The sequence below is a fragment of the Lepidochelys kempii genome, chromosome 3, assembly GCF_965140265.1.
Source record: "Lepidochelys kempii isolate rLepKem1 chromosome 3, rLepKem1.hap2, whole genome shotgun sequence".
NCBI classification, from domain to species: Eukaryota; Metazoa; Chordata; order Testudines; family Cheloniidae; genus Lepidochelys; species Lepidochelys kempii.
In genome coordinates, this window is record NC_133258.1 from 148651871 (window position 1) to 148721109 (window position 69239).

Below are 69239 nucleotides of genomic sequence, written 5' to 3' on the forward strand. Positions count from 1 at the left end.
CCTCCGGCTTCTGTGCTTTGTTTACCCCTCAGCAGCCCCTAAATACTTTATCATGCTAACGAAGGGCCTAACTCTCCATCACCCTCCTCATTTACACTCCGGCACTCTCAGAATGAGTGTAAAATGCTCCCATTCTAGCCTGGTGGTGGTTTTATACCTGCTTTTCCCTTGGCCCACATGATTTTGAATTTAACTAGTAATCTTGTTTTAGGAGGACCAGAACTGGAACATCATGGCAGCTGAGAGTCAGGAGTGAGGGGTATCGGCAGAATTGGGAATAGGGAGGCCCAGGCTGGGATAGCAGGGAGCGGGGGGGCTGCAGGTCAGGGGTGAGGGGCACTGGCAGAGCTGGGGGGAGCCCAGGGCCGGAATAGCAGAGGCTATTCTACAAACTGTTGAATTAAGCAGAGAGCATCAGAAAATCATTGTTCACCAACGAGAACAAGTTAATCCTGTCAAGTCCAAACACTGGCTCCAGAACCAAAAGTATGTTTAAAATAAAATTAACACACAAACTAACTGCAGATGCTTGTGGGATTTCTGAGGCTTTGACAGGTGCTCCTGTTTTACAAACTAACCCTCAACTGCTGGTCTTTCTGTAATCCGCTCCTACTGAGTGAAGCTAGGGGCTTGCCTATGTTAGCAAACTTGTCCCAGGGCTCCACTGAAACTCCGTTTCTATACCAATTTAACTAGGGGTACGTCTACACTTTGAACTGGGGGTGTAATTTCCAGCTCAGGGGGCCGTACGTGCGCTAGCTTTGATGAAGCTAGCAGGCTAAAAACAGAACTGCTGTCATGGCATGGGCAGTGGGGTGGGTTAGCCCCCTGAGTTAAGTACCAAGAGTCCTGGACAGGATTCTACTTGGGGCAGCTACCCTGTCCCACCCTCTGTGCCACCGAGGCTGTGTTTCTATTGTTAGAGCATTAGACGGGTCAAAGCTACCACATGAACGTCTATCTGAGCTGACACCTCCAGAAGAAAATCCAGTGTAGTTAAATTGCTGTCAGGTTTCAGAGTGGTCGCCGCGTTAGTCTGTGTCAGTAAAAACAACGAGGAGTCCTTGTGGCACCAAAGAGACTAACACATTTATTTGGGCATGCTCGGGGGTCACGTAACTAGTTTAATAATCATTGCTGTAACCCTCTAGTATTAAACCATTATAAAAATGAATACTGTTGTGAAGATTACTATTTATTCCAATATAAACGATTTACTGATATAAAGATCTTTCTGCTGATTTAGTTAAATTGGTGTGAAAATAGAGAGTAGATCAGCTCACAGGTCAACTAAAAATGATTTAGTCACTACAATAGAAACCCCTAATGTAGATGCATTTAAACCAGTTTTGTTTGACATGGTAAATTACCAGATTATAGTGAACCAGGGCTCAGCTATCCTTGAAACGCTACAGCGGGGTTCTCCCATCGGTATGGAAAACCCACATCCCCAAGAGGCGGTAGGTAGGGTGATGGAAGAATTCTGGCCCTGTCTACACTGGGGGTTAGGTCGGCTTAACTAAGTCGGTCAGGGAGATGGATTTTTCACCCTCCTAAGCAACATACTTGGGGCAACCTAACGTTTTAGTGTAGACCAGGCCCCAGTTTGAGCATGAATTACAGTGGTTTAAATGCATCTACATGAGAGATTTGCCCTGGTGTAGCTACATTGATGTAGTTACTTATATCGGTGCAAAAGCCCATGCGTAGACGGTCCCCAAGGCAGCGTCTAGGAACTGAGGTGCTGAGAGCAATAGGCATTTCCCAGGGCTTCCCCCATTTGAAATCTGCCCCCCACCTCGCGCCAGCTCCTGCTGGATAATTGAACTGCTTCTCACCAGGGGAGCAAGAAGATAATACCCACCTGCTTTCCACACATAACTGTGAGCTTGCACACCTGACCATAAGGCCCTTCAGTGAAGCAGCCAAGGGCATTTGCACCCCAAGAAGGCTTGTTATGCTGCTTCTACTGTTATAACTGTGTCCACACTAGCAGGGTTGCACTGATTTAACTCTGTTGGTTTCTAAGCCAATACGATTACCGCAAGGCAAAAACTGTGCAGAGGCCTATGTACTACCCCTCAACACAAGCAGGGAGTGTGCCAGCTCCCACCCCAAAACATGATGGGGCAATTTGATCCGTGGTGTAACTCTGTGCCTTTCTCTACCCCATGGAACTCATCACGTAGTGAAACTCGTCCTGAGAGCTGCAAAGGGCAGGGGAGGGAGAGAACATGGGACATTCTTCTAGTGGGGTCCATCCAAGCTCTTTTGGGACAAGTGCTCCAGGATTTCACAGGTGCCAGGTGGGAGCCCATGGAGCAAGCTCAGTAGGCGCCTCCAAAGCTTCATAGATTTTAAGGCCAGAAAGGACCACTGTGGTCATCTCCTCTGACCTCCTTTGTAACACAGGCATTAGAACCTCACCTACTGATTCCTCCAGCAAGTCCCTCACTTCTGGTTGAGCTGGAATATACCTTCTAGACAGACAGACAGACAGACAGTCTGCCTGTAAAAACTGCAGGTGATGGAGAATCCTCCACATTCCTAGGTAAGTTTTTTCCTCCCAATGGTTAATTACCCTCACTGTTCAAAATTTGCACCTCATTGCTAGTCTGAATTTGACTTTATTGAGCTTCAGCTCCAACCACTGGATCTTGTTATGACTTTTCCTGCGAGATTCAAGAGGCAGCTACTATCAGGAATCTCTTCCCCATGTAGGTACTTGAATGTAGACCATGAGCAAGTTCTCTCACTTTCAGGCATGCTTTCAAGACCTTGAATCATTCTTGTTGCTTTCTGCTGAACGCTTTCCAATTTGTAAACATCCTTCTCCATTTACAATTACTCTTTGCAATCCGTTAGTTAATCATTTTTTAATCCATTTAATATGGGTCACTTTGGTTTTTGACAAGTACTGGGGTGACAGTGCTACATTTTTTAATCAAAATGTCATGTGGGACTGAGGCCTTGTCTACACGCCCGTCATTCAGTTTAACCTTCTTAAATGTTGGCAGTCAACTTTTTTCTAGTCTTCTTGAAAATTACAGATCAGGGAGGGACCATGGGCGGAAGCAGAAGAGGGGACGCAGCGGTATGAGAAGAGATGGTGGAAGCCAGGGAAACACAGGGGATGGTACTTGGAGTGGAGTTGCTGATGTGTTAAGGGGTTCCTAGGGTTTTGAGTTACAAGGGAATTGGCCCCCAAGAACAGAGGGGAGGCGGGGTGCCAGGAAGAATCCCTTGAGAGATTTGAGGCATCAGGGGGATAGGGCACAGGAATTCCTGGATAATGGGGTGAGTGGGGAATTGGGGTGTCAGGCGTTGGACTACCAGGCAGACTTACAAGTACTGGGGTGACAGAGTAGGGGATATAAGGAGCTTCCCGGGTATTGGGGTGAGAGGGGGGAACCGGGGCATATGTGTCTGGCTGGAAAAGGGCTGCTGCACGGAGACAAAATACCAGAATCCGTAATAATCCCCAGTCTTGCCGAGCCAGCCCGGCCCTTTTAAGGCGGAGGGAGACGGGGGCCGGGCCGGGCTCAGCCCCTATATAGGGCGGGCGGAGGCGGCCCCGGTTTCTCTCTCTCCCGGCCGCGCCGCAGTCCCCGCACCAGGGTCCGAGCCCGCTTCTGCCCGATCTCCCGCCACCCATCGCGGTAAGGGCGGCCGGGGCCGGCCCGGCGCGGGCGGGCGAGCGAGCGGGCCGGCGGGGCTCGGCCCCGGGCCGGGCCGGGCCGGGCGGGGGGCGCCGCGCTCCGGGCGGGGGGCGCCGGGGCGGGAGCGGGGGGCGCACGTGGCTCCGCTGGGCGCTGCCATGTTGAGCGGGGCCCCTCGGGGCGGCGGCCCGGCGGGTTCGACTGCGGGAGCGCCCGGCCCCCGCCTCCAGGGCTGGAGGCCCCGCTGGGCCTTGGACGCGGCCCGGCCCCGCCGGCCTGGGGTGGGGAGCGGGGCCCTGGTCGCCCAGCAGGCGGCGGCCCCGCCTCTCCCGTGCCGCCCCGGCGGGGAGCAGGCCCGCGGGAGGGAGGCGGAGGCGGGGGCGCCAGGCAGGTGCTCTGAGCCCGGGGCTTGTTTTGCAGATGCCTGAAGGAGTGCAGCATGGGGAGGAGGAAGTGGAGACCTTCGCCTTCCAGGCAGAGATCGCCCAGCTCATGTCCCTGATCATCAACACCTTCTACTCCAACAAGGAGATCTTCCTGCGGGAGATCATCTCCAACGCCTCCGATGTGAGCTGGCGGGGCGGGGAGGGGGGGCCGCCCGCCCCCAGCGGGAGTGCGGGGCTCTGCAGTGCTGCCGCTGGGTACAGCGGGCACTGCCCGCCCCTGTTACTAGGGCAACCATTGATTTTCCCTTATCTGCTGAGGCCCTTAAAGGAGTCTGGCTACTGATGGCAGGGCCTTGTAAGGTGCCTCGGCCCTGCCCAAGAGGACCCATCCCTGAGAGGGGGGGGGGGGTCTGTTTCCCTGCCTTTGTCCTAAGATGGCCAACGAGGGGGCTGGTTAATGCCAGATGGGCTGGTGGTCACCTGCCCTTAGGAAAGGGTTGGAGAGCCCTAAATAATCTCCCTCTTCTCCCCTCCCACCCCCACCCCCACGGTCTCGCTGGAGTAGTAATTCAGTATGCCCGTAGGTCCTGGCACGAGCGGAACTCGGTGGTGCAGCCCTGCCGGCAGTGGCCCCTATCTCCTAGTTTCATTTCTGCTGCTCTTCAAGGAGCTGGCATGGAGTTGGCATTTGGTGTCTCCTGTTTGTTTCCAGGCATTCTCTCTTCCTGTGCATGTGGTGGATGAATGAGCCTGTCTCTTTGTCCTGCATGCTGCTCTGATGGGGTAGCCATGGTGCCTCTCTTAAGAAGGGCCTCTTGTTTTGCCCTCTGGAGGGGTTTGAGTGAAGCCAGAGCTTTTGTGGCAGATCTGTGTCTTGGTGATGCTATCTCGAGAGTCCATGGGCCTTCCTGCCCGGAGCAGGGAGAGTACAGGATCCATGGAGCCGGTGAATGGTGGGTGGGCCTTGCTAACGGTCTCTGTCCTCCCCTAGGCCCTGGACAAGATCCGTTATGAGAGCCTGACAGATCCCTCAAAGCTGGACAGTGGCAAGGAGCTAAAAATTGACATCATCCCTAACCCCCGGGACCGCACCCTTACCTTGGTGGACACAGGTATTGGCATGACAAAGGCGGACCTCATCAACAACTTGGGCACTATTGCCAAATCTGGTACCAAAGCCTTCATGGAAGCCCTGCAGGTGAGTGGCCTTCAGCCTGGGATCTAGAGCGCTTGGACCCCTTGTGGGCCTGGCCAGCTACTGGGCTCATGTCCTCTGCAGAGCCTTGCAACTTCAACACTCAGTACTTGGCTAAGAAATTACCCCTTTCTGGGCCTGTGTCCTCCCAGGGAGCAGCCAGCAGTGCTTTTGGCTTGTTCATGTGTTCCCCGGTCCCTCCTGCACAGAGAGGAGGTGACTGTGCCCTGCCCTATCCCTGTCTGTATTTGTGGCTTTATCTCTGTGTTGGCCCAGCTCCCTGTTATTGGGACACACCTGGTTGCGTCTCAGACATTACCTGTCTCTGGTGTCTTGCTTTTCTCACCCATTCTCCTTCCCCTTGCAGGCGGGTGCTGATATCTCCATGATTGGGCAGTTTGGCGTGGGCTTCTACTCTGCCTACCTGGTGGCTGAGAAGGTCGTGGTCATTTCCAAGCACAATGATGACGAGCAGTATGCCTGGGAGTCATCAGCTGGGGGCTCCTTCACTGTCAAAGCTGATCATGGTGCGGACTGTGGTAATGGGGTCTGCAGGGAATTAGCCACTCCCCTCCCCTCTGTATGCCAAGGGGTCCCAGAGAGAGGGATCTGTGTGAAGTTAGTCACCCCCTCCCACCCTGTCTGCCATGGGGCCCCTAAAGGGGTTTGAGGTGGCTGGTGACAAGATGGTATGGCTGGATAAGGTGTTGTAGTCTGTAGCTGACACCTGGTGGGGAAGCTTAAATCAGTGAGGGAGAGGGTCCAGGCTCATGGGGTCATGTGTGAAGCCTGAGTGATCAGTCAGCTTGGGTTAGGTCCCAGGTCTAATCTGTGGAGAAAGCTGAGGGAGAAAGCACCCCTCAGTGCTAACCAAATCCATGGTCTAAGCCTGGTGCAGGGCCAGTGATAGCTGTGGATCTTCCCTCCCTGCTTATGGATGGGGTGACTGACCTTGGTTCCTATTAGAAACACTGTGATGATCCTCCCTTTAGTTTAGCTGTGGGCTGTACCTGACATTGACATGAGATCTGCAGAGTACCTGTAAGCAGTAACCTGTAGGCAGTACCTGTAGGCAGTAATGCCACTGTCTGTCCAGTACCTGTAGACAGTAATGCCACTGCCTCTCTCCTGATGTCATAGGTGAGCCCATTGGGCGTGGCACCAAGGTGATCCTGTACTTGAAGGAGGATCAGACAGAGTACCTTGAGGAGCGGCGGGTCAAGGAGGTGGTGAAGAAGCACTCCCAGTTCATCGGCTACCCCATCACCCTTTATGTACGTATGTGAGAGATGGTGGGACCCATGGGAAGGCCAGATGGAGCATGGGGGGAAGCCCAAGCTGAGAATGGGGAGAGGATGGTACATTTCACCTTGAGTCTTCCAAGCCGCACACAGGTGTGCGTGTAAGAGACCGTGATGGGCTTTACCAGGGTCTGGAGGCAAGGGCTGTGCATTCATCCTGCTGCTGCAGGAATTGGCCAGCAGAATGGTACGAGGGTAGGAATTAGTTCACTGTTGCTAGGGAGTGGGGTCACCGAAAGGGTGTACTGCGTAGTCAGACTCGCATCCCTAAATCTGTGCCAGCACCTTGGGCCATTGCCTAAACTGCCAGGCGAGGGACTGAGGCTGGACCCCAGCACTCTGTCTTCACCTACATTGTTCTCTATTGCAGGAGCAATGGGGGTCTCACCAGCTGGTGGTAGCCATAGATTCTTTATCCTCTTTGTTGGCCCAGCCACTGGAAAGCACATGTGAGAAATTTGAACCAGTGCTATACCTGCAGTGCATCACTGCAATGTTTAGCCTTTGCATGGAACCCACCAGACTGAAACTCCCATCTCTCTTGGGGCAACTGTGTCTCTGTCGCTGCCTTTTATCTCTTGTGCATAGGAGGCCCTGAGTAAGGTAGGTGCCTTGGCCATGACCCTCTTTTGCTCCTCTCCCTACAGCTGGAGAAGGAGCGGGAAAAGGAAATCAGTGACGATGAGGCAGAGGAAGAGAAGGGGGAGAAGGAGGATGAGGACACAGCCCCCAAGGATGAGGAGAAGCCCAAGATCGAGGACGTGGGCTCAGATGAGGAGGAAGAAGAGGGTGGTAAGGGCAAGAAGAAGAAGACCAAGAAGATCAAGGAGAAATACATCGACCAGGAGGAGCTGAACAAGACCAAGCCTATCTGGACCCGCAATCCTGATGACATCACCCAGGAGGAGTATGGAGAGTTTTACAAGAGCCTCACCAATGACTGGGAGGACCACCTGGCTGTCAAGGTGAGTGTAGAGGCCGGGCTGGGCACACTGGTAGAGGCCAAGGTTCCCTTTACCTCAAAGCAAGATGGATTAGTGTACAGGTCTACATTTCTTCATCACAGGGGTGGGCTTTAGTATAGGAAGTTGGGGGGCCCCAAAATACTCCTTTAGACCCAGTGAGAAGTGACTGAACTGCAGCTGGTTCCCCTATCAGGGGAAGCAAATAGCTGGGCTGAGCCCATTTGACTTGTCATTGCTGGTCCTGGGCATGGAGCCTCCCACCTGGGTGTGGTGCAGGTTTGCTGGCCCTTTGGTCAGGGTGACCCTCACTCCCAATCCCCTGCTTCATCCATGTGTGCAGGGTTCTCCTGAGGCCCTGGCTGCCACTCTCTGGCATGAGCGAATGGGGACAGGAGCTGCTGCTTTGGGGGCCTTAGATCCTGCCCAGCATTTGCTGGAGGCGGAGATGTTGGTACAGTGGGGAAGAAGGGGAGTGCAGAGTCAGGGTGCTGGGAGACTTGCTGTCCCGCTTGTCTGTCTGATGCATTGTGCAGTTTGCTCTAAGGTAGCCATTCAGTCCCCCTACCCAAGGTCCTTTGGGTGCTCCTGCAGCCGGGCCAAAGGGAAGGGCTCTCCCCCGGGGAGGGTTAGAGGAATGAAGTCCTGGGAGCTCTGTTCATCTGACCCCCCGTGTCTCCCAACCTGCAGCATTTCTCTGTGGAGGGGCAGCTGGAGTTCCGAGCTCTGCTCTTCATCCCGCGTCGTGCCCCCTTTGACCTCTTTGAGAACAAGAAGAAAAAGAACAACATCAAGCTGTATGTGAGGCGTGTCTTCATTATGGACAGCTGTGATGAGCTCATCCCAGAGTACCTGAGTAAGAGCCCTCTGTGTAGCACCCCACCTTTGTGCAGAGCTCCCTCTCTAAACAGCTTAAGCTCTCTGGCTTCTAGTATCCTCCCAGCTATGTTAGTTGCTTCCTCCCCATTGCACCACCCCAGTACATCATACAGTCTTGCGGCACTGCTGGGAGGGATGCAGAGGTTCAGGTCTCCTGACGCAGCCTGGAGCTTGGGCTTCCTGCTTGGCACTTCTGTTCTCGTGCATGGGGGATGGGTGTATGGAGTTCTTAGCCTGGCTGTACTGATCGCCCTCCCTGGTCCTTGGCTTCTTTCCTCCCCTCAGATTTCATCCGGGGTGTGGTGGACTCTGAGGACCTGCCTTTGAACATCTCCCGGGAGATGCTGCAGCAGAGCAAGATCCTCAAGGTTATCCGCAAGAACATTGTCAAGAAGTGCCTGGAGCTCTTCTCGGAGCTGACAGAGGACAAGGAAAGCTACAAGAAATTCTATGAAGCCTTCTCCAAGAACCTCAAGGTGAGAGACAGCCAGCTAGCCCAGCACTTGGGGGCAAAGGGGACGCTGCTCTGCCTCAACATGCTCCACAGGCAGGCACTTGAGGATCCAGAACTAGTCTATGATCGGTTCCAAGATGGTGACTTCTCTGGGTTGGGCTCAAGGCTCAAACCTGCTCTTCCTGGCAGGGCTCTGGAGCGGAGGGGCCAAACAATCTGTTGTCTTAGCAACCAAGAAGGGTGGGTGTGCCCCAGGGTGCTTGATTGGAAATGCCTCACTAACTGCATCTGCTCCCAACCTCAGCCCTTGGGTGTGGGTGGGGTGTTTGCAGGGAGGAGCTAGATTTCCCAGCTCTTGAGGGCAGGAGAGTGTTAGTGAGCCACTTACTGGAGCCTGCATATAAATCACCTCCTCTGCCCCCAGCTTGGGATCCACGAGGACTCAACCAACCGGAAGCGCCTGTCGGAGCTGCTACGCTACCACACGTCGCAGTCTGGCGACGAGGTGGCCTCCCTCTCTGAGTACGTGTCCCGCATGAAGGAGACTCAGAAAAGCATCTACTACATCACAGGTGAGGGCTGCCGGCGGGGGGGGGCGAAACCTCCCTCCTCCCCCATCACCCAGGCAGAGACTGTCCCTCAGAATGGGGATCTCCTCAGCCTGCTAGATTTGGTGTAGCTAATGCAACACCAAGAGGGTTAGATTCCTGTGCGGGCCCCTCCTGTCACCCCAGAATGGACTCTTCTGCCGAGTTACTGCCTGGCTCCTCTGGTCGCTGGTGTGACACGGGGAGTTCCCCTGGCAGGTGGGCTTGTATGGAAAGGGGAGTCTCCTCCCCAAAACTCTACTTCCTAGAAAGAGGCTCTTGTTAATCAGGTGCTTTGGGATCCTTGGCTGGGAGCTGGGTATGCAAGTTTTGTGGTCTCATTTCTCTAAGGGAATGGCCAGGCCCTATCCCTGGCACCGTGGGGCCTGTAGACCCTTGTTAAGAGGTCTTCAACATCAGCCTCGCAGGGGCCATGTCTCAGCTGAAGTCTAGCCAGTCCCTACCAGGGGACTGCTGGAGACCCCAGAGTGTAGCCAGCTCCGAGCCCTGGTGACCTCTTGTTTCCCCAGCACAGGTGAGAGCAAGGAGCAGGTGGCTAACTCCGCCTTTGTGGAGCGTGTGCGGAAGCGTGGCTTCGAGGTGGTGTACATGACGGAGCCCATCGACGAATACTGCGTGCAACAGCTCAAGGAGTTTGATGGCAAGAGCCTGGTGTCAGTCACCAAGGAGGGGCTAGAGCTGCCCGAGGATGAGGACGAGAAGAAGAAGATGGAGGAAAGCAAAGCGAAGTTTGAGAACCTCTGCAAGCTCATGAAGGAGATCCTGGATAAGAAGGTTGAGAAGGTAACTAGGGGTGGGGTGAGGATCCCAGCCCAGGGCCAAGTCCTGGCTCAATGGGGAAGGAGAGTGGGGCCTCACTGAATGCAGACAAGGATTGGACCCTGGCTCAGTGCATGGCCTCTGGCCTCCCTTGTCTCCAGCAGAGGATCAGCTGAAGGAGACTACAAGTCCCAGCATGCACTGCAGCATCTTGCTCTAAGCTTTTGGGCTGCAGGTGAGGGGCACTGACCCAAAACTTTGATTGTAGGGGTAGTGCTTTGGGAATGTGTACTGGGTACCAAGGGGTTGGCTGAGCTGCTGGAGCTGTTCCAGGCAGTGTTCCTGAAGCTGGCTGAGAGATCCCTATTTGCTTCGGGGCTGTCTGTCCTCTGGATATGGTGGTGACGATGTGGCCAAGCCAGAGGGAAGGTGCTGTGCTGTGGAGAGCATCTGTGCCCTTCCCTGCAGCCAGGTCTCCACTGCCTGTGGCTCCTCAGCCATTTGTGGGTGTCTCCTGCTGAGCATGACATAAGGGCTGGAGTCCCTGCATCTGCTGTGACCAGACCCAGTCAGAAGCACTAGACCCTGCTATTTTTTGTCTGGCCTGTTAACCTTGGGGTCCCTCTGCAGGTGACCATCTCGAATCGGCTGGTCTCATCGCCATGCTGCATCGTCACCAGCACCTATGGCTGGACGGCCAATATGGAGCGTATCATGAAGGCCCAAGCGCTGCGGGACAACTCTACAATGGGCTACATGATGGCCAAGAAGCACCTGGAGATCAACCCTGACCACCCCATCGTGGAGACCCTGCGCCAGAAGGCTGAGGCTGATAAGAACGACAAAGCTGTCAAGGACCTGGTGGTGCTGCTCTTTGAGACAGCCCTGCTCTCCTCTGGCTTCTCCCTGGAAGATCCCCAGACCCACTCCAACCGCATCTACAGGATGATCAAGCTCGGCTTGGGTAAGTGCCCCAGGTGACTGGGAACCACAAAGAGTTGGCATTTGATGGTAGACACTGGGGAAGGAGCTTTTTTCAGCTCTTCAATGTCTGGGATCCAGAGACCTGTTCATGGTGGCTTATCCTGAAAGCTAGAAGTCAGGGGCATGTTAGCCAGTTGAGCTTGTCTTTGGCTTCAGCACAGAGCAGGCCTCCTTGGGAACGAGTGGTAATAACACTTATCCTGCTCCAAGGACACTCATGCTGGCCACTAGAAGGAGCTCTGACTCCTCAGTCCTGGCTTATCCTTTCCTCAGTTTATGGAAGGAGTGGTCCCAAGGCGAGCTTTCCTGACCTGGCTCACACAGGAAGTGCAGTGGAGGGAACAGTCAGCAGGAGGCACTGTTTTCTGGCATGAAGCATATCCTAGTCTTAAATCATGACAGGAGGGTGTAAAATGTGCAAGCTAGAGTGGCATGCAACCTAATCAGCATGGTAGGGCCTGTGCATTAGCCAGTGTGTGGAAGGCCAGTGGCAGGTGTTGGCAGCACGTGAGTGGAAAACTGGTTTGAAAATGGGCTTTTTTTTTTAAAGTGGGAAAACTGACACTTCAGCAAGAAATTGAAAACCCAAAACGTTCCATGGTAACTTCTGATTCAGCAATGCTGCCACCAGGGCCTCTTGGAGTTTGTATGTCATGCCTCTGTTTGTCTCTGTGGGACTCACTACATCTCCCACAATGCACCACTCTCCCATTAGCTGCTGTGGTGCATCATGGGGAATGTAATCCTGTGGCGAGTTTGGCCCATGGAGGAGAATGGGAGCAGGAGGCACCACGGCAGCATCTCTGAACTGAAAGGTGGTTTTCAGGCCATGGCTTATTGACAGCAGTGTGCGTTTTTCCAGGGAAAGCAGACATGCTTTTGGCATGCACGAAAGAGCACTGATAGAAAGCTGGTTTTCTGCTGCAACTTGATGGGCTGGAAACGTTTTGCCCAGTCCTCCAGGAGAGGGCCCTGGCCTAGCTGCACTCTTGGCTTACTGCCCTTTTGCTGAGAAGTAGGGGCCTGTTCCTCCATTCAGACCATGTTGCTCTTGTGGCTGCCCCATCCTCTCTGGAGGTCCCCTTGCTGTGCTGTGTGTGTGATCCTGGGGGTGGCCCTCAAAGTAACCAGCCTGCACATCTCCCTCCCTCCCCAGGTATCGATGAGGATGAGGTGATTGCAGAGGAGCCCAGCGTTGCTGTCCCTGATGAGATACCCCCACTAGAGGGAGAGGAAGATGCATCCCGCATGGAGGAGGTGGACTAAAGGGGGCCATTCCCTCTCCAATCTTAGCTCCCTGCATCATCTCTGCTTGGAAGGGGCAGGGCCTGGCCTCTACAACTGCTACTGACTCCTCGGCTCCCCTAGTGTCGTGTTTCCCCACTTGTTTCCCCCTGTCAGTAGGGGGTAGGGTTGCAGGGTCCCAGCCCTGTCTGGTCCATCTGTCTTTCTGCTTGTGTTGAACCAGCTGCTTGGGGCGGCAGGTTGTGCTGATGGGTTCTGATTTTTCCCCCATGGGGGGGGACTTGTGCTGCTCCTGGGCACCAAGCACCCACCCTGCCCCAGCTGGGGTGAGCACTGAGCTTGAGGGTCCCTGCCCTCTCCCCCCCAAGCACAGCAGGGAGCCCAATACCCAACCCCCTGGCAGCTGCCTGCATCCTAGGGTAGGATGTTGTATTTTGTCGGCCATCTGGTTTTTTGTTCTACTGAAATTAAAGTATCAAATAGAGAATGCGGTTTACACAGAGCGGCTGCCTTGTCTGTGCCAGCTGTACACTGTGGGGAGAGTGGGCCCCAGTATTTCCCACTGGGGTGGTGCCCAGGGTCCCTGCAGCACCCAAAGGGAGTGATGGCAGGTGTGGGGGGGAGTCATGGAGAGCAGTGCTCTGTGGAGGCTGAGTGCTGCATTCAAAACGCTGCTGTGCTCGGCCCTGCTCTCTCTCGGAGAACTGCTCAGACCAGTTGCAGCCCCAAGCGCTTGTAGCCCCTGCCCTTGGGGTCAGTTTAATGAAAGGCCCTGGAGTAGGAGCTGAGGCTGGGGCTTGTGATGCTGTTGCCCCTGCTTGGCACATGTGTATCTGGCTGCTAGGGTAGCACTTGCTAAACTTCAGGCTGTGTACCAAGTGCAGGGAACTGAGTGTGTCCCTTCAAAGGGAAGGCAGGGTTTGAGGCTGCAGCTCCTAGCCACTTCCCTAGTCCTGCTCTGTTGCTTACCCTCCCGCTCCCATGTGGAGGGCACCTACCTCACTTTGACAGTGTCTTCCTGAGGAGCTGGGTTAGCTCACCTCTGCCTTTTTCAGCAGTGGGCAGCTGCACATGTGCAAATGCTGTGGAAGGCTAAGGCAGAGGCCAGCAGGAGTCCTGCCTCTGTTGCAATTTGTGTAAGTCTTGTCCCAACAACAGAACTAATCTACACTGCCCCAAAGTCTCTGGGCAGCAACCTGTGTCCTCAGCCTGCTCTCCCCAGGAGCTTTCTTAAGATCCCATTCCAGTTTGCACAACCAGCAATGCCCTTAATGGACCTAGAATTCAGGGGCTTTCTTCCTGGGCTGACCTGGATCCTCTGAGGTGGTGGTTGAGTATCTACTGGTTAAGCTAGCAGTTGCTTTCCTTGCCTGGGCAATCTAAAATCTACACAGTGGAAGAGTTGCTTCTGTGTTCTCCTGGGCTACCTTCTTGGCTCTGATGATCTTGGTCCTGGAACACACATGTGGAGGAAGTGCCAGCTCTGACTTGACTTGCTGCCTTCAGCAGGAGGCCTAATGGAGCCAGTGTGGGATGAGTTCACCCTTCCCCCTGGGCCATGTGGCAGGCTGGAGAGCTGCTCTTGGGTTGGGAGTGTCCCTGTGCTTCTCTCCAAAGGGGTGGAAGAGGTGCAGGACTCCAACTTTGCCACTAAGTGGCACCCTCTTCCTGTCACAGCCAAGGCCCAGTGGTGGAGCCAGCACACTCCTGGGTGAGGTAGTTCCTGTAGGTTGTCTTCTGGGGGTTAATTCTCTCCCCGTAAACCCTGTTGTAGCTTGCTCAGCTGCCCCTTCCTCCTTGTGGGGCAGCCTGAGAGCCAGGACCCAAATCAGATGGATGGACCTTCAGGACTAAGCCAGCTTGGGGGAGGGGGCTAGTAGCTGCTGGACCTTTCTTAAGCTCTGGCCCTCAGGGCTGCTGGTGGTCAGAGGGCAGCTGTGAGGGGCTAACTGATCTAAGGTTTGCCTGGTGTGCTAAGTGGGGCGGAGTCTGGGGAAGAGTCCAGCCCTATCCTCAACAGGAGGGGTAGGAGTTTTAGCAGTAGGGGACTGGGAGTAAAAGCCTGGCTAGGGGCTGGTGGTTACCTACCTTCCACTTTCTGTGGTTGTTTGCTCTCTATATCCTACCACCTGCAACTCCAGCACCTGCCTCTGCTCAGCAGGAGCCTCCCACCATTTGCTTCTGGGCTGTAGGTATAGGAGGGCTGTAGGCACCTGTCTCCTGCTTGGTCCCTCTAGTGTGGAAGTAGGGGAGCAGTGACCAGCTCACAGGGGGGAGAACTCTGTCAGGTCTGGAAGCTATAGGGAGTCTGGGTGCATGGGGGGGGTGAGGGGTTGGCTACAGCTGCCTGCAGGTTTCTGAGGACTTAGCAGGAGCTTTGCAAGGTTTTGTCAGAGGAAGAAGTAGCACCACCAGCCACCTCTATGGTCCTCAGTGCCCAGTACACTTATACCTACCCCAGCTGCAGCCCCCAGCAATTCTGTCCACCTGAGCCAAATGCTTAGTTCGTTACTTGCCAGAAGCCACAGCCTGTGCCACAGCTCCATTTTGTGTGAGTATCTCCATCTTCAACATAAAGGAGCAGAGCCTACAGCTCCCAGCATGCAACAGGGCCAGTGCCCCAGAGTATAGCCCTGGGGTTGTGGGCTGCATTGCATGCTGGGAGTTGTAGTCCTCCACTTTTATAGTGGAGCATGCTCAGATGTTCAGGGGGCTTTTGCTGAACAGCCCTGGCCCATTTTCTTCAAACACAAAACATTTTCACATGCAAAAAAAGGATCCATTCCAAAAACAAATGTCACTTCCCCCTCTTAACAAAACATCAACATGTAACCCCCCCTTTTTCCAGGGGCAAAGTGGAGGGGGTGAAAAGGGTGAGTCAAGGTGGGCAAACTTGGGCAAAACCACCCCGTGCCAAATTCCTCCCTTCTTCTACAGCACCTCTTGTGCGTGACTCACCAACCCAGCCTGCCACTGCCCTGCAGCTTCCCCATGCCTAGGAAGGGGCACTGAGCTTCTGACAGGGATTGGTAGCCTGAAGCCACACTAAAGTGGCTGCTCTTGCCTAGGCAGGCTATTACCATCAGCTGCAGGGGACATGCTCTAGTTTGCACGACTGCACTATGGGAGAGATGGCTGAGCAGGTGAAGGCAGTTGTGCCTTAAGGAACAGGGGCATTCTCACACTGGATTTCTGTCTCTGACAATGGGCAGTACCAGATGGTTCAGTGGAAAAGGTAAAGAAACCAGAAAGGACAACATGCCCACAGGCAGTGGCTGGCATATGCTCTGAAGCAGGGGGCATTATAACCTTTCTATTTTTAACCGCCAGTCTGAATGGGGTAGTTCTCATTATCCATACAAATGCCTGCTGCTCTTCTGAATTCTGCTATGCTCCTCGCCACTGTAGAACATTGTGGCAGTGAGTTCCACAAACAGTCACTACCTGAGTGTCTCCTTTTATCCAGTTTGAATTTGGCACCTTTCAGTGTCATATTGGTATTTTAACAAAGGCTGAAGAGCAATGCCCAACCTACCTTCTATAGACCACTCACGTCCTCGCTTTTCATCTTTCCAATAAAACAGCCCTGTGTTTTTCAGTCTCTCCTGCCATGGAAATCTCGCCCAGTCTCTTGAGTATTCTTGTCACCCAGCTCTGACCACCTGCCTCTCTGGCTGCTTAATCCTTTCTGAGAGCAGGCAACCACAAGTGAACAGAGTCATCTGAGCACTTTATGGAACAGTGTTAGCCTAGCAGAGAGGCTCTTCAAACAGCTTCCCATTCTGCTGGCTCCCATTCCCAGCAGGAGGGACTACACTCCACACACCTTCCTCGTGGAGGGTCTGAAGCTGGGGTTTGGCACAGAACACAGCTCCATAAAGGCTTTACTCCCTTACAGACTGTTACAACAATGGAGACTCTGGGTGGCAGGTGCTCAGCAGGGCTTCGAGTGGCCCCTACCCAGTTGTGGAAGGCAGAGCTAGAAGAGGCCAGGGCTGAGCAGAGCATACTGCCCAAGAACAAGACATTCATGCAGCCAGACTCAGCACAGAGAGCTAATAGCTGCCCTCCCATCCTACAGAATCCCTGCACCAGCCACACAAACAGGAACAGTGAGCAGCCAGCGTGAGCAGAGGGCTCAGGTTGGAACACAGCCCCAAACCCGGCTCTGCCTACAACGGAGGGAGGATGGCCTTTGGGTAAGGCCCTAGACTAGTCTAGGTTCAGTACCAAGGTCCACCCCACCATTCCTGGGTGACCTCAGGCAATGCCCTGGGGCTAATAATGCTACCCGGCCTCCCCAGGGGGAGGTGGTGAGACAGTCAGTGTGCCCGCCGCTCAGCCACAACAGCATCCAAGTCCCCAGCCAGAGAGCGCCCAGGAGCAGTGCCTTCCCCCCCAGTGCGTTCAGACCCCAACATTCCACCCCGGGACACCGTTTGCAGCAGCTTTTTAATTTAATAAAATAAAAAGAGACCAAGTTGCATTTTAAAAGTACCCAAACCATTCCCCTAGCAGATGGGGGGGCCCGGTCTGTTTGGAGACAAAACAGTTACTGCGTCAAACCCAGGTTCCCGAGGTGTAGCCAGGGCAAGTGGCTCCCTGCACCCAGGATTGAGAGCAGCCCCGTGCAGGGAAAAGGAACCTGGCTGGGCTTTGTCCTGTCTCTGGGATCGCTGCATATCACATAGCCCTCGCCAGGCTGCTGAGTGGGCTGATGCTGGCACCTCCTGCTTGCAGGAAAAAGAGAAACAAGGAGGGATATTTCAGGAAGGGGATCTTTGTGCTTTTTTAAACGGTAGGAGCCAATTCCAAATTCCCAAAGCCAGAGAGCAGAAAGCGCTCTCAGGGGATCCTGGGCGTTCTAGTTCAAACCCATGACAAGAGTAAACGTAAACGAGAAAGGAAAAGCAGCACAAAATGCAAACAGAATGGAGCCTGCGTGCATCACAGCGTAAGAGCCGGGCCAGGAGACAGAAATGGAGAAGGCTCCCAGCAGGGACAGCGTAGTGCATTGACCTGCCACAAATCCAGACTGTTATACAGCAGCTCTTTTACCAGCCCTGGAATGGGATGTTGCTAGGGAGGCCCCACGCTCCTGCCCCATTCCCTACAGTGCCTCCTGTTGGAAAGGCTGGGACTGACGTAGCTGGGAGCCCCCCCCGCGTCCAGCCAGCACTCCTGCCTCACTCCCTACACCACCTGCTGCTGGGGCAGGCCGAGACTGGAGCTTCCATCCCAATCATACATATTTGTAAAGAAAAATGATAGTGTTTTCTTGCCGTTCCCTGCTATCGGCTCTGTAGTGAGGAAAGAAATGGGGAGTGAAGCTGGAGACAAGAAAGTGCCAGGGAATAAAGCTCCGTTGTTCATAAATAATCTTAAAGAGAAGCCCCAAGTACCAGATGGAGCTAGGGCAGGAGTTAACCCCCCTGCACTCCTGGGAACTAGACCTGCCCCCTGCTCCCTTCCTGGGGCCATCTCAGGGAATTGAAATACTCAGACCTATTAAGGCAACAGGAGAAAGGTGCGGTGGAGGCCCGGAAAGCACCTCGCTTCCTCCAAGCCCACTCCAGCTCCTTGTCCAGGAAAAGCAGTTGGCAAAGGGAGTCATTGTTTCTCCCCCACTCCTCAGTAGGTTCATGAAGAGAAGAGAAATAAAGCAAGTGCCCTGCAGTGGGAGAGGGGAGGAGGGCACAGTCTGTGCCACGGCCCCTAAACCTTCTGTACTGGGACCTCACTGGCGGGCAGCTTCTTGCTACGCTTCTTCATGCGGCTGCGGGCATAGACACGCAGGAAGAGAGCCATAAAGACCACGGCCACGCCCAGCCCACCCACCACGGTGATGGCGTGCCCGTAGATGAGGCAGGAGAGCAGAATGGCAAAAGCTTGGCGCAGCGTCATGATGATGGTGAAGACGGCCGCCCCGAACTGATTGATGGTGTAGAAGATGAAGAGCTGGCCAAAGGCGGAGCAGATGGACAGCAGCACGGCGTGGACCGCGAACTCGGAGTGGCGGGCCATGAAGCGGGCTGATTCCAGAAGGGCGCCCTGCTCCAGCAGCGAGCCCATCGTGAAGAGGCAGGAGAAGACGTTCACCCCAAACATCATCTGCACCGGGGACATCTTGTAGGTGAAGAGGGCGTCCTGCCAGTTGGAGGTGAAGCTGTCGAAGACAATGTAGCCAGCCAGGAGGACCACGCCTGAGAAGGTGGTGACGGTGGAGAGGTGCTTGTCGGGGGCGCTGGAGAGCAGAAACATGCTGACCCCCACCGAGATAAGCACCGCCGTTAGGTACTCCCAGTACTCATAGCTCTTGCGCGACACCAGCTTGCCCATCAGCATGACTGGGATCACCTTGGAGGCCTTGGCCAGCACCTGGGTAGGGAAGCTGATGTACTTGAGTGCCTCGTATTGGCACCAGCTGCTGAGGATGTTGGAGAGTGAGGCAAAAGAATACTTGTACATGGGGGCGCCGTGGCGCGGCTGCTTGGTCAGGGCACAATACAGGCCTGCTACGGTGAAGGCCAGGATCCGGTTCATGAAGACCAGGAACTGGGAGTCTTTGAACTTCTCGCCAGGATTGGTCTCAGTGGCCCCATATGTCCGGGTCATGACACGCTCCTGGAGGACACCCCACGTCAGGTAGGAAGCCTGCAAGGCACAAAGAGCAGAGGGTGAGTGAGGAGTAGGGATGGCAGCCAGCAGCCACCACATGCAGGGAGGAACAGGCCTGTCTGAGCATCTCTCCATTTGCAGCCAGCAGGGACCTGGCCCCCCCACTGCATACCCAATGCACCCAGCAAGGAGATGGTGCCTGCCGCCGCCATCACGTCAGCAGTGAACCAGCCTGCCCAGCTACTTCATCCTCACTCCCACTGCCCCCACCAGAGAGCCAGCGGAGAAGTCAGCCTGGCTCCTGCCCAGCTGTGTGCAGAGGGATCAATGGGCAGCATTTCATTATGCACAGATCTGGAGAGCACTCTCCACCCAAGGGCAGCTCCCCCTACAGTTAAGGCTATAAATAAATACCCAGTGAAAAACGTGTTCTGGCTCTCGAGTGCACAGCCACAAACTCAAACAACACAGGAAGTGACAAAGCAAGCATCCCAGCTGTCGCATTAACTCTGCCCTTGTACACTTTATGGGATACACTTCACAAGATAAACAGTTCTGTATTAAGCTGGCCGTTTAACCAGAAAAACAGGAATAGACAACATGGCAAAGACGTGCCCAAGATCCTGATGTCAGCGGAACCTTCACGCTGCAGTTCCTGTTCTTTAACTCTGTAGCCTCGGTGGTGTATTAACACAGGTTTTTGCAGGTTTTGTATTAACACAGGTTTTCCTAGGTCATTTCTTAAATAAAAACCAATTCTAATTGCAAACCTAGCAGAGGAAACTGCCCTCCATGACGGCTAACATATGTCCATCGATGTACTTACATTGCCCTGCTGCCACAGTATCGGAGCTCCTCACAGACATAATGGAGTTATTCTCCTACCTCCCACTGTACCGCTAGGAAACTGACATACAGAGAGATAAAGTGACTTGCCCTAAATCACACAGCGAGTCTGTGACAGAACCAGGAACTGAACGTTGATCTCCTGAGTCCCCATCCAGTGCCTTCACCACGAGGCAGTTCCTCCTCTCATTGTTCAGGCGGCATTTCGGGCATTTTTCCCGTAGCTGTGACTCAGAGAAGCAGGATCACAGTTTCCTATTCATCTCAGCAGAACTCAAACACCAGAGAGATTTTTTTCAGTTTCCTAATAAAATCTACCTGTGGGCAGAACCTGAGCTTAGGACATTCCAGTCCCAGAGGTGAGAACACGGGTTAAACTGTGTAGTGCTCTGATGCATGAAGCACAGTGCGGGGGGCCAAACAGCATTCAAAAACCACTTCTAAATGGCAGCAGCTCACCCATCCAGGTGTGTGGAGAGCAGAAAGACAATAACTTCCAACCCACCCGACGCTGGCTGAATGGTTCTCCAAGACACCCAAAGGGCCACGCTGGCAACCAGCCTGGAGCACACAAAAAAGGAGTGCCCCACAGAGACTCCGTGTCCCAGCATGCAATGCTGCCAGGCAAAACTCCATGAGAACACTGGATGCTGGGACTCAGTCTCTTGAGGCCACTAACTGGCAACCTGTGCCAGGTCATAGCTCCATCTCCGCCCCATGGCAGGATGGCCATGAACACGTCAGGGCTCTACCTGGAGGCCAGCAGCACAGAAGAGCAGCTTGAGGACCTGCTGGGCCGTTGAGGACTCCATGGTCTCATTCCGGGCTGCCAGGGAGACATCATCTGGGTGTGCGGACTTGGCCTCGCTGCCAAAGACGCATGACTTGATGATGGGGAAGCAAATGCCACGGCCTGGAAGGTTGAGAGAACCAGGGAGGTCACGTTAACTCAGGAGGAAGGCTTTCTTCCCACCCACCCACCAACCTGTCTGGGCTGTGGCAAGGTAGAGCCTGGGGCCTTCTGTGGGCTGCATCTATAAAGCACCTTCAATTGGCTTGCTCACCACCCCCCCCAATCCTCCTTTGCCAACAGGGCCCTTCCCAGCTGAGAACAGACACTAGGCAGGTGCCCAGAGCCGAGAGCTCACCCATTTGCAGATCTGAGGGGCTCTGCACATTACCCACAGTGCTCTATGTTGGTTGCCTTTAACAGATTCCAGAATATCTAACAGGAAACAGCCACAGTTGAGATAAAGCCATGCAGATGAGCTAGATGAGTTTAGCCGTCTCCGGGTAGCCCCTAGCTGGCACTGAAGCAGTGAGAGAGCTCTGCAAGGGGCTCAGGGCTGGAACAACAGAGAGGTAGAGGAGCTGGGGTTTGGAACTGAGGTGCATTGGCGGAGGTCTGAGGCGAGCCCAGGGGGACAGAGGTTGGAATTGAGGTGCATTGGACCCCTCTTACCTGTCTCCAGGTAATTCTTTCTCTTGAAGTACTGGATGAGCAGAAACCCTGGTACCATGATGCTCGCATAGCCCGCAGCATTGAGGAAGAACCGGAAGAGCCAGAAGTCCCCCCACGAGTCCTGTAGGGCGGCTGATACGACGTCACTGGCAGCCATGGTGGGGACAGCAGTCAGCACGACAGCCAGGCACAACCTGCCAAGAGATGGCAATCTGGGCGGGGAGCTGCAGGGGGGGCCAATGGCCCAGCCAAAAACACTCGGGATGTGCCACAGCACATGCGGCCTGTGGCAGATTTCCCCACCCCCCACGGCTCAGGAGCCATTCAGCACACCAACGAACACAGAGATCAGCACTTTCCTATGGCTTTGCGAGGATTCCTACCACCTTCCCAGTCACCACGTCAGCAGCAAGCTGGGAGTGTAAGATCCCCTTCCCCTGCTTTGAGAGTTACCCAGGTGCACCTTCAACACGGGACACTGTGATCAAAGTTCACCCCAAATGGAACATTGGTGTAAGTCACCAGGGAACACGGGAAACTTCTCAGTTTAAATGTGTCCTGGCTAAATTCCATTCAGCCTCCCCAGTTTCAGCTGGGCACAAGAGTCTTCCTCCCTTCTCATTCGGTGTTGCTGTGAGCCTGCCAAACAGTTGTTGCATCCACCACCAGGGCGACGTTTTGGGGTGGGTGAAGCAATTTCAGTGTGCAGGGCACTTGGAGGTCAAGGGCACAAGAGAAAGGAATGTTGTTTGCTCAGGATTTCGGAGCCAGGATGTTTGCACCTCTGAACATTCAGGCTCTCGGAGTGTCTGGGATGGTGCTAGTGACATGGCTTTAGACACACACTAGCTCCAAATACTTTTCCTCTTTGGGGCTCTCACTGGCAGGTGTTTCATCTTCAGCCAATCTTTTATTGGGAGGAAAGGGGGAAGCCAGGAAATGGAAGCAGCAGCTCCTGTTTCAGCACCTTCCTGTAAAGCAAACAACAGCTGTGGCTCAGGGGAGGGCCCAGCTGGGAGTTCCCCCTCACACATCCTGCTGCAGCAGGTGGAGGTGGGACTGGGAGGGGGAAGAACTTCTGGGGCTCTCAGGGGAAAAGGGGAGAGCGGTGACCGGACACACACAGCTTAGAACGTGCAAGGCCATTCACTAGAGCTGAAATCACCAAGGCTCATCCTCAACGCCAGAGAGCGCGTCTGGGCATCTGGGCTCAGGAACTTTCCCATAGGCATCTGGGGTGGGAATTTTAACACCACCCTCCTTGGGAGTATCCAGCATTCACACAACACTGACTTAGCCACTAATCTGCCACCATTAACACAGTAGGGGTCCACAGGGACCGACTGGGGTTCTCCCCTCAACAGGATAGGCCCAGTATTGCCCTCACCTCTAACTCATATCCTGGGACAGCGTTACATTACAAGAACAGGAACAAGGCCTGCATGGAAGGTGGGGATCTGGATCAGTGGATGCTGGGGTCGCTGCATCCCCAAAACGATGACTTTCTATATACACATCTGCCCATGGCAATTAGACTAGGTCAGAGCCACCTACTAACTGAGATCAGGGCAGTGGAGGGTCAGGACTCCTGGGTTCTATTCCTGGCAATTGCTGACTCAATCTATGGCCTTGGGCAAGTCCCTTCCCCGGTTCATGCCTCAGTTTCCCTGGTTGTAAAACAGAGATGATGATAGTCTCTTCCCTCAGGGGCTGCAAGCCTGAATTAATGTCTCAACTGCTGCAAGGTCCTCTCATGGAAGGGGCCAGAGAAGGGTAAAGTGTTCATTATAACAGAAGTGCATTGACGGGTCCCCTAGGGAGCCTCCTTAGAGGACACTGCAGTATCAGGGCTATGGGGATCATGGATATAAATTTAACCCTTAGCAGCCTAGAGGAAAGACAGGAAAGAAAGTTGCCTTTGACATCCCACCACCTACAACCCCTCCCTTCCCTCTCAGGGAAAGACCTGTGTGGCATTTCCGTTCCCCAAACAGCCTTGGGAAAAACAATGAGGAGTCCTTGTGACCTTAGAGACTTCAATTTATTTGGGCTAGAATCCACTTCCCAAACTGTAAGGACCTTGTCAAGATAGACACCACAATTTGCACAGAAAATTCCCTTCCTCATGTGACTAACAATACAGAAACTCTCAACCCAGAGAGAAGTTCAAACCACTGCTCCTCTCTGGTTCACATGCATTAGCACAAGCTGCAACAGCTGGGTGCTGACAACAGGGGGACAGTTCGATAACCCTGGTTTCCCTACGGAAGAGGGCCCTGAGAACATTTCTGTGCAGGCTGGGTTCTCGCTAGTGACATTGAGGGCATCACTGACTTAGCACCATCCCACAGAAATCCCACCTCTGCTCCCCTCATTAGCATCTCCTGCAGCAAGGGACACAGACACACGGGGTTCTTGTAATTTAACCCCTGGGCCCAACCGTAGACATGGGGTGAAAGTACATACACACCCCCACCTGATTTGTCTGAATTGTCCTCATTCAAAATTAAATCCTCATTGATCACAGTGGCCCTGGTACCGTGGGCACTGGAGAGGGGCCAGCAGGAGAAGTGCCCCCTGCTTCATTGAGGTCAGATTTAAACTAGATTGAACTGCAGGATTGGGGTCAGGGCTAGCAGACATGGTGTGCCCCTCTCACCTGATACTTGGCCCAGCAGCTGTGCTGAGGACAGCAGGAGGGGTCAGCTGGGGCGAGAGCTAAGGTCAGCCTCCACCACTGGTAATCCCTAGGACTGGGGAGATTTCAGAGAGGGCGAGTGATAAATGGTTTGGTTGTTGGGTGGTGTCTGCTGATGCCTCCCTGCCCCATCCAGGCCCCCGTGGGAGGAGTAACAGCTCTGGTATCCCAGGCCCACAGCCAAGGGGAGGGTGCAGCCGGACAATGGCTCGTTCTATCCCTGCAGCTAGCAGGCCCCACCAGACAATTCCACACACCAGGTCCCTCCCCTCTCCAACAGGGTGGCTCGTGTTACAGGTAGCACCACACAGCCGCAGCTCGGCAGCACTCACCAGGCATGAAAGGAGCTTTCATAGGCTCAGGCCCACAGAGCAGCCAGGAAATTGGGCGGACAAACTCAGCTACTGTTCCCCTTCCCAGAGACGGGGCAGCTTTCTGACGCACAATCCCAGAGCCAGGGCGGGACAGAGCCCCTGACCCTCCCCTCCCGCTGGAGTTTCTAACTTAGCCTTTCAGGCACCTCAGTACTTGGGCCCTGGACTAGGAGTGCAGAGTAAAACGCACCTAACCTAGCTCAGCTCTAAGACCACAGGGAAGGGGAGAGAGGAACCCTTAGAACATAACAAATCCCCTTGCCCCATGGGCTCCCTCAGTCACAACCTGCAGCCCCCACCCTGCTGTTCCAGCCCTGGGTTCCCCCCACCCCCAGCTCAGCCAGTGCCCCATAATCCTGACCCACAGCCTCCTACTATCCCCATGCTGGGCTCCTCACATGCAGCTCCACCCATGCTCCTCACTCCTGACCACCCCATGCCTGACACAGCTGCTGATGCCTATTTAGAGAGGCCAAACCAGATGTGAGTGCCATTTGCAGTGACTTTTCTTCAATTCCTTGTGGAGTGGGAGATCTCATGACCGGTTATGTTCATCCGCCCAGTGGGAGTTCCCATCCCACCCAACGGACGAGCCATAGCCCCTGGATTCCTTCAGCTGACTGGCCTTGGCAGTGCCTGATCTGCCAGCAGCATGGAGTCTGGAGTGAGGGGGCGCATGGGCTGCAACAAGTCTCTCCCTCAGCAGCCTTCAGGACCATGGTGAGCTTGGCAGACCTTATCTAGCTCCCTGTGCAGAGTATTACCAGCAGGACACTCTTGCGGTGGTGGAACAGAGGGTGTCAACACCACTCAGTCAACAAGGGAAGGGCCTGGCTCCAGGAGACCTTGGGCTTCTCTGGCCTGTGAGGGGGCACTCTGATCTGGGGGGACCATTTCTTGCTTCAAAGGTTTTAAGGGGGTTTTAAGCTTCCCCCCCCCCAGAACTAACAGGTGGTGCCAAGTTACCAGCATTCTCCCTTTTTTGATTTGTCTAGTAGGGCCAGATTTTCCAAGAGAGCTCAGTGCTCTATAGAAAATCAGGCCATGAGCATCACAGTGGGAACGGAGTGCTACAGAAAATATGCTCCTGACTCTGGTGCCTCAGTGGGAGCTGAGCACTTGACAATCTGGCCCCGAATGAGCATGCTGAGCTCTTTTGAAAAGAGCTGCCCCTCTGCAGTGATCAGGCCTGGGACAGTCCTAGCCAGGCCATGGGGACTCTGGAGAACACCTTAGGAGAAGGGAAAAGCTTGGAAACTAAGGGCTGTGACTGGCGGCTGAGCCCAGGGAAATCTAGTTCCAGCCAGTCCTGATCTAAGTGTCACATACCACCAGAGGAGCCATTCTCAGGGGGATCCCCTGAATTACTCCTTCCTCCAGCAGAAGGGTTCTCAACCTTTTCCTTTCTGAGGCCCCCCCAACATGCTATACAAACTCCATGTCCCACCTGTGCCACAACAACTGGTTTTCTGCATATAAATGCCAAGACCAGCATAAGGGAGTGGCAAGCAGGGTGACTGCCCAGGGCCCCGTGCCACCGGGGACACCGTGAAGCTAAGCTGCTCAGGCTTTGGCTTTAGCCCTGGGTGGTAGGGCTTGGGGCCCTGGGCCGCAGTCCTGTGCAGCGGGGCTTTGGCTTTCTGTCGTGGGTCCTAGTGAGTCTAAGACCGGCCCTGCTTGGCAGACTCCCTGAAACCAGCTGGTGGCCTCCCAAGGGGGCCCAGACCCCTCATTGAGAATCACTGCACCAGCATACTGGAGCCATTGGTCAATTTGCCCAGTGAGACCCAGACCCCGCAGACACCGAGCACCCCTAGAAAGCATGGAACCTACCCCGCACGCGCACACACAGGCAACTTCCAGGGAAAAACCTCTTCACTGGCTCAATCCCACCAGCCTCTGGGGGCTCTACCCCAAAACCAGAGCCCTCCTTAGGGACTGCTGCTAATAAAGGCCTCGTCCTGGACACACATGGCCACAAGGACCCTGCAGGCCAGAGGCAGATGCCCTGCGCTGTTCCCACCACGCCACAAACGGAGATGTCACCACAAGCAAGGCATGGCTGCCCACTTCCCCAATTCAGGCTTGGGCCAAGACGTGGCTCAGGGAAAGGGCCCGCAGGGGCTAATCTAGTCGCCGGCTCCTCTAGGCAAGTGCCAGCCCTGCCTCGGGCAGCTGCCCAACCACCCACCTGTGGCCGGGGCAGGCAGCAGCGCTCGGGGCCCGCTCCCGCCCCAGGGCTGCTGTACGGGGACGCGCTGGGAGGGTGACAGCCAGGCTGAGCGCCCCGCTCCAGCACGGACTCGGGTCTGCCCAGCCCCCTGGAGCCGCCCAGCCCTGCAGCAGGGGCCAGCCCGGGCCCGGATCGGGACCTCCCCGGGGAGCCTGCCCCTGCCCCCGCCCCCGCCCCCGGGCTGAGCCCCGCTGCAGGAGGCGGCTGCCCCACAGCCCTCCCCAAACCGGCTCCGCTCCGTGGCCAGCGGGGCTCCAGCCGGGGCCGGCCGCTCCCCACACAGAGGCCCCCAGAGCCGCTGCCCCCCGCCCCGGCGGGGCCCGGGCGCGGAGCCAGCGCTGCGGCCGGCGGGATCCAAGCTCCCCCCGGAGCCCCCGCCCCCACCTGCGGCCCAAGCTGCCGGCCGGGCCGGTGCGCGCGGCTCCGCGGCCGCCCCGCGCGCCCATGAGCTCCCCGCGGCGGCTGCGTCCAGTCCGGCGGGCGGCGGCGGCGGCGGCGGCAGAGACAGGGACAGGGACCGCGCCGCTCGGCCCAGAGCGCAGCCGCGCCGCTCCCCACAGCGCCGCCCGGCGGCCGGGAGGGGCCCCGAGGGCAGGAGCCTCGGGGGAGTGACCCAGCCCGTGCCTCGGCCAGCGAAGGGGAAACGGCTTGGGGGGCAGAGCGGGGCAGCAGGGGGCTGCGGGTGGGGGTCGAGGGGCATCAGCGGGGAAGGGATAGTGGGGGGCAGCAGGGGGCTGTGGGTGAGGGGCACAGTGGGGGGGGCAGTAGGGGGCTGTGGGTGAGGGTTGAGGGGCACAGTGGGGGGGCAGCAGGGGGCTGTGGGTGAGGGTCAAGGGGCATCAGTGGGGGTGGGCAGAGTGGGGCAGCAGGTGCGGTCGAGGGGCATCAGTGGGGGGGGGGGAAAGAGTGGGGCAGCAGGGGGCTGTGGGAGGGGGGTTCAAGGGCCTGATCAGTGCTGGGGGGGACAAAGTGAGGTAGCAGGGTACTGAGTAGAAGCAGGTTTAATTTTATTGGGGCCCAGGACACAGAACATTTGGGTCCCGCATACCCAGGGCCCCCGAGCACAGGCCACATGGGCCCCTGTGTTAATCCATCACTGCAAAACTGCAACTCGCACAGCTGCTGGTGTCTCCCTCTGGGTGCAGGCTTCAGGAGCAGAAACAGCCTCCTGCTGCCTCCCAGCACCGGGAGTGGCTCCTTTATACTACTAGCACAAGCTGCTTGGGGCTTGGCAGCGCCGACAAACTCATGAGTCAGAAGCAGCCACAGTTAGGCCAGAAGATTGCCGGTCACCCCCATTAAGTAGCTTTAGTGGCCTTGCAGCCAGAGCGAGCCCCTCAGGGGCAGAGACTGCCTCCAGCCCCCCCAGGCCCTCGAGGGAGCACTGAGGCATGCAGGGAACATGGAGATAAAGTTCAGTCCAGAGCCTCCTGCACCAGCCCTGCACTGGGATTCAAGCTCCAGTGCTCACCACATCTCCAGGAGGCAGCAAGCATGGGGTCTCTTACAATGGGGGCTCATGCCTGGGGCAGGGAGCGGCTTTCAGTTCAGTCATACACCTTTCAGCAGAGAGCTGGGCTGCAGGCAGTGGCTGCCCCAGAAGGCACATGGAACCCCGCCCTGGGAACAGCATAGCCTGCGCCCAACCTTGGCCCAGCAGCCTGGGGCAGCGGCCCAGGGCCAACAGAGCTCAACTGGGGTAAGGTCACACGCTGAAGTGGATTTGCCTTAGAGAGGCACTCGGATCCCTCCCCCCATGTGCCTGTGCCTCCCTCCACAGCCCCCTGGGGCTGCTCCCTGAAGGACAGTCCCAGTCTGTTGGAGACAAAGCAGGGCTTCCAGGAGGTTGTAACCCATCACTTGCTCCCTCCTCCTCCCGGGACAGTGAGTCCAATCTCCACACACTGCTGTAGCCAGTGCAGCTTGGTGTCAGCTATCCACCAATCCCTGCCCCATGGGAAAGCGGGGAGATCAATCTCTATGTGCCACTCAGTTCCTGGCCTCACTGCTGACAAATTGGGAGCCAATCAGTGCCCCTGGGGATGGGAACCTCAGGGAATAGGACCCTCCCTGCCCTTCCCAAACAAATTTCAATTAGGCCACCAAAGCAGCACCAGATCCCACTCTGGTTTCAAACCCTTGGCCTAGAGATGAAATGCACCACAGAAGAAAAAGCCTTTGCCCTTTCCTAGCCCAATCACAGGATTCCAGGGTGTTTTACCCACTCCACTTCAGGACGGGGAGGGCGTCCATCAGTCTCCCCATTGTATAGAATAGGATGCTGAGGCAGCGAGGAGGAATTTACTCACCTAGGAACATCATAAAGTAGTTGCAGAGATAACTGAGGGATAGAAGCCTGAAGCCCTGGCTGCCAATCTCCTCCCCTAGCCATCAGAATGGCCATTCTGGGTCAGACCAATGGTCCATCTAGCCCAGTATCCTGTCTTCCAATGGTGGCTGGTGCCAGATACTTCAAAGGGAAGGAACAGAAGGCAACTATCAAGCGATTCATCCAGTCAACCAGTCCCAGCTTCTGGCAGTCAGAGGCCTGGGGACACCCAGAGCATGGGGTTGTGTCCATGACCACCTTAGCTAACAGCTAGTGATGGACCTAGCCTCCCATGAATTTATCAATTTCTTTTTTAAACCCTATTACAGTGTTGGCTTTCGCAACATGCCCTCAACAAATTCCACAGTGTGACTGCGTTGTGAGAAGTACGGTCCTTTTGTTTTAAACATGGTGCCTGTTCATTTCATTGGGTAAATAACACTTTCTTATTTGTTTTCTCCACACCATTCATGATGTTATAGACCTTTATCATAACCCCTTAGGCGGCTCTTTTCCAAGCTGAAAAGTCCTAGTCTTTTTAATCTCTCCTCCGTGGGAAGCTGTTCCATACCCTTAACTATTTTGTTGTCCTTCTCTGTACCTTTTCCGAGATGGGGCGACCAGAACCATACACCGTCTTCAAGATGTGGGCATACCATGGAGTTATAGAGGCATTGTGGTATTTTCTAATTTATCTATCCCTTTCCTAATGGTTCCTAACATTGTTAACTTTTTTTGATGGCCGCTGCACATTGAGCAGACATTGTCTGACAGCTATCCATAGTGACTCTACCATCTCTTACTTGATTAGTAACAGCTAATTTAGACCCCATCATTTTATATGTATAGTTGAGATTATGTTTTCCAATGTGCATTTCTTCACATTAGCAACACTGAATTTCATCTGCCATTTTGTTGCCCAGTCACCCAGTTTTGTGAGACACCAGTCCACACTCCCCTCCTGCAGTTGAGAATAGAGCCCAAAAGCGTTGACTGCCAGGCCTCTGCTCTCACCACTTCGGTCCTCCGAGCCACACAAGGTCCTGCAGAAAGCTGTTTGGAATGATCCAAGTGCAACTCGGCCAACGAAGGCCCCAGTTTGTTTGTTTGCCTTTGGGACAAGGACCGAATGGGCACCGCTCCAGCCTGGCACCCAGAATTCTCCAGGCCCTGTCCTAGCACACTGGTGGTCAGCCTCCACCAACAGGCTCAGGGCACATGTACTTCCAGAACCACAGCTCCAGCACTTGCACCATCCTGCTGCCATGACTTCACCCCAGCTCCCAGAGCGCCTCCTTTGGGGGCTGAGTAGTGGCAGCCCCCCTGGGCTGGCTGCTTCCTCTGCACAGAGCCATGAGAGAGGGGAAGAAGAGTGGTATCAATACCGAGATAATTTTCTACAGGATTGATCCCTTTATTCTTTAAATAACATTTGAATGCCCCCTCCCTAACCACCGGCGACAGCTCAGGCCATAAGTGCTTCCCTAGCATGACACCAGAGCTCCCCCGTCACCAGAGCATCCAGCAAACCACACCTTGCCAGGGGCTCAGGACTGAGAGACCTAGCCACGCAAGGAGCGCTGGCAAAACACCAGCGTGGGGAGGTGCTGCAATACCATCAACAGCCACAAGGGGGCAGCACAGAACAGATTATTACTTTTTTCCTGAGACCTTGTTTTAAAAAGGGAAACCAGAGTATTTTAAAAGGCTCTTACATCCCACCCCCTACACTGTTCTAGTCCTGGGCCTTTCCTGGGCAGACCCCACCAATCACATCAAAATGAAGATGGAGCTAGTTTGAGCAGCTCCAGAGCCATTGCCACTAGATTTTGGCTGAGGCCTTTAAACTCAACTCATTTGTGACCACAGCAGGGTGTAAGTGCTAAAATACCCGGGGGGGGGGGGAAGAGGAGGGAGAGAGATAAAGACAGCCAATGATTTGAGCTGCCCAGAGGAGCCGCAGAGGCTGCGGCTAGGCTCACAAAGTGTTTGCTAAGAAGTTTTGCAGCTTTTCCTGGCAAAACTATTGCAGCTGCCCTTCCAAGAATTCAGGAAAAGGGAACAGGCTCTCCAGAGCATCCCGGGCGATTGCGCCATCCAGGACTTGCCCCCCACACAATAAACAGCTATTCCAAAGCTGTGAGAATGTCACCAGCTTACATGGGGTCACAGGCACCATGGCTCCCCCCCTGGCTCCCAAATGCTACACTAGCTACACCAGGGGTGGCCAACCTGAACCTGAGAAGGAGCCAGAATTTACTAAATGTACATTACCAAAGAGCCAAAGTAATACATCAGCAGCCCCTCAGCAGCTCCCCCTGCCCCCAGCACCTCCCACCTACTGGCAGCCCCACCGATCAGTGCCTCCCCCTCCTGATCAGCTGTTTTGTGGCCTGCAGGAGGCTCTGGGAGGGGAGAGTGAGGACACGGCAGGCTCAGGGGAGGGGGCACGAAGGGGTGGAGTGGATACAGGGCCTGTGGCAGAGCCAGGGGTTGAGCAGTGAGCACCCCCGGCACATTGGCAAGTTGGCGCCTGTAGCTCCAGCCCTGGAGTCGGTGCCTTTACCAGGAGCCGCGTATTAACTTCTGAAGAGCCGCATGTGGCTCCGGAGCCAGAGGTTGGCCACCCCTGATCTACACACCTGCCACAGGGAGGCAGCCATGCTGGGGGTGGGGTGGGGACACACATGGCAGCCCAAAGAGGGGAAGTGGCTAATCATCAGGGGAAGAACCCTGGGCCCCTCTCCAGCCATTTCCATTGGAGAATCTCCAGGTCCTTTACTGATGTCACTGGATTAAGCTCCTCACACACAAGCGTGTGTGCACTGCTCTGCAGGGTGGGTCGGTGTTGTTAAACCCTTTCAGAGGGGGAAACTGAGGCACAAGGAAGGGAAAGGCACTTTGTCCAGGGTGATGCAGCCATTCAGTGGCAGAGCTGGGGATAAAACACCAGGTCTCCCAGCCCCTCCCTCCTCTGAGTCTAGCTACGACTGCAGCTGGGAGTGCAAGTTGTCTGGACGGAACTGCCCAAGCAGGGAGCAGCATTAGCTAAGCTGGGCTCACATAGGGAGACAGACAGGGAATCTCAGGGAGCAGGGTATGGGATTTCCTTGGGAAGAGGCAGAGGTGCCCCTGCACTGGGTTCTGCGCCCCTCTCCAGAAGGAAACCTGTACCTCCCATCCAGCTCCACCCACAGGAGGAGGGCTCCCTCCTGTTCATCTTCATGTCCAGTCTGGCCCCGCTCCCTCCTGGTTGGGGAGGGGCTGGCTGGGGTACAGGGCAATTCTGCTCATGGGGGTGCTGAAGCCTTCAAGCGGCAAGAAGTCAGAGCGCGCAGCCCCCAGTGGTCACTGAGGGAATCACGAGGTCCTGATCTTGAGTGTACAGAAGAAGGGTTTATGGGAGTCTGCGTCTCCTGGGGAAGGGCAGTGGGAGCCCCTGCAACTGCTCCAGCAGTGTCTGGAGGTGTGGGGGAGAAGCACTCCCTACTGCACAGTCTGGGACCAGGAAACACCCCCTCCCAGCTGCTCCTCCATGCAGTCTGAGACCAGAGCCCCCTGCTGGCCACTCCCATTGCAGGCAGGGGAAAGAGCAGCAGCAGCCCCGACGCATCATCCGAGGGTCCCATGCAGCGCATGCAACTTCCTCCAACTTCCACCTGCTCAGGGAAGGGTGTTTGGGTGGAGAGCTGGGGGCCACGGAGCCCACTACAAGGGGAAAGATTTCCTGAGCCGGCTCCACTCCTGCCAGCTGTAGTGCCATGGCTGGGTGAGTGGGGTCCCATCGGGCGTAGGGAGCCAGGGGCGGACCCCTCAGTCAGAGTCTGGTCGCTCAGTCGGAGAACACCACCAGCTTCCCCGAGATCTTCAGGTCATCGAAAGGCAGGAGGGCGAGGAGCTGCCAAGGCAACAGGCATGGAGAGGTCAGGGTTAGTGCCAGAGAGGCCAAAGGAGAGCAGGTTCCCTGGGGACTGAATGCATCTGGAGCCAGGGCCAACACAGCCCAGCCATCCCACACACCCCAGGGGAAATGCACAACTAATGGTGAGTTAGCGCTGATGAGAGTACACAGCGCACTGCCATGCCCCTCTAAGCAGGGTGGGGACAGACACGGCAACTGCACACTCCCCCCGAGAGCCCTACGGCGCCTCCTGCTGGACTGGAAGCAGCCACCGTTTCCAGCATTCCTGTCCCAGGGCCACAGCCTCCTCCCTGGACACCCCATCACATGTTCCCCCCACAGGGGAGCACACGGACAGACTCACGTCATCATTGCCATCGGCCAGGTCCTGGGCAGTCTCATCTTCCATGTTCCTCAGCAGGGTGTCAGCCCCTGAGTGGTACAGTATGGCCGCCATGGCAGCATCCTTCCTGCCCACGGCCAGGTGTAGCGGGGTGCAGCCGTTGTACATCAGGGCATCCACGTGGGCCCCCTTGCTGAGCAGGTACTGAACTGCCTCACGGTCACGGCTCTCCACTGCCAGGTGCAGGGGCGTCTTTCCACTTGTGCCATCCTAGAAACAGCAGTGCCCAGTGTGTTAGAATGGGTTCACGCTTTGTCCCGCCCCTGCAGCTGCCAGTGTAGGGCCCAGGGCGAGGGGATGGAACCCCAATGGGGCGCACAGACTGTATCACAATGGGCACCTGCCACCAGCCTGAAGGGGACCTGCTGGCCCTGCCCTCTGCCTGCCACCAGGCAGATCTGGAGAGGCTTCGGCATGGAGCTGGGAACATCCATTTGGGAGTTTGGTGCCCGCCAGGGCCCATGCCCCATCTAACCTGCAGCCGCCTGGGGAACCAGCTTCCAGAAACCGGGAGGGTACAGAGACTCCTCAGGACACTGATCTGGGGAAGGTGCACAGAGCAATACAGCTGGCAGTGCCAAGGCCAGCTGCCCTCACCCACAAGCCCGTGTACTACCTGGACGTTAATGTCAGCTCCACTCCGCAGCAGCAGTCCCATCAGCTGCAGGTTCCCCTTCAAAGTGCTGATGTGCAGACAGGCTAAGCCTGGGGAGGAGAGAGACCCAGAGGCAGCTATTATTGTACTGTATTCCTGTAGCGCCAAGGAGCCCCAGTCGCGGACCAGAGCCTCATTATCTAGTGCCGAGCACAAACACTGCACAGAGAGACGATCTCTGCCTAGGGCATCTCAGCGTGGAGCCTAGCACCCATCACACGCCTACCCTGCAGCTACGGAGCTGGGCACCGCCTCTGACACCCCTGCCTTGCTTCTCACCTTGCCAGTTCTGGAGCTGCAGGTCCTGCAGGCTCCTTCGAGGCTCTGTGCTCGCCCCCAGCTCCTGCAGCAGCTGCTTGGCGCACTCCAGGTTCTGCTGCTCGCAGGCCACGTGCAGAGGGGTGTTGCCATTGCGGTCCTGCAGGTCCAGGCTGACCCCATTGTGGATCAGCGCCCTCACCACGTCGGGCTGCTCAAGGTACACGGCCAGGTGAAGTGGGGTCTGTGGGCAGCAAGACAGTGAAGGGTCAGGGGTGGCATCGGGAGGGCACAGGGGCCCCACAGGTTGGGGCAGTTGGCAAGGGATGACAGCAGTGGGCCACCCCAGGCAGGGCCCGCGGAAGTAGTACAAGCTACCAACCGCCACAGCCTCCCCTGGGTGAGGGAAGTGGGAACACCGCAGTCTTCACTCCGGGGGGGTTGGGGGGAGATCCAGGCAGCTCCACCCCCAGGGGTGCTCATGTTGGCTTGGGGCCTCTGATAACTATGGGGCTGCATACAGTGCCGGCCTGAGTGTCTGCATTTTCAGGGTCCTATCTGGGTACCCCACACACCAGCCAAAGGCAGCTGTCTGCATAACTTGCTTCAACTAAGGCACCCCAAATACCTGCAGCGTTGACCTGGGGGGTGAGAGCATCACAGATCCTCAGGGGGCCAAGGCACTAGCCTTGGGGGCATGAGGAACAAGGCCAGGGCCTGGGGGAATGGGGGTGTGGGGAATGGCTAATCTGGACAGGTCCACCTGCTAGGCCATTCCTGAGGGCTGACAGGGGATCACCCGGATTGGAGCACCCTCCTCCCCCAAGTACATACCTGGAACAAGTCGTTCTGGATCTCCAGCACCTCCGTGGGCAGGTGGGTGATGCAGAAGAATGCCAGTGCTGGGAAGCTATGGATGATTGCCAGGTGCAGCAGCCTGCAGAGGAGGAGATGGGTCAGTGCTGCGGTTCCCACACGGCGCCCAGCCTGTCGCTCCCACACCACTACCCCAGAGAGACACAAACGCTTCCATGCCCCCAGCCCTGGAACTGGGAGAGGAAACCCTCAATGCCCATGCCACATCAGCCTGGCACAGACATACCCACCCAGCCAAGGGAGCAGATCCCCAAGGTGCCCAATTCCTGGTGTCGGGCAGAAGGGAATGGAGCAGCTCCCTGCCAACATGGGCCACTTAGAGAAACAGGTTCAGTGACTGTGGGTTCACTGGCCTCCACCCACTCTCCAAACAGGTTCTCCTGAGCACAGGCAGGGTGGGCAGAGCTGCCTTGCACAGGCTAGGCCCAGGTCCAGCTAGGGGTGGTTCTATGGCCCATTTGCAGGGGTGTTACCAGGTGACCCCAACTCACTCACTTCTACCCCCTAGCATTCCCCACCTGAGCTCAGGACAGTCACCCCCACTGCAGCCAGCCCGAGCGTCCCATGTGGACAGTCTCGACGGGCATGCAGATTGGGGCCCACAGAGAGGCAGCCTGAGACAGATCATGGGCAGAAGGGACCCCATTCATCCTAGGAGTCCAAAAAGCCTCACAAATAATAGAGGTCCCCCACCCCTTGCCAGCTCAGCAGCCAACAGAGAGGTGGCTAAGGAGGCCAGAGCGAATGCCAAGTCCTATTAGCAACATGAGGGGATCCTTATGCCTCTGCAGAGCCCATGAGAGCTTGGCCCTCCAGCTCCTGTCCGAGACCCAGACCCAGCAACCCAGACAGACTCTCAGAGGCAGGAAGGGTAGAGTCGTTCCTGCTAGGACACAAACCCTAGGGAGCCCTGGAATACATTCCCCGACCCAGGGAGATGCGGCAGCAAGGGAACCATGACCTAGTGCTGGCCAGCAGCTCCTAGGGGAATTCCACTCCCTCCCCCTCCCTGCAGCCACAGCACTTCTGCTTTCCTGACTCAAGGGCAGGCAGCAGGGGCGTGGGATACAGTGTGGGAGGGATCCAGGAGATTAGCTGAAGACCACCTGCCATTCTCTGGAGTCCCCTCATCCACCGAGACAGAGTGGGTTGCCCCAGCTCAGACTGGTCTGGGAATGAACTGGGCCAGGGTCCGCAGGAGAAGAGAGAAAAATCAGAACTGGATTACCAGACCCCTCTCCCCAACCCCATGGGACCACCAGTGCTGGGTTAGGGGGCACAGCTGACCAGATGGAAATATATCTACCAAGACTAAGCACCCGCCACTGTCTGCTGGAGCCCGCAGCCCCACCTGGGCCCAACTCTCAGCCCCCACAGAAATCTGCACAGAAGACTGGAGCCCAAGGCCCCAGACACCAAGAGACACGTGTGAGAGGCCACGAGCCGCACTCGTGCGAGTTTCACACCAGTCCTTGTCGCACCCCGAGCAGTCAGAACAAGAGTGAGAAATCTGAAGGGAATTTCCAGTCCCGCACAGAACGTCTGTCATTACTTCAGCGCCAAAAGCCACCCCCAAGCAGAGCTATGAACCCCTCCTGAACTCCCTCTCTAGCCAGACCTGTCCCCCATCTCCCCAGAGCATCTCCAAGGCCTCTAAAGATAGAAACAGTAATGCCACTCTAGCTTCAAGGACCCACTCCCAGGCTGCGGGACAGAGAGCTGGGTTAGCATGTACTGCGCGGGAGGGGGTGAAAATGAGGGGGTGGTTGCATGTGTGCTACAGGCTAAGCCAGAGGCAAGTTTTGCATTTTGTTCTGATCACAGCGAGGTCTCTGATCTCCTGTGGGAGTCTGTTCCAGCCTCAGGCCACCTCCTGCGAGAACTCTGGCTCCCACATGGTGCGGGACGGCCCAGTGGTGAAGGGAAAGCTGATTGCCAGGGGAGGTAGGCCCAACCTCAGGGAAGGCTCTGAACACCACCACAGCGTCCTTGAACTGGACTCGGCATTCACTGCAGAGCAAAGCACCAGGCTGATGCAATGGTGGGGATGGTGGCTTTGTTAGGGACATACTGCTCTCAGGGCAGGTGGCATCATAGTGTGTTGCAGTAACGGTGCCGGGAGGCCAGGGACAGGCGAGGCAGCATGGCCAGCTTGGGGTCTCACTGGAAAGGACACAATCTTCTGGCAGGTTGCAGGTGGGAGTGAGGGGGGAGACACTGGGGCACTAACAACACTGAGGAGTCCTGAAGCCACAGGGGGAAGTTATAGAGGAGGTGCGCCTGGGCTCAGCTTTCACCAGCTGCTCCCTGTCCAGGTGTCACCATGGGCCAGGCATGGAGAAGCTGCTGTTCACAAGTAAGATAAGGAGTGCTGCTCATTTACTGGGGGCACCTCAACCCCTCTGGTCTCGGCAGCTCCCCAAGGTGACTACTGCAGCGTAAAGGCTGGAGTGCTGGGGGGCCCCCAGGGGAGGGCATGAAAGGTGGAGGGCCAGGTGTCCTGGATGGCACACTGGGCCTGGTGGCCGATGTGACTGGTAGTCTCTTGAAGGGGGATGGAGAGAGGGACTAGTTCGGTCTGGAGGAGTTCTACATGGGGCGATTTTGGTGCCTTCTTCTGGGCCATGCTGGAAGCTTATCCCGACCTCATTGCTGAGCAGGAACAGCAGCTCAGGTCTGTCAGCAGCCAGGATCCAGGGGACCCCAAGCTGGTCCCCTTCAGGCAGAAGGAGCAGCAGGAAGAGCCAAACCAAGCCTCTGTGCCTTACTGCATTGTCCCGGGGGAAGCCCCAGGTCACATGGGCATGGGGAATTCCCCAGCTGCACTGGAGGGAGTGGCCACCCACAGTTTGAGCAACAAATGGGGATGGGGGAGGGGGCCCCTTGCACAGCTAAAGCTCCCAGCGTAGGGGGAAGAGCAACTGACAGCTGTGCGTATGGGGCATTCAGCAAGGAAAATACCTACTGGAACCAGCCTCTGGTTGTCGGGGGGAAAGAGAGAAGCAAGGTTTCCACTGGAGGGTACTAGGGGAAGGGGGGCTGTGGGGGCTGCTGGTCAGGACAGAGGGGCATTGGCAGAGCTGTGTGTAGCTCAGCGGGCATGGCAGTAAAAGCATCTGGGCCCCATTTACCTAGCAATTGCACCATTACCAACACCAGGGAAAAGACACTGGGAGACTACCAGACAACCTCAGCATAGACAAGGTCCTTGGTGGCTCCTGCAGCTGGGCCTCCCTCCCCATTTACCAGGGACAGCCCCTGTTTCTATAAGCCAGCTCCCACTGCGTCCCTCCCAGTCCCCCTGCCAGCAGGGCTATAGGCGTGGCCTTACTTCTCAGCCCCTATGCATTAGATAAGAAGTCTTAGCAGATGGGACTTTCCAGGGCAATTCTGACTGAACTTTAAACTTCTGCTGCTTTCACTTTTCGGAGCCAAACAGCTCCCAGGAGACTGAGGCCAGGCCCGGCATGAAAGTACATGGAGCCCTCTGTAATTCCTACCAAGCCAGTCCCCACCCTCAGGAATCCCCCACCCCCCAACACACGCACCACATCATACCCAGAACTGGTAGTCGGGGAAAGGTGGGCCAGTCACACGCTTAAGGCTGAAAACCCAAGTCTGTCAATCCGCCCCCAGCTCTCAGTAGAACGGTTTTGGTTTAAGGTGACTGCGCTGCATGACCCTGGCCGAGTGAGGGGACTCACCTTCCCTGCCCGTAAAACGGAGGGAATATGACTGCCCCACCTTTAAAGCCCTGTAGAGCTCTTTGAGGACCGGCATGTAAAGGCACTAGGGGACTAGCAACCCACTGCATGTCTTGCTGAATCAGTGCCTGGGACTTTCACCGGGAAGTTGGTGCCATCTAGGCCATGCCTTGTTGGGAGTATTTCCCCTGCCCCTGCACTCTGTCTCCCACCAGTCTCATTTCCGCATTTTTTCCCCCTGTATCATGTGGCAGTCCTTCACTTCCTGAAACAGGCATAGAGATCCCAACTGTCTCAAGTTCTCCGCGTGCAGAACCAGAGCTGAGGGATGAGCCAGCGGCATGAAAGGTTGGTGCCTCGGCCCCATTACAGAGCAGGGCGTCATGATGATGCAAGCGAGGGATCAGGATTATCTTGTGCCAAAGTGGGAACCCTCTGACCTTGCAAAGCACGAGGCACAGAGGCCTCAGCCTTCTTTACTCTTTCCTAGGCCTCAATATTGCCAATGATGACCATACAGCTCCAAGAATACCACTGGTCTGGCCAGCTGCCTCACCCCACAGCAAAGAGGACAACACCCAAACTCACACCTGAGGAAGAACTCTATGTAGCTGGAAAGCCTGTCTCTCTACCTAACAGAAGTTGGTCCAATAAAAGATATTTCCTCACCCACCTTGTCTCTCTAATACCTTGGGACGGACATGACTACCACCACAATTATTAACATAAAAAAGGCTTTGTTGCCAAGCAGTTGAGGTTGCCACACACACACATTTAACACAAACCCCAAAATCAAGGAAATGGACAGGCAAGCCACCAAGCAAAATATACCCTCTACTCCTTCACCTGCAAGCATATGACTTCCCATTGCCACAGCTACCATACACCACCGACCACACACCACACCCTTAACTCAGCCCCTCTTTCACAGCTACCGTACACCACCGACCACACACCACACCCTTAACTCAGCCCCTCTTTCACAGCTACCGTACACCACCGACCACACACCACACCCTTAACTCAGCCCCTCTTTCACAGCTACCGTACACCACCGACCACACACCACACCCTTAACTCAGCCCCTCTTTCACCCCTCACAACTGCTAGTGTTCGGGGGAACTAAGCTGGTGGGACAACTGAGGTAGTAGGCTGTTGCGTTGGGAGAGGGGAGCTTGGGAAAGGGGTGTGTGCAGAAGGACAGTTAAGGGGGGTGATGGAACTGCAAAGGGCGATGGTAGTGTGGCCCTGTGGATAGGTCATTTGATTGGCATTCAGACCTGCCACCAGTATGCTGGGTGATCTCGGGCAAGGGGACCCTTCCCCTTCCTCAGCCTCCATTTCCTCTCACACCATTTGTCTCCCCTGTCTATTGAAGTAGCCAGCTCTGTGTTTGTCCTGGGGCCCTGTTGTATTAGGCACAATCTCAGCTGGGGCCTCTAGGTTCTATTGTAGCAGAAATAATAATATTGTAATGAACTAGTCAGACAGGCAAAGAGAGAACGCAGATGCAAACATACATTCACCACCTTCTGCTGCATGGAATCCAGAGCCCTCACCTGTGGGTCATAGCATCTGTACTGCTCCCCCGTGGGGATTTGAACCCATGAGCAGCTAATGGAGATTATTTTTAGCTTAACTGGGAGACACCCAGTTGGAGCAGGAGGGTCAGAGTTCTATTCCTGAGAATGTCCCAGTGGGCTCACCACGCAGCACAGCCACAGCTGTGACATCTTGGATGGTCCTGGATTAATTACAACTTTATACAGAGCTTTGGATGGTTTACACCCTGCTCCAAGCAGCTCATGTACTTGAAAGAGGGGGAAAGCAGAGGAGAGGATGACTCGAGAACTATGGCTTCTACACTTGGGGGTTAATCCCAATCACATGGCAAGAGAAGCTTTAGTATCACCACAGATTCATTGAGGATAAAGTAAGGGACTAGGATCCTGGGCTCTATTCCCACTTCTGCCACTGACTTGCTATCAGACCTTGGGGAAACACTTAGGCTTTGTGCCTCAGTCTCTCCCCTTCAAGAAATGGGGTTGGTAATACAGATCCCGATCTGGGAGGGGCTGGGAATCTTAATTGATTCCCAGTCATAAAGGGCTTTGAGATCCCTAGTCAGGCAGCATTGCCCTACAGTCCCATCCACCCACTCAGCCTACAAGTATCCAGAACAAGGGATCAAACATCGGACATGATTTGTTCTATATAACTGCCATCCCCACCCCCCTTCCTGCCCACGTGTTAAAGAGAAAATTCACACTCTTCTCCCTGCTCTCTCCCAGGAGAGGCATGGGAAATCATGCAAATATCAGTGTTTGCAGTAAACACTTGATCATTCATGGGAGGAAAGGAGGAAATAGAGCCAGCAGCGGGACGATTTGGAAAACAGAGAGCACACATTCCTGAGGAGAGCAGCACAGAAATTCCAGTTATTCTGTTTTCCCTTTTAACATTCCCTGCTAACCCCTTCCTCAGAAAACAAACTGACCAGCAGGAACCTTTACCACACAACTGGGCCAATGCATCTCACACCTGACCTACAGCATCTCTGCTATTGCAGTCCTGAGCTCCCCACCCACAGCTCTGATGGCCTACCTCACTTCTGACCCACAGCCTCCGCCTCCCCACTATTCCAGCCCTGGGCTCCCCACACACATTTCTGCCAATGTCCTCCAACCATTAACCTGCAGTTTCAACAGCAGGAGGTGGTTTGGGGTGAGAGAAGACAAGCCTGGGATAAAGGTGACTGGAAAGTTCCCTGCTAGAGACAGGGGCCAGGCATGAAAAATCCACTCACCCAGGCAAGTGGGAATCTCTCCTGGGCGAGTGCTTCAATCGCTGCACAGTCTGAGCTACCATTAAAAAAAAAAAAACCACATCTCCAGCTTTTACGGCTGTGACATGTGACCAATGCAATGACATCTGCAGAGAGACAACGCCAATGCTGCTGCTGGTAGGGGCATTGCCACCCTGGCTGGCACCTGGAGGCCAAACCACCACGGCATAAGGCTCTTTGTGTATGAGTGGGTCCTGTAGGAAAGGCCACGCACTCCAGAGTCCGTTGCCTGCCTGAAAACAGTGAGCAGAGATCTGATTCAGGAGAAGAAGAAACTCAGCCCCCATCTCTCATGCCATCCCGACAGACGGCTCTGTTTCTGGAGCCAGCATAAATTGATTTAGTGAGGCAGGTGAGGCTATCAAGAACTCATCTATTGTGTGTGTAGTGGGAGGTGGAAGCAATTGTTTTCTGGAGGGGTGGCCTCGCACAGATTGACTGATTTGATGGTGGAGTTTAGCCGGCAGGAGACTGACATCTTCAGGCCCCAAAGTAGTTGGGGTACCCAACCACTAGGAGACCAGGCAGGAGGAGCTGTGGCTCAGGGCACGGATGTATTTCAGACTGGCTCATAGGCTTAGTTCAGGGTGTATTTTTCCAGGCCTGGGGCTGTGTGAGCACATACCCCAAGCCACCTTTCCCTGCAGTCTTTTGGCCTGCCGTTGGGAAGAGCATCTCCAGCTTGGTACATTCCAGGAAGGAGGAAAATGGAAGCAGGAGGCCTCTTTATGGCCTTATGGGGAATAGGATCTCTCCCTTCTACCATCCCAAACCCCACACAGGGACAGACTATTTAAGGCCATTACAATCAATGGGAGGGGGGAGCACCCCAGAATAATGGAGGAGAAAAGGAGTGAAAAATGGATGTACAAGCACCACAGGCTCAGACTGGGCTAACCTTCCTCATACTGAATGGTACCCTACTTTGTGGGCAGCCCCACAGAAATCAACAGGATGACCCAAGCGTGAGATACTACCCAACATAAGGGTGGCATAATCTGGCCCAGGGAAGCCCCTTTAGATCCCATCCGGGATTGTTCCCTGTTGCAGATTTCCTAACATTTTGTTTGGTTTTCAGCCTAGTTAAGCCTAGAACTGGGAGTGTGCCTTCTAAACAAGAGCAGCTGGACTCTTGAATATGCTACACGTGCAGCCCAGAACACATGAAGCAGCAGTGGAACGTGCAGTCTAGTGGTACCCTAGGTGAATGAGTTAGCTGGACATGTGGTTGGCCTCATATAAAAAGACACTGGCACCTCTGGCTTGAAACGAGAGAAAGTTACATTTACAAAGCCAAACCCCACCTGAAGGAGATATTCTGTGTTCCATCCGACCAGCCGAAGAGTTAGCGGTTAGAATCATAGATGGTAGAGGTGGAAAGCCCTGTTTGACCATCCAGTCCTGCAGGGGCCAGGGAAGGATTGGTCTCTAATATTCATTTACTACAGTTTGATCTTAAGCTATTGGGCTTCTAAACCTTCCCTTGTGAGCCAATCTCAGCCTAATATGTCTCAGTGCCTGGAAGCTTTTCTGAGATTCAGTTTAAATCTCCATTTGCTTAACTCCATCCCACCCCCCTCCTGGGCAGCAAATTCACACTTCTTCCCCCAGTCATCCCTTCGCCAGGCTTTTTTAATCTTTCCCCTTAACTCAGCCTGCCTGACCCCTCTTTTACTTGCCCTTCTTTGAACTGCATCTAGCTTGCCCAGGGTTCTCCCAGCGCCAGTGATTCTTTTCCCTCTTTTGCACATACAGTGGTGTGAAACTGAATGGCATAATCAGCACTATGAACGCCCTCCTGGAGGGGATGAGTGAGCGATAGTGTGTAGGAGCAGTGACTTTGAATGTGCACAATCTCAGCCTTGCTGCTGCAAGAACACTGCTTCAGGACAGCACAATAGGTCAGGTGCTGGCAGCTGGTCTCTTGACTTCAGTTACTGTGGGGAGCTGCTGACCTTGCCTGCAACTCTTGAGACACTCAGTGGGGGGCATAGGGCACAGTAATTACTGAATAGTTGCAAGCAGGCCAGAGCAAAGCAAGAAAAATGCCCATCAGCGTTAGCCACCACAGCCTCCAGTTACCACCACACAGAGAGAAGACTAAAACTGCATCTCCTTGGGGACCAGGACCTGCATTAACTCATGAACCCACCCTGATTCCTGATTATCAGCCCTCAGTCCCCAAGTCACCAGCACGTGATTTCCCATCAGCAGGCACGACACTAACTGCACTTCGGGGGAGGAAGTGAGGCTTCCCCTCCTCCTCTGAGACACCACAGACAGACCTTGGCGCTACCAAAATAGCTCTGGCCCCATTTCCATACGAAGGAACCAATGAGACTGTTTCCCAGGCAGCGGGCTAAGCTGGGGACCCCCAAGCTTTGCCCAAGTGAGGGGGCTGCAGATGCCACACCCCTACTTTGAAGACAGTGGCTGCCATATGCCCCCACATATGGAGGTGAACCCTGTGAGCACTAGGGCCCCCATCATGCAATGGGGCCTGGTTACTCAGGGCAAGATGGAGCATTGCATGCTGGGATATGCAGTCTACTCATCCAAACGTAGTTGGAGATTTCCAGTAAACCCATCAGTGTTGGAGGTATAGGCCTCAGCCTGGTGGAACTTCAGGGGCCATGCTTTGGCTGCCCTGGAGTATTAGCCCAAGAAGGTTGAGAGCAGGAAGATGAAATACCTTTGACTTGGAACACATGGGAGAAACCGAGGCACAACCTCCATGCCAGCAGTCAGCAACACCAGTGGTGGTGACGGCGGTGTGGGGGTTGCCCAGAGCAGGAATGTGAATGAAAATCCTATCCCATCCCCCCTCAAAAGCAACAATGGGCAGCTTGCTCCACCTCCCTGCTGCAGCTCCCTGCTGAGGGCAAGAGGCAGGGAGTTTCTCCAAGTCACTCCCTAAAAAGAGGGTGAGTTCATTAGGAGCCCAGGACACAAATCAAGCATTACTCTCTGGCCTGCCCAGAGCCAGCCAGACCTTTCCCAGGCTGGAAAACCCCTCTCCAACTTCCACAGAGAGTCATTCCCCTGGGATCCAATTTAGCAGAGACAAACTGTCAGTTCAAGAGGAGAAGCTGGACATTACCAGGCAGAGGATAACGTTGGCATGCCTGGGAGCAGCCCACCATTGGAGCACGTCTCCTGCCATGTCAAACAACTCCCAGCTAGAACTCAGCCAAAGTATCTCTGTCCTGGCTGGTAGCCCCCTGCTATTCCAGAGGTTAGACTCGATCTCACCCACCCAGTTCTGCCAACACATCTCAACCCTGACCCACAATCCTCCTTGGCATTCCTCATTCCTGACTGCACTACTTCCTGCTAGTCCAGTCCTTGAATACTCCCACCCCACAACTTTGCTGATCCCACACTCCTGACCTGCAGCATTCCTACTATTCCAGCTCTGCCAATATAACTCAGCCATGACATGCAGCCCCCCTGCTATTCTAGTCCTGGCATCTCCAAACCAGAAACTGCCAATTACACAGCAGATTGTGTAACTCAATCAAATATCCACCAAGGATGAGGCAGAGGCCTAACTCTTTTCACTTGTGATCAGACCCATTTCTCCAGGACAGGTGGGCTAATACATTATAACCCCTCCTGCACCATCAGAGCCCCTTCTTGTTTTCAGAGCAGAGCTGGTTCAGTTCTGCAGGCACAGTTTTGGCTCAGCTGCCCCAATCTACATCAATTACACCCACTCCTTTGAAGCAGGTTTCCATGGGAGGCTCCTGATGGGATTTCAAGTGGCTGGTAACAAGCTCATCTCTGTCTCCACTTTAGAGACTAACCAATTTATTTGAGCATGAGCTTTCGTGAGCTACAGCTCACTTCATCAGATGTTTACCGTGGAAACTGCAGCAGACTTTATATACACACAGAAATCATGAAACAATACCTCCTCCCACCCCACTGTCCTGCTGGTAATAGCTTATCTAAAGTGATCAACAGGTGGGCCATTTCCAGCACAAATCCAGGTTTTCTCACCCTCCACCCCCCCACACAAATTTACTCTCCTGTTGGTGCTAGCCCATCCAAAGTGACAACTCTTTACATAATCAAGTCGGGCTATTTCCTGCATAGATCAAGGTTTTCTCACATCCCCCCCACCCCCATACACACACAAACTCACTCTCCTGCTGGTAATAGCTCATCTAAACTGACCATTCTCCAGGTTTAAATCCAAGTTAAACCAGAACATCTGGGGGGGGGGGTAGGAAAAAACAAGAGGAAACAGGCTACCTTGCATAATGACTTAGCCACTCCCAGTCTCTATTTAAGCCTAAATTAATAGTATCCAATTTGCAAATGAATTCCAATTCAGCAGTTTCTCGCTGGAGTCTGGATTTGAAGTTTTTTTGTTTTAAGATAGCGACCTTCATGTCTGTGATTGCGTGACCAGAGAGATTGAAGTGTTCTCCGACTGGTTTATGAATGTTATAATTCTTGACATCTGATTTGTGTCCATTTATTCTTTTACGTAGAGACTGTCCAGTTTGACCAATGTACATGGCAGAGGGGCATTGCTGGCACATGATGGCATAGATCACATTGGTGGATGTGCAGGTGAACGAGCCTGAAATTTGTGTGGGGGGGTGGAGGGTGAGAAAACCTGGATTTGTGCTGGAAATGGCCCACCTGTTGATCACTTTAGATAAGCTATTACCAGCAGGACAGTGGGGTGGGAGGAGGTATTGTTTCATGATTTCTGTGTGTATATAAAGTCTGCTGCAGTTTCCACGGTAAACATCTGATGAAGTGAGCTGTAGCTCACGAAAGCTCATGCTCAAATAAATTGGTTAGTCTCTAAGGTGCCACAAGTACTCCTTTTCTTTTTGCGAATACAGACTAACACGGCTGTTCCTCTGAAATCTGTCTCCACTGATGAACTTTCATCACAAGTGTCAGACTGAGGACAGAGCTCCCAATGACATAGAATCTCAGGCAAGCCCATAGGAAACTGCATCACAGGTTGGGCAGCCAAAAAAGGCACTGGGCACCCACAGCACATTCTACCCCCACCAGATCATGGATGGTTTGCCCACTCAGGATCAGGGACTGAATCAACCCAGACAGCTCACGAAACAGGAACTACTAGCTCTAAGCCCAGGACTTTTGTGTTCATAATTAGAATGGTTACAAGGAAGTGCTATTGCTCAATGAACCTTCTGAGAAATAATCAGCTTGAGGTTCTAATGCTAGCCCAGGCTCTGCTTCACAGGATGAATTCAAGCAAGGCACATGATGGGACAATTGCAATTCTCCTCTTGCTGCTCCTGGGCAATCTACAATCAGAAACAGAAGAGGCCTATTGGGTCATCTTTTCTGCCTCCCTAGAATAACTCTGGGCCCTCTCTGGCCCCTTTCATTCATTCATTCAGCCTTGTAAGTATTATTAGCCTAATTTTACAGACAGAAAAACTGAGAACGCAAGGGAGGTGCTGAGCACTTGTACCCCCACTGAGTCCCACTGGAATTGTGAGTGCTCAGCACTTCTGCATGTTATTCCTGACCCACCTGGGCCTAGACATTTTCAGGAGTCCAGCCTCACTGCTCTAAGCACTACAACACACTCCCTCCCAGAGTTAGGGTCCAGGGATATAACCCAGGAGTTCGGACTCAGTCCCACTTCTCTAAGCACTAACTCACAAAGGCCCGGCCATAAGTAGCAGACATTTTTCCCCCTCACTCTTTGAAGGTTTCCTGTTTTAAATTGCACCTTAAAGGGGAGAGAGCGCATGCAAGCAGTAGTGCAGCTGCAGCCATTTGCAGAGCCCTGGAAAGCTGCCTCCTGTGGGGAGGGAGTGAAAAGTGCCACCGGGAGTTAATTGCTTCTCCAGTTAGTGGAAGGCTTATGATAGGGTCTGATCATGCCAGCGTGACAAGCAACAGGTTCAGGCACCTTACAAGATGGAACCAGATAAATGAGCAGAAGACTCTCCAATAGACTCCATCTCCTAGACACAGTGGGGAAGGGAAAACAATGATCCCCTGGCACACACCAAAGTCACAGCACTTAGGGCTTGTCTAGAGGAGGAAATCTTCCATCGACCTAGTACTGTCTACACCCACGATTAGATCAAACTTACTACGGTGCTCAGAGCGCGAAATTTTTCACAGCCCTGCGTGACACGTCAATCTGATTTGTAAGTGTAAACTAGGCCTTAGAGAGGCTAATAGCACCTAAAGCTGTAACAGAGGAGTAGAAGGGATGCAGGATTAGGCCACTGCCTCTTTAGACACACAAAAATCCCTTACTAACTGAATCAGCTTCAGCCACAGAACCTGCAAAGGCATTTTAGATCCAGGAATATGACCCACATGTTATGTTAGGTTTCAGAGTAGCAGGCGTGTTAGTCTGTATTCGCAAAAAGAAAAGGAGTACTAGTGGCACCTTAGAGACTAACTAATTTATTTGAGCATAAGCTTTCGTGAGCTACAGCTCACTTCATCAGATGCATCAGAATGCATCTGATGAAGTGAGCTGTAGCTCACGAACGCTTATGCTCAAATAAATTAGTTAGTCTCTAAGGTGCCACTAGTACTCCTTTTCTTTTTACATGTTATGCTGTAGCCAGTTTACCCCTATACCCCCCAACATGGTTCTATCCAGCAGCACAGAAGGAACTAAAGTGTTTTGTAATCAGGTCTTCTCCAACATAGCGGATTTGGACAGGTGGCTACAACCTAAAGCAGCCTATGCAGGTGAGTCATCTCCCTTGCTGCCAGAGCTTTGTGCTTTGGAGTTTTCACAGGTGAAAAGAGCAGATTTTTGTCCAGGGAACCTGCCTCCCATTTTCCTGGCAGCCACAAAACAAGAAGAAACTCAGCTTCTCACTGGCACATCACATGTATTTCTGTATCATTCTGACCACACGTCCTAGCCAGACCCCTAACTCCATCCACGTGTCCCACTGCTCAGACCTGAAAAGTAAATGGATCTGCACAATTTCTTTTTCTCTCTGCTAGTTCCATTTGATCTCGCCCAATCTTAGATTAATTGTTAAATACCCAGCCCATTTCATTGGGGCTGAGCACCTACATGTGACTCCGAAGAAGAAAAAGGTATGGCGATGGGACATGGATTCTTCTACTGACAGTCCCCCCAGTTACAATCTGACTCCGAAGTTTTGGTGGGCACTGGCTATCTCTAAAGACATGCAGCTTCTTATCTTTGTGGTGTCAGACTCAACCAGTCCCAGGTGACGGGGAAGGCTGGGTAGGGAATGGGACACAGAACCACTCACCTCTGAGGCACTGGTGTCAATGTGACTGCAGAACAGCAGTGGCTGGAAGTCATTTGCATTTAATGGCTGTTTGGTGGCCCTGTGTGAGATGAGCTGCTCAGTTCCCAAGGGACAAGTGTCCACATCACAGCCACAACCACAAGCAGGACTAACTGCCTCCCTTGCCTTTAGAAGCCAAGGACGGCTGGGGCCACAGAAACTAGGCTCCCCTCCCTGTGGTGTCCCTCCCGGGCCCGGGGGAGAGCAGCACTAGCCACAAGGTCACTCACGTGTCGCCATCCTCCGAGATGTAGGTGAGTGCCTCCAGCGGCTGTTGGCTGAGCCCCTCCAGGGTTTCTGCTTCCTCCTCGGGGAGCTGCCCCAGGTCGGCCAGGTGCTCGGTTAGGGAGGACGAGCTATAGGTAGAGTCGATCCTCTCCTCCACTTCCAGGGCGTCTGTTCCCTCTTTGCCCAGGGGGCCGGCGTCCTTCTCCCGCAGCGTGTCCCCGAGGCCCCGGGGGTGCTCCCCATCCCCCGGCGGGCCGGGCAGGGAGCGGATGGAGTGGATCGAGAAGATGCCCGAGTCACATTGCCCTTCTTCCAGCTCCGAGCTCTCCTTCCTCTCCGAGCCCCGCGGCCCAGACATGGTGCGAGGGCAGCGGGCGCGTAGTGGGGCCGCTCAGCCCCCAAGCACCCGGCAGAGGGGGCAAAGAGAGGGCGGGGGGGGGTCTGGACCTCAGACAGGAACCGAGGGGGGAAGCCGAGCTGGGGCAGGGGCCACAAACGGGGAGCCGGGCTGGGGCAGCAGGGTGCAAAGGGGGGGAATCTGCAGCAGGGGAGGAGGGCCCAGGAAGGGGGCGCTTAGAGGCCCGGCCGGGGCAGGGTCCTTGGCCGGAAGGCAAGCGGGGGCCGCGGCGGCCTCATGCCCGGCGAGCGGCCTGGAGCTGGAGCCGGAGCCGGAGCGGAATGGAGAGCCTAGCCGGGCCGAGCGCAAACCTAGCTCAGCCTGAGACCCGAGCCCCGCCTCCCCGAACGCGGAAGGCGCTTCCGCCCGCTGCCATTGTCAGCCTGCGCCACGCCTCGCTGGCCCCGGCTGCGGCCGGGATTCCCCCGCCACCGGCACGCCCCCTTGCAGCCTGGCACGCCCCCGCAGCTGCTGGGCACCGCCCCCAGAGCCAGCGGGATCTCCCCCCTTCCAGCTGCCCGCGCTGCTACTATCCTTCTCCCCCTCCCGCTCGCAGGGCTGGTTCCATGCGAAGGTTCACGCGGGGTGGGGTGAGGTGGGGCGGGAGGAGGCGTCCTTTGCGAATCTGGGCCAGTGTCTGTCCCTGGCTTGGGACATGGCTGGCTCCAGGGGCAGCACAGCTTAGCACCCAGCCCCTTCAGGGGAAGGGCAAAACAAACACTTAGAAAGCTTCGGCTTGCGTCCTTCCCCCGCCCCGCTGCCTAGTTTGCGTGTGTGCGGCTATGGGTGAGAGAAAATCCGTGTGAGTGTGAAAGAGATGGTCTGTGTGAGCCCCAGATGTTTGCCCGGCCAATTCCCAGCTGTGGCTTGTGTTTGTTCAGGTGGTCTGGGCCTGCCTCCTCCCTCTGGTGGTGATTTCGGGCTGCGGTAGAAGTGAGCAGGGAGCTGGCTAGGCTAGGCTGTGTGGGTGACAAGGCTGGTGTACACTAGTGTGTGCCAGAAATTAGACTGAATGAGTCTCTTACCAATGACAGTGGTAGGAACGAACAAGATTTGCTTTACAGACATGCACATTTTAACCAATTTAGTCCTATGGGACCTGTGCCGCCTATGTAATGGGATGCGGCAGCCAACATTACACATAGGTGGTGCCTATAATCTCCATCTAGCTGTATAGAATTATCCTAGTTTACAGGTACAGAGGCTAACGCACAGAGAGGTGAAGTGGTTAACCCAAAGTCGCACATTAGTGACAGCGCTGGAAATAGAATTGGGAGTCCTGGCTCCTAGACCTGTGCCTGTCTAGACCAGAGCTATAACCACTGTATAACACTGTCTCTCAATGCTGCACATCATCTTAGGTACAGAGGAGATCTCCAAGGTCCAAACTAGGCCACCCCCCTCACCAGGGCCGCCCAGAGGATTCAGGAGGCCTGGGGTCTTCGGCGGCGGGGGTTCTTCCACTCCGGGTCTTCAGGGCACTTTGCCGAAGACATGGAGCGGGAGGACCCCCGCCACCAAATTGCCACCAAAAACTCTTGGGGGGGCCCCTGAAAACTCTCATGGCCTGGGACAAATTGCTCCACTTGCTCCCCCCTCTGGGCGGCCTGGCCCCTCACCACAGCCATTACAGGATTATTCCCTACTATGGATTTGCACAGACTTTGTCCAGTTACATTTTCAGGGCTTCAAACAATGGGGCTTCCACCCCTTTCCGTGGAAGAGAGTTGGAGGTTCAGTCTGTTTTGCTTTTCTCAGTTGCATCCATAACTCCTAGATCTTCTGTGTTGGAGATCACAATGCATCTCTTTCCCTCTTGCGGGTTTACACCTCTCTGGTGCCCATAGGCAGTTAATTCCAAAAGGAAGGCATGTGTCCTACCACAGAAGGGAGGAAAGCTGAAGACACAGGAAATTCAATAGGGAGATCTCTATGCCAGTCTAATTTACCTGGGAAGCACTTGGACCCAGATCCTAAAAGATGTTTAGGCTCCTAACTTTCATCAATCAATGGAAGCCAATGGAAATTAGGAGCCTAAATACTTTTGAGGATCTGGTTCCTAGATACCATGGTGAGGGGTGCTAGGGAAAGCCTAGATCAGATTGCTCACAAAGCTCAAGCAACTTCCCCCTGCAGTGCTGCAGCTGTTGCTTTGGACTGATGGGAGCCTGCGTCACAGTAGCTCACACCTGCCATTCATTCATTTACTCCCAGCCCCCACTGTGTATTAATTACTGTAGAAACAGTGCCCACAGAGGTGGTGGAGGGAGAAGGGGAGGGTGGAGGGCAAGTGCAGGAAGTCACTGGAGCTGTCAATAATTTAAGGTCACAAGTTTTCCCCTAGCTCATGTGATCAATTCCACTCTCTGGATCACTGTCTCTGACCTTTAGATCAGGAGTTCTTGCAACAAATTTTTGGGTGGCCTCAGAGTGCGACCACCAACGCATGCTGGTGGCCGCTCTGACAATTTTTCCTAAAAGACTTAATTAACTTTAGGAAAAACAAATAATTATGTGCAAAAACACGTCCAAATCATTGTAATTTATTTATGGAGGGTTTTGTTGTTGTTTTTTGCCAACTCAATAATTTAAAATAATGTATAGTTGTCTATTCATTACTGGGCCTCAACAGAACAGCAACACAAATAAGGTGCTTTGCATGTTTTGCTTTTTTTGGTTGCGTTTTTTTTTTTTAGACTTGCTAGCTAGTAAATCTGCTGTGAAAAGTGACCTTTTGTATATTTGTTAATATCACTTTTCACAGCAGACTTGCTAGCTAGCTGGGAGGCTGTGAAAAAAGGGATATTAACAATATCATTTTTCACAGCAGGCTTACTCAGCCCCGGCAAGCTTGGATGGGGAAGTGGGCAGGGAGCCAAGGGGTGATAGGGGGATAGATGGGAGGCAGCAGGAGTCAGGGGAGATGAAGGAGGTGAGCCCAGAGCAAGAGCCTGGGGCCCTGGTACACAGATGGGGACTGGAGGAGGCAGTAAGGGCCAGGGGCGATGTGCGAGGGTTGAGCCTGGAGCCCTGCGGCTGGGGGATGGAGCCTGCTGCCGCACGGCCAGAGCCTGTCACCCACCACCCCAGGGCTTAAGCCTGAAGCCTGAGCCCCACCGTCTCCAGGAAGGTGGGGAGCTCATGCTGGCTGCCTGCTCCTACAGTGTTTGTGGCTCCAGAAGGGGACAGAGACCAGCCCCTGCTGGCGGCCCTGGGGGAGGGTTACTCCCCGGCCCCCTCCCCATCATCACCCGGGAGGCTGTGGCCACAAGGAAAGCCCCTGGTGACCGCATGCAGCCACGGTGGCCACATTTGAGAAATGTTGCTTTAGATTGTTCTGTTCCTTTACACCATGGTTCTGCTTGGATGTATCTGCAGCTGACATTTCTCTCCCTCTGGATGCAAAGGTAGACAAATCTTGATGTTCCAGCTCTGGGACACAGCCTTGCTGAGCTCTTGACTAGAGCCTGGATCTTCACCCTGAAGGAGGAGAAGCTTGTGCAGGCTTCTCTCACCATCATGTCCAGCACACCCTGCAGCATAGCAGTGGCTGAGCCAATGGGTTCCAGGAATGGCCAGATGGCAGAGGAAGAACAGGAAACTCTGCGGTCCTAAGAGCATGCTGTGTCGTCCCATGGTCTGAGGTAGTAACTGGGAATTCCTACCTTCCTCTGCCGCAGGCAGCAGTGCATGCCCATGCCTTTCAGGGGATTCTCATCACTGGTGTCTGGCACATGTTTGCCTTCCAGAGGATGGCTTCCAATCACTGAGCACAAGGGGAGCTTCCCAAGAGGCTCTTGGGGAATCTGATCCATAAGTCAATAAGACAGGCCAGTAAATGCACAAGGGTGACCTCCTTTTCCCTCCTCTCCCTGAATTTATACTCTAATAGACATTCCCCATTGGCTCTGGTCACCTCCCCAAGTGCCCTTGCTTTTTGCATTCCACCTGTACCCTGCTCTAGCCCCATTGTGGTGGATGTCACCATGTTGCTGGAACCTACTGTCCTGGGTTAGAGACTGATCCCTCCCCTTCACCCTGCCCAGAGGTGCAGCAATGAGCACTGACTTCTGTCTAAGGCCCCAGATGTGTGCATGTGATATTCATTATGGGAAGCAAACTCATAGCTCTCAGGCCATGTCTTACAAAGCACGTCAGTCAGCCCAGTCCTGGACTAATTTATTAGTGATTTTAGCACTGGTGAGAGAGGCTGGATAGACAGCCCCTGAAGAGTGATGGCTTCTGGAAGGGCCTCTTCTAGTGAGTGTGGAGAGTTAGATCTCTATGGCCTATCTGCTGCTTGGCTTTTATGCCAGTTAGAGACAAAGTTAATAGTGGGTTTTGCTATGTAAACACTTTCCCATCAGAAATTGAGATCCATGAACTCATTGCACACATGGGCCATCAAACAGCCACTGGAGGATAACACTCCTCCACTGCTAACCAGTGACCTTAGAGCCTTCCCATGACCAATCCACTGAGCCAGTCAGCATTTGCCTTTGGCTGTCAGTGTGGTTGATCTGCTGCTGCAGCTCTGTTTCTAGTTGATTGTTGTGCCAAATATAACTCCCTCGTCCCACCCCCGTTCTGCAGAACAAAGTGAGACTGAGGGGCAGCCAAACCCACACAGTCTGGTCAATATCAGCCACACAAATGTGACTGGCTGTCTCAGGGGCCTTTCATTCTGCAGGAGGTCATTGGTTTGTGTCAGTCCAGGCTGACAGTGACATGAGGTGTGAAGTGAGTCTGGAGGGATGCCTCAGCCCAGCTTCAGGTAAGGTATCCACATCATAGAGTCCACCACCATAACTAGTTGTTGCCCCTCTTGGGGGACTCACAGCAAGGTCAAGAATTGAACAGGCCATAGAGACAGAAATACCCTCCCATTCTCCAAGTCATGGGTGAACTCAGCATATCACACCCCACACTGCCCCTGCTGATCCAGCACCTTCTGCCGGTGCTACCTTCACTGCATACAACGGAACAGCTCCGTGATAGGACGTCTACCCCAGGCAGTGCCTGGCTCGGTAAAAAGGGCCAATTAACCCTGTGACTGGGTTGATGAAGCCCAACTGGGGGAGGAGTTAGGATAGGCATAAAGAGAGGAAGTTGGTGGTAAGAGAAGGCTGCAGAGAGGAACTCTGCAGTGACTCCTTAGGGATGCGGGAGTTGGCAATAGACAAGGGAGAGTAGGCCCTGAGATCCTGCCTTGGGATACAGACTCTGGCAAAAACCTGAGAGTGGTGAGACAGCTATAGGGAGCAGAGGAAGCTCCACTGGTAACCCAAGCGTGAGCTAGAAGAGTGGATGGAAAGGTAGGAATTTGCCCAGGTGTGGACACTGGGCACAGGGTCCGTGGCCTGGAACCTGGAGTAGAGGATGGGCCCAGGTTCCCTTACCCGCCACTGGGGAAGTGGCACAGACTGGGCAGTGGAGCAAAGGCAGCCTAAGTCAGTTTATCCAGTAGGATTTTAATACTGTCTCGAGGGGAAAACTATAGTGATATAGCCAGAGGGTGAAGCCACCAAGAGAGATTAATTTAACTCCAAAGAGAGAGAGACCCTAGGAGAGAAACCACAGGAGTGGGTAGGCATCAAGCTGCTCCTGAGCTAATTCCTGGCTGAGTCACAAGGCAGCTCTGTAGCATTGAGTCATGAGCCCCACGACAAGCCCCACAACCTCTCATCAAGTTATTAGTATTTACCACAGTGAACCCTGTCAGGATCAGGGATCCATTGGGCTGGGTGCCATACAAACACAGACTGCTGCAGAGAGCTTACACTCTAGGATTGAGCCAGTACCCTTTAGCTCTTCAAGCTGATGCTCTCCCAACTCAGCTAATTCTCTGCTGTTAGCGCTGGGGCTGCCAGACCTCCTGGGCTGGGAAAGGAAGACCAGCGCTTGTTTGGAATTGGTTTCCTCTGCAGCCATAAAGGAATCTCCCATCTTGGCTGGTACAATGCTGGGATTTCCCATGAACAGGGCTAGGCCCCAAGACCAGACAGTGAAGGCTCTGAGTGTGGAATGCTGCTCTGCACCATCCTGCTCACCCTGCTAGGCAACAGGGATCATGGCCCCAGGGAAGGGTTGGCCAGGAGGGAGGAAATCCTGCTGGGAGTTGTGGGGGTGGGAGCTGAGAGCAGACCAGAACGTGCATGACCCAGTCTCCCGGAGGCTCTCAGCCGCAATTTGTGTTGCTGCTGCAGCAGGATTCTTCCAGCCAAGAGACTGAACAGTGAACCCCCTGCTCGTGCCTTCTGTTCTGGCTGTTGGGATTTGCTGGGATTCAAAGGCTTTGGAAGGGTGTGATGTTTTGGGAACTCAGACCAGTAAGGGGTTCAGTCTGTCACTGCCTGCCCTGTAACTCTGGGGGCCTTTCTGCTGTGCAGCTATGGTTCAGATCCCTGACACCAGTAGCCAGCTCACAAGCAACAAGGTCTTCTGCTGGTTTTCACCAGCTTAGTTATTCTTTGCAGTTACTCTTTTGCTTTGTGACTTTGTCCTCAGCCACAACTATTTCAGATTTGGGGACAATATATACCTTCAAGTCAGCAGCACTGCTATGGGTACCTGCATGGCCCCACAGTATGCCAACATTTTTATGGCTGACCTAGAACAATGCTTCCTCAGCTCTCATCACCTAGCGCCCCTACTCTACTTGCGCGACATTGATGACATCTTTAACCTCTGGACCCATGGGAAGGAGGCCCTTGAGGAATTCCACCATGATTTCAACTATTTCCACCCCATCATCAACCTCAGCCTGGACCAGTCCACACAAGAAATCCACTTCCTAGACACTACAGTGCAAATAAGCGATGGTCACATAAACACCACCCTATACCGGAAACCTACGGACCGCTATTCTTACCTACATGCCTCCAGCTTCCATCCAGACCACACCACATGATCTGTTGTCTACAGTCAAGCTGTAAGATACAACCACATTTGCTCCAATCCCTCAGACAGAGACAAACACCTACAGGATCTCTATCAAGCATTCGTAAAACTACAATACCCACCTGAGGAAGTGAAGAAACAGATTGGCAGAGCCAGATGGGTACTCAGAAGTCACCTACTATAGGACAGGCCCAACAAAGAAAGTAACAGAATGCTACTAGCCATCACCTACAGCCCCCAATTAAAACCTCTCCAGCGCATCATCAAGGATCTGCAACCTATCCTGAAGGACGATCCCCCACTCTAACAAACCTTGGGACACAGGCCAGTCCTCGCTTACAGACAGCCCCGCAACCTGAAGCAAATACTCATCAGCAACTACACACCACACAACAGAAACACTAACCCAGGAACCAATCCCTGTAACAAACCACATTGCCAACTCTGTCTGCATATCTATTCAAGGGACACTATCATAGGACCTAACCACATCAGCCATATCTTCAGGGGCTCGTTCACCTGCACATCTACCAATGTGATATATGCCATCATGTGCCAGCAATGCCCCTCTGCCATGTACATTGGACAAACCGGACAGTCTCTATGCAACCGAATAAATGGACACAAATCAGACATCAAGAATTGTAACATTCAAAAACCAGTAGGAGAACACTTCAACCTCTCTGGACACACAACAACAGACTTAAAAGTGGCAATTCTTCAACAAAAAAACTTCAAAAACAGACTTCAACGAGAAACTGCACAACTGGAATTAATTTGCAAACTTGACACCATCAAATTAGGCCTGAATAAAGACTGGGAGTGGCTGGGTCACTACAAAAAATAATTTTCCCTCTGTTGATACTCACACCTCTTTGTCAACTGTTAAAAATGGGCCACATCCGCCCTAATTGAATTGGCCTCCTTAGCACTGACCCCCCACTCAGTAAGGCAACTCCCATCTTTTCATGTACTGTGTATTTATACCTGCCTACTGTATTTTCCACTCCATGCAGCTGATGAAGTGAGCTGTAGCCCATGAAAGCTTATGCCCAAATTAATGTGTTAGTCTCTAAGGTGCCACAAGGACACCTCATTGTTTTTGCTGATACAGACTAACACAGCTACTCGTCTGAAATGTTGGCAGGGTGACACCAACATCCCTTCCAGTCCTGGGTCTTCCCACATCCTTCCCGAGTTCTTTATTACCAGACACTTGGACTGTTCCCCTCTAGTTCACCATCCGGGCAGGCACAAAACCAGCTCCCCTAGTAATCAGCTTGCTTTGGTGCTCACACTCCACACAGTCTGCACACTAGAGACCTGCCTGGCATAAAAATAAACCAAAAGTTTAATAGAAAAACCACAGATTCAAAGGTGGAATAGTGAAGGACATGGTACAAGTTACACAGAAAATAAATATGAAGACACAACCTCAGGCTTTACACTTCTATGTTAGATAAAATCCCTTTCCTAATGAAAGTTACCTATTACCTTAAAACTACTCCTCAGAGTATCGAGCAGCTATAGGAGGGATCCAGTGTTCACAGACAGCCTCCTTCCTCAAGACTGTCCCCCAAGTTTTGGATGGTCTTCAGTTCAAACCGTTTCCATTTTAAAAGGATCTGCAGGTTTTTTCCCCTTTCAATCCCTATAGATATTAAATGTGGGGAAAACTCCCTCCCTTTCTTATTTTTTGAAGACTGGGTCCCCCCCACCCCTCCAGTTTCAAGCTGTTCCTATTTGCTTTGATGGTTCCTCATTCATTGTGCTTTCCTGGGCTGGCTTGGTGCCTGAAGCCAGTCTCATCTGGTTGGGGAGGTAACCCCTCCTTGCTTGACTGCTTCACTGCCCTCTTGTGAGGTGATGCTGAAGTCACATGACAGATACAATTACAGTTTTCTACATATATATAGATACACATACATTCATAACCATAACCTGTATACACATCTCCTGACTACTAAGTTCAGTGCATTACAAGCTTCCATAAAAAATATTAGTTGAGAAACTCATATAGCAAAATAACATAGTATACAGACAGTTGGTTTAACTCCTTATTTTGGGAGTTTACGCCATCTGTTCTCTCCTTGTGGTGTCTGGTCCCCCATTGTCACAGAGGGAGTATAGTTGTTACATCAGGGGGCTGGGAAGGTTTTGCCACTGACTTATGATCTTGGGCAAATTCCTTCCCTTTTATTTGCCTCAGTTTCCCCTGCTGTAACAGTGGGCTAATGCTCACTTTCCTGTTCACTTCCCAAGGGGGCTGTGAGGGTCATGTAATTAATGGGTGTGAAATGTTTTGAGAGCCTTGAATGGAGGTCTCTAAAAAGAGTGAAAGGGGGGAAAGTGACAAAGTCACTCTGTGAGTCAGATAGAACCCAAGAATTCTGGCTCTTAGTCCCCTGTTCTAATTATTACAGTCCAGCACCAGGAGCACTGTCAAGATCAACAATCATATATTTAGAGGATGTCCTTTGTGTGTTTTTCTATGATCTCTTAAGCATATGCAGATGGAAAGAGCTTTAACCATGAACTTTGCTCACCCCCTCCAGATGTTTAATTGCTTTTTGCCCTTCACTAAGCTATCTAGGTGGGGTCAGTTTCACTTTCTCTTCCAAGCCAGATGGATTTTCAAGTCCCCAAGCTATAGTGTGTTTGGGTCTCCAGCATTTCAGCAGAAAGCTTCAATCCAGATCAAGCAATATTTTTTAAAAAAATCAGGGAAATATTTCTATTCTTATTTGTTTTTGTAGATTTAAACCAGGGAGTCTCAAACGGGGGGGGGTCAGGACCCCTCAGGGGGTCGCGAGGTTATTACATGGGGGGGTCGCAAGCTGTCAGCTTCCACCCCAAACCCCGCTTTGCCTCCAGCATTTATAATGGTGTTAAATATATTTAAAAGTGTTTTTAATTTATAAGCGGGGTGGGGGTCGCACTCAGAGGCTTGCTGTGTGAAAGGGGTCACCAGTACAAAAGTTTGAGAACCACTGATTTAAACTAAGTTTCAGAGTGGCAGCCGTGTTAGTCTGTATCCGCAAAAAGAAAAGGAGGACTTGAGTCACCTCAGAGACTGAAGTGAGCTGTAGCTCACAAAAGCTTATGCTCAAATAAATTTGTTAGTCTCCAAGGTGCCATAAGTCCTCCTTGATTTAAACAAGAAGTTCTGGGCCATAAAATACTTTCAGCTTCCTTTACAAATTACACTGCTAGTGTTTCCATTACAATCAACAGAGCAATCACGGAAAATTCTCCTTTGCTGCCCCTAGGCGTCAGTAGTAATCCACATTGCTGCTATCTAGCCTGTAATGCAGATACACAGCGCTGCTGGTCACTGGGGAATGGAAACTTCACGAATGAGTCCGTTATGCCAGAAATGTGCTAGAAACTTAGATTATCTTCCCAACTCAGGGAGGAGATTTCACAACCCAGCTGACTGCTCAGCACCAGCACTAGGAGTAGATCCAGTTCCTATCAAAGGAGCCCCAGAAAACCAAAGGCTACCTAACCCTTCTCTCCTCCTGCTCCCTAGTGTGGATCACAAATCTCTGCCCCTGCCCTGCAGATTCAAACTTTGTGCCCACAGCGGTGCCATCCAGGCCAGAGTCTGCATTCATGGATCCTGCTTCTATCCACCCCACTCAGCATTCCATAAACTCTGTTTTTATGATTATACATTGATTCTGTGGTAAAACGTTAAGTAGCATGGGGGACTAGCTGGCTCCAGGGACTGGAAGTGGACTATGGAGGCTTTCAGCACTGGGAATGAGCCTCTGTTGGGTGAGATGACTTTGCTGGATCTCAGTCCAGTTCCCAGAGGACGGGCATCCACATCACAACAGGCACTATCTCCACTGGTACCGATGAAGTGAGCTGTAGCCCACGAAAGCTCAGGCTCAAATAAATTGGTTAGTCTCTAAGGTGCCACAAGTCCTCCTTTTCTTTTCACTGGTACTAAGTGGCCCACTGTCTCTCCATAGGTGAGCTATGGATTGGAGAAGCCAGAGGGACTGAAGTCTGCTCTCATGGCGGTGCAGAGGGTGAGGTGTAGTGGTGATGGTAATGGGCAAGGGAGTTTACACCCAGACTGTAGTTGATCTATAGACAAGTAGAGGACTTCAATCAACAGATCATCCTGTACCATTAACCTGCACTAGATTGACCTAAGGGAAGACTTGGACTGTGGAAGAGGAAAAGGAGTGACTGATGGCACCTTCTGTGAGATCCGTACAGCAGCTCCTGGTTCAGGGATGGCAGCCGCCGCCTCTTGGCTAGTCTGATCCAAACTAAAGCCAGAGGAGAAGGATGGCCATCCTGCTCTGTAGGGGAATACACACACTTTGGGCTATTGGCAATGGCTGGGGTCCCAGGAGAAATGCACCGCTCCCCAAAGGTGAATCAAGGGGTGCAAATTGCTTGGAGTGAGCAAAATCACAGGGCCGGCTCAAACCCAGTCTCGGGAGGGTGCTGAGAAAACTTCCTGGGGGCTGCTGAGCATAAGACTTGCTCTGCCTTCGTCCATGTTGGTAGTTGCCTGTTCTATTGTCTCAGCCTCAGGATGGAATCCTCCGCCATGCTCAGGGCCAGCACACAGCCTACACACCCCGTCCCACTCAAGCACAGAATGGTTATGCTCTCTGGGGAGTGGGGCCTCCCTTCTCTCCTGTCTCCATCTACACAGCTGGAAGCACAAGCCAACCCTAATGGGGAGACTCTATCTGAGGAATTGGTGGAAAAGGCCCCTAACATTCAGTCAGACAGAGGAAGGGACCCCTCACGAGGGATGGACTGAGTGCTTCTGATACCATTAGAATTGCCCCAAACTTCTCCCTAAACTCCAGCTCAAGCTCAGTCCTTAGGGTAGCTGCCTCTGTTCTGCTAGGCTCTGGCTGGGATCTGAGGCCCAAGGTTCCATAGGAGAGGCTGTTCTATGGGGTTTTTAGCTGGACTAGAAACACGATGTCCCAGATCTCACCAGAAACCAGATCTATGGTCTGAATTCCACACCACAGAGGTAGAGATAAGCCCCTAGAATAAGGTAGAAATATAGGTACATAAGGACAGATTTCCTAAAAACTCTCAACACCCTCACTATGGGCCAGATTTCCAAAGGAGCTCAGCAGATTGGGTGCTAAATGAGCTCTTGTGAAAAGTTGGCCGAGAATCCTGACAGAATCCTGGTGGTAGCTCTAATGATCTACTACTTAGTACAGGAAACACCTATTGGCTTCCATTACTCAGAATCCTTCCCAGGAGACTGGGAATTGTGACGAAGTGGGACTGTTCTTAATATTTTGTCTGAATACTGTAGGGGTGCCTCAGTTTCCCCTATGCATTTTTTATGTCTCTAGGTGGTGGGATAAGGCAGGGGGTGTAATTGTTGCAGAGCAAAGGGCCAGTGTACGTAAATGGCCGACACTCTGTCTCCTGGCAACTGATGGCGTTGGCCCTTCTCCCCTGCAAGGTGAGAGCTAAAGGGTTGGAGAACAAAGGAATCAGGTGACCTCCTGGCCTGGGAAAGGGCAAAGCCCAGAGGAGGAGAGCCTGGAGGGTGAGTCAGTTGGGGGCTAGCGGGGGATGAGGAGTGAAGTGGGATAGCTCAGTGGTTTGAGCATTGGCCTGCTAAAGCCAGGGTTGTGAGCTCAATCCTTGAGGGGGCCATTTAGGGATCTGGGGCAAAAATTGGGGATTGGTCCTGCTTTAGGCAGGTGGTTGGACTAGATGACCTCCTGAGATTCCTTCCAACCCTGGTATTCTATGATTCAGATGTGATTGTCTGGCTCACTGGCCCCCAAAATGGACCTGGCTGAGGGGTCCTGTTCTCTGTACCTACAAACTATGTTTTAGACCGTGTTCCTGTCATCTAATAAACCTCTGTTTTACTGAGTGGTTGAGAGTCACGTCTGACTGCGAAGTTGTGGTGCAGGACCCTCTGGCTTCCCCAGGACCCCGCCAGGGCAGACTCGCTGTGGGAAGCGCACGGAGGGGCAGAGGATGCTGAATACTCTGAGGTCAGACCCAGGAAGGTGGAAGCTGTGTGAGCTTCTTGCCCTGCAGACAGTCTGTTCACAGAGAGGAGTGTTACGAATTACACCTGGTAGGACACGCACACAACTGCTGAGAATTATACCTGATAGGACACGCACACAAATGCTACGAATTACACCTGGTAGGACACGCACAGTTCGAATCTAGGCTGAGGCACATAAACAAAGTCCACAACTGCAGAGTTCGCAAAAAAACACCAAGTTTATTATGCTCGGGCGTGGTGCCCCCCTGCTAGCCAGGAGGGGACCCTGAATACAGATTATACAAAGGTTATATACTTTTTAGCAAAGCATGTTGCCCTCGTGCATTGGAAACTTTAGCCAATAAGCAAACCCTTTTCTTATCTACCACCTATCCCTGCTTGGTGCATTCCTCGTGCTAAACCAGTATGTTAATTACACAGCATGGTCCTAAAGCCATGCATCAGTAACTTTTATTATCAGGATGGGAGGCCTCACATCAAGGCCAAGAGACAGGGAGTTAGAGACTGACAAAAACCAGATACTAGGAGTCAAGGCAGGCTGGAGACAAGGAGGAGGATTTTCACAGGGATTCAGTATCTAAGGATCACTCCTCCTGGTGTATGATGTGCTGGCATTTAAACAATGGTGGGCCCCAAACCAAAATGGAGTCACATGTGCTAACTTTTCCTTAACAGGAGACTTCACCAGAGTCCTGACTGGCTTCATAGGGAGCAATTCCAGAGCATCGCCCAGGGACTCTGTGACAGGGATGTCTGCATTTGAGGAGAGGAAAATGAAGATGGTGCGTTGTTATGAGCAAAGCTCACAGTCCTGACAAAAGAGGCAATCCCAAATGTTCCCAATATATCACAGAGGGTGAAGGAGCTTATCCGAACCACATTAGTCCCTCATCATTGTTCTTTTTAGAGGGTCACTATCTGAGCAGAGTCACCTCCAAATGCAGAGTTTGTAAGAAATAGGCTCTCGTTAAATCCTTAACCCACTAATAAAAAAAAAAGTAATCCAATGGACATGGTGGGCTTGGTTCTCCCCTCACATCAGTGTGACTCCATTGACTTCGACAGGTTTATCCCCAATTTACACCAGTATAAGTGAAAGGAGAATTGGGCTCAGTGCTTTTTAAAAAAACAAACCTTTCCCTGCTGTAACTGCCTCCCAAACACTGCAGTGTGGGATAGTGCATGAGAGCCTGAAACTAACTAGAAACCAAAGGGAAACTGACCAGTCTGTTTTCACTGTCCAGGAGGAGACAAATGCAGAGGATGGACAAACATCATGAAAGGGGGAAAGGAAATGGAATGTTTAAGACTTTTTTCAACTATAGGCCCTAATCCTGGAAGAGGATCCAGGCAAGCACAGCCCTGCATCTGTGGGACTCCCTAATGGTGTTCCCCGGGGGCCCACCCATGCTGATCCTAATCATGGGATAAGAGTCTTAATGACCTCCGTTGTTATTCACATTATAGGAGAACCGATTTTTTTAAAACCTGGCCATGTCCTTTTAACTAGAAGAGTTTCTTCTTGCCTGTGAAACAGCGGTAAGTGCAAGGTCCAGCAGGGGGAGCTCCAAACTGGCAGAACTAAGAGGGAGACTTGGCAGGGATCAGTGACCCACAGTCAGTCACCATTGGAGAGTAGAGGACAGCATAAGGCTTGTCATGGCCCAGCCACAGATGCATACATTCTGGTAGGGAAGAGCTCTTTGCCCTGCACCCATCACTTGGGATTGGGAGTCATCTCCCCAGAGGTGCCAGTTAGAAGGAGGGATTGGTCCATCTTTGGCCTTGATTCCTTGGCTTCTTGCTACTCCTTGCTTACACACATAGGAGGATGGAGCACCCAGAGCCTCACCAGCCCAGGTCCTTTCAGATTCACCCCCTGAGTGAGTTTGGTGATTGCAAAAGCGAGGGACTGATAACAGCATGAGCACACAGTGCTGGCAGGAGATGTACAAGATCCCCACACGCAGCTCTGACGATGCCCCTCACTCCAGACCCCCTGCTATTCCAGCCCTTTGTTTCTTCTGAGCTTAGGGGCTGGCATTTGTAGTGACCTCTTTCCAGCCCTAATATAAGGATAGATATCAATTCAGTTCAATGACAAGCTAGACAAATGTTGAGTTAGTTGTATGGGGTTGACCGTGGTAAACCTGTGAGCTGTTAGTGTAAATTAGGGTCTAGACTCTCCTCTCAGTTCCGGCGGTGTAAATTGGGAGTAACTTGGATGGAATCCATGGAGGAGTCACACTGGCATAAGTGAGAGGGGAATAAGTCCCTGGCTGTTTCCAAAACAGACTCAGGCTGAGCTGAGCACTTGCACAACTAATAACAGTGCCAGGCCTTCTCCCCTGCAAAATCTGTCTCCTTACTGCCCACTAAACCTCACAGACACTGGCTATGATGTGAGCATAACTGGATCCACAGCCAGCCCCCACCCCCTGGCATGGATTCATCTTCTGTCCTTGGATTTAATGTCCAAGGAGCTCAACACTGGGGGTTAGAGAAGGGTTAATCAACATAGGGAAAGTGGGAAGAGCTGGATCTGGGCTGCAGGGTCTAGCAGGTGGGAGTGAGCAAGTGGTTCTCCTGTTGAAATATTCAGCTGATGAGTGGGAGAGTGGAGCTGTGCAAAGGGCAGCTGGCTCTACCCAGGGAAGAGGGGACTAGGTCCAGTGCTCCATGAATAAGTGATGAGCGTTGCTCAGGTAACCAGCTGCTTCTGGTGCTGATCACATGTAACGTGTCTTCTGCACTCAGTGGTCATTTCCAGCGGGTGCAATGGCGCAGTGGCAGTAGTAATGCGGGCAGATGGAAGGAGGCCAGGCACTGTGGTGGGCTCTATCCCCATTCCCACAACTGGCTTGTCTCTTCTACCTGCCTGGCCAGCTTTTTCCTTTGGGAGAACTAGATCAGTGAGGGATGACTCACCATGGCTTCTGCTGGCCCAGCCACAATAGGTGACTCCAGCTCAGTATAGCTCCTACCAGATTAGCCACAAAGAGGCAAGTCCCAGTGAAGACTTCTTCCAACCAGCCTCCCATAGGGGAGACAATTTGCATTCAATTCTGGCTCAGCTTGTCTCCTACTGGCTCAGGCAGGAAGAGGTGACTCCCAGTTTGAGAGCAGCTCAGCTCCTATCTGGAGGCCAAACCCCCTGTGGTGCATGGTCCTTTCTGCTTCCCTGATTAATTCCCATCAGGGGATGCTGGGCCCAGCAGCACCGCCAGGGGACGAGGAGGAGGTATTTGGCTCAGATACTGGGCATGTGTGGGAGGTGCTGTAACCACATTACTTATGACGGAAGTTTCTTATTAACAGTCAAAAGGCAATGTGAAGCAGCCAATGCCTGTGACTCACACCTGTGAATCTGGGGAGCTATATGAAGGTACCAGAAGGCCATGTGAGGCATGGACTGCTGCAGAGAGGGAACTGACAACTGTAACCTGAGCCAGAGACAGCAGTGGAGCCAGGGAAATGAATACAATGATGATAACTTGAGGTCTCCTGGAGAGCGAGCAGACAGTCCCCATGGCACTATATTGGAAAGAGAAGGATCAGAGTATAGGAATCAAAGAGTTTCCAACTGTCAGAATTTCCTACATGCTACATGTGCCCTACACCATGAGCCAAGGAACTGGCTGTGTGACAAAAGCCACTAATGCCCGGATGCACTGGGTACAGCAACTGCTGTGCAAATGGCTTCAGCGCAGTAAATACAGCCAGTGGGCAATGGCAAAGGGGGATCCTTTAAACTGGGTACTGTAGAACAATGCAGCGCCATTGCACTGAAAATAAAGGATGTTTTCAATAAGAAACTGTAGATTCAGGACACAAAATACCACCACAAGGGCAGGGAACTCTGATACCCTGATTTAAAACACAGCTTCACACAATATTTACCACTCGGGTACAAACTGAAAACCTGCCTAGCCATGAAGTGACATAAAAAGCTCTTTGCTATAAATACTGCAGATGTGGGCACAGAGGCTCTGATTCTTCCCTGGGCTGGCACCGTATGGAGTCTTTGAGACCACTGAGAAGTCAGTGTAAAGCACTACTATTCCGATCTGAGAGCATTTTACATCCACTCTCTGCGGGTGTAAGTGATTCCATGAGGTGTCAACCTTGGGGAACCAGGCACAGGGGGTCTGGAAGGAGACGACCACACAGATACATCAATAAGAGACCACCTTCATCCCAGCTGCCATGTCTTCTTAAAAACTCTCCCACCTGACGCTAGAAAAAGTTGCACCTGCTACCAACCTGGTACCCCAGAATAGCACCCTGCCTCCATCTCTAAATCTTGCAGAAAGGCAAATTAATGGATATTAAGGCAAAGATGCCACTGCTTTCTATCTCCTGGGTGTGATGCCCTCAAGAGCGGCTGTATGGTCTAGTGGTTAGGGCAGGGACTGGTCATTAGGACTCCTGGGTTCTCTCCTTGGCTCTGCTTACTGACTCAGAGTGCAGACTTGGACAAGTTGCTACCTGTCTCTGTGCCTCAGTCTCGCATGTGTAATTATCCGTGGGAAGTTTCAGAGTAGCAGCTGCGTTAGTCTGTATCAGCAAAAAGAACAAGGAGTCCTTGTGGCACCTTAGAGACTAACAAATGTATTTGGGCATAAGCTTTCATGGGCTAAAACCCACTTCATCAGATGCATGCAGTGGAAAATACAGTCGGAAGATATATATATATATATATACAGAGAACCACAGCCACTAACATGGGACTATGTGAAAGTCCGGGACTCCTCATAACCAATAGCAAAGTGCAGACAGTATGGGATTCCTGAATGCTGGGGCCTGTATGATGCAAGGAATTACCAGCTGAGCCAACAGGTGTGACAGCTTCCGAGGGTTCTGTTTACATTTCCAGATGGAAGAACATTTTAAAACAATGAATCTAAGGAGCCTGGGAAAAGTCCTTCCAGCCCAACCAAATGTCATGTATCTTGTGTGATGCGCCTGCATTTGGCAGGTCTGTCACCCATTCCTGCATCACTGGGAAAATAATCACACATTTCTATCAGCAAGAGACACCGCCCCTAACCCCTGTGCTCAGGAAACAGCTGTTAGTCTAGGGGAAGGTGCACTGAGCTGTAGGAAGCCATGTATTCTAGCCCCAGCTCTCCCACTGTCTAGTGTTCATTTTTCTGTGCACTTCCCAACACTGATTAACCAATGCCTCAGAGCCTTATCTTGGGGAGATACGAGTTGTGACATTGCACTCCATATTCTTCACAGTCATATTATGATGATATGATTATGGCATAGTTATGATGCATTTTATGCAAGATGGGTCGTGTAAGACGTCATTGGAAAGGTTATGATTTGCTGAATATGATTATCCTACTTGTTTGCATGTATCATTTTTGTATCTGAAGTTATAAATACTGACTGTGTAGCTGCACTTCAAATGTAGTTACATCTGGGCAATGCCCACTAGACAAGATGCTTTCAGGCTAGATCAGGGGTTCTCACAACCAATTTTTTGGTGACTTCAGAGTGTGGCCACCCACTCTTGCTGGTAGCTGCACTGACACTTTTTCCTGAAATGATTTATTTTTCCCAAAGTTAATAAAGTAATATGCACATATATACACACCCCCACATCATTGTAATTTATTTATTTAAGGTTTTGGGTTTTTTTTTTTTTTTTGCAGACTCAATAATAAAAATAATGCACAGTTATCTTTATTCTTTCCTGGACCTAACAGAATAGAAACAAATAAGGTGCATTTGCATGTTCTTACCTTTTTTATTTGGTAAAAGTGGTTGTCTGTACAACAATTCTGAAGTAAATTTAAAAATGCTTTGACATAATAGAAGTCCAAATAATAATGAAAAACATATCTGGGTGGCTTGGGTCCGGGGAGGGGAGGAGAGGGGAGAGGAGGCATGACTTTGGCTGGCCTGGGGCTCCTCCAGGCAGGTGGGGGGCTTGGAGCTTCAGCCAGCCCAGAGCTCTTCCAGCCAGGGGAGGGGGGGGGCACTCCGGTTTCGGCAAGCCGGGGCTCCTCCAGCCAAGGGGTTAGCGCTCGGGGCATCTCTGGGCGGTGAGCTTGTACCTCCAGCCACAGAGGGGGTGGGGGTCTCCACCTGCTGCCCATGCACCCACTGCTCGTCTTCTCACATCTCCGCCCACTGCTCACCTCCTGTGTCCCTCCTCAGTCTCCCACCCGCTGCTCGCCTCCTCTCACCCCCCCACCTGCCATTTGCCTCCTCACTCCCCTGCCACAGACACCCCCCAGCCCGCTGCAAGAACCCCCGCTCATTGGTGGCTGCTCACCTCCTCACTTCCCCCACTCACAGCCAGATCCCCTGCCCGCCTCACCCTGCTGCGGGCTCGCCTCCTTACTCCCTCGCCCGCTCGCCTACCAGCCACTCGCCTCACCGCTTGCCTCCTCACCGCCCGCCAGGCTCTCCTCCCACCTCCTCACCTTGCTCCTTAAGTGTTGTATGTCTCACCTGTGTCTCCAGAGAGGTGGCGCATGCAGGAGCAACAGGGAGGAAGGGGAGGGGCTGATGCTCCTCCAGCCCAGGAAACTGTCCTGGCCACAGGGAAACCCCATGGTGTCCGCATTTGAGAAACAGTGACCTAGATAGTTGGTAGGGAAGGGCCTATTCAGGACAATGGACCACTAGAAAGAACAATAGGCCTTAGGAGAGGCTTATTTCCCACCTGGTGACTCTTCCTGAGAACGCTACAGACAGCCTGTGAATGATGGCTGCTCTGACTCTGCAAGGA

The 69239-nt window shown here is 53.3% G+C and overlaps 3 protein-coding genes across 6 annotated transcripts; 1 reads left to right on the forward strand and 2 right to left on the reverse strand.

The window, feature by feature from the left end:
* Window positions 1–3551: 3551 nt before the first annotated feature.
* HSP90AB1 (heat shock protein 90 alpha family class B member 1) lies at window positions 3552–12919 on the forward strand. The gene is made up of 12 exons (XM_073338509.1): window positions 3552–3659; window positions 4080–4226; window positions 5037–5243; window positions 5608–5767; window positions 6381–6514; window positions 7189–7506; window positions 8194–8359; window positions 8668–8858; window positions 9261–9408; window positions 9959–10227; window positions 10834–11167; window positions 12344–12919. The coding sequence occupies exons 2-12, from the start codon at window positions 4080–4082 to the stop codon at window positions 12451–12453; spliced, it is 2184 nt and encodes a 727-aa protein (XP_073194610.1). The 5' UTR covers window positions 3552–3659; the 3' UTR covers window positions 12454–12919.
* Window positions 12920–16870: 3951 nt separating this feature from the next.
* Window positions 16871–29282, reverse strand: SLC35B2 (solute carrier family 35 member B2). Of its 4 annotated transcripts, none has more exons than XM_073338511.1 (4): window positions 28973–29282; window positions 21359–21552; window positions 20649–20809; window positions 16871–19086 (listed from the first exon to the last, which is right to left on the reverse strand). In XM_073338511.1, exons 1-4 carry the CDS (start codon window positions 29065–29067, stop codon window positions 18148–18150), a joined length of 1389 nt encoding a protein of 462 aa, XP_073194612.1. In that variant the 5' UTR covers window positions 29068–29282; the 3' UTR covers window positions 16871–18147. The 4 variants fall into 4 exon arrangements, with proteins under 4 accessions (XP_073194612.1, XP_073194615.1, XP_073194613.1 ...); XM_073338514.1 differs by having other exon boundaries at window positions 21359–22329; window positions 28973–29044; XM_073338512.1 differs by lacking the exon at window positions 28973–29282 and adding an exon at window positions 27048–27199.
* A 1100-nt stretch (window positions 29283–30382) lies between these two features.
* Window positions 30383–49993, reverse strand: NFKBIE (NFKB inhibitor epsilon). The gene is made up of 6 exons (XM_073338515.1): window positions 49166–49993; window positions 35044–35146; window positions 34231–34453; window positions 33913–34001; window positions 33258–33506; window positions 30383–32890 (listed from the first exon to the last, which is right to left on the reverse strand). The coding sequence occupies exons 1-6, from the start codon at window positions 49519–49521 to the stop codon at window positions 32825–32827; spliced, it is 1086 nt and encodes a 361-aa protein (XP_073194616.1). The 5' UTR covers window positions 49522–49993; the 3' UTR covers window positions 30383–32824.
* Window positions 49994–69239: the final 19246 nt, after the last annotated feature.

Excerpts from the sequence above, each read along its gene's own strand:
- NFKBIE (XM_073338515.1), bottom strand. The coding sequence starts at position 49,521 with ATGTCTGGGCCGCGGGGCTCGGAGAGGAAGGAGAGCTCGGAGCTGGAA. Across the intron at positions 34,454-35,043 it reads TCCAGAACGACTTGTTCCAG|ACCCCACTTCACCTGGCCGT; the intron begins GTATGTACTTGG and ends TGCTGCCCACAG. Across the intron at positions 34,002-34,230 it reads GCAGCTCCAGAACTGGCAAG|GCTTAGCCTGTCTGCACATC; the intron begins GTGAGAAGCAAG and ends TCTCCTCCCCAG.
- SLC35B2 (XM_073338511.1), bottom strand. The coding sequence starts at position 29,067 with ATGGCCATTCTGATGGCTAGGGGAGGAGATTGGCAGCCAGGGCTTCAG. Across the intron at positions 21,553-28,972 it reads CTACTTTATGATGTTCCTAG|GTTGTGCCTGGCTGTCGTGC; the intron begins GTGAGTAAATTC and ends ATCTCTTGGCAG. Across the intron at positions 19,087-20,648 it reads TCTGTGCTGCTGGCCTCCAG|GCTTCCTACCTGACGTGGGG; the intron begins GTAGAGCCCTGA and ends TGTGCCTTGCAG.
- HSP90AB1 (XM_073338509.1), top strand. The coding sequence starts at position 4,080 with ATGCCTGAAGGAGTGCAGCATGGGGAGGAGGAAGTGGAGACCTTCGCC. Across the intron at positions 7,507-8,193 it reads AGGACCACCTGGCTGTCAAG|CATTTCTCTGTGGAGGGGCA; the intron begins GTGAGTGTAGAG and ends CCCAACCTGCAG. Across the intron at positions 8,360-8,667 it reads GCTCATCCCAGAGTACCTGA|ATTTCATCCGGGGTGTGGTG; the intron begins GTAAGAGCCCTC and ends TCCTCCCCTCAG.